General features: G+C 37.2%; 4 protein-coding genes across 7 annotated transcripts; 2 read left to right on the top strand and 2 right to left on the bottom strand.

The window, feature by feature from the left end:
- The first annotated feature begins 12,300 nt into the window (after positions 1-12,300).
- LOC122009340 lies at positions 12,301-17,756 on the top strand. 4 transcript variants are annotated; one of them, XR_006119535.1, is made up of 7 exons: positions 12,304-12,610; positions 13,363-13,632; positions 14,343-14,477; positions 14,981-15,037; positions 15,823-15,957; positions 16,831-16,959; positions 17,584-17,756. XR_006119535.1 is itself a non-coding variant. In XM_042565458.1 (6 exons), exons 2-6 carry the CDS (start codon positions 13,366-13,368, stop codon positions 16,894-16,896), a joined length of 660 nt encoding a protein of 219 aa, XP_042421392.1. In that variant the 5' UTR covers positions 12,303-12,610; positions 13,363-13,365; the 3' UTR covers positions 16,897-17,034. The 4 variants fall into 4 exon arrangements, 1 of the variants encoding a protein (XP_042421392.1); XR_006119537.1 differs by lacking the exon at positions 15,823-15,957 and having other exon boundaries at positions 12,301-12,610; XR_006119536.1 differs by lacking the exon at positions 14,981-15,037 and having other exon boundaries at positions 12,302-12,610.
- A 19,957-nt stretch (positions 17,757-37,713) lies between these two features.
- Positions 37,714-38,812, bottom strand: LOC122010934. Its single transcript, XM_042567397.1, has 4 exons — positions 38,715-38,812; positions 38,417-38,521; positions 38,165-38,339; positions 37,714-38,042 (listed from the first exon to the last, which is right to left on the bottom strand). Exons 1-4 carry the CDS (start codon positions 38,810-38,812, stop codon positions 37,842-37,844), a joined length of 579 nt encoding a protein of 192 aa, XP_042423331.1. The 3' UTR covers positions 37,714-37,841.
- LOC122009339 lies at positions 38,701-48,307 on the bottom strand. Its single transcript, XM_042565457.1, has 4 exons — positions 48,162-48,307; positions 46,831-46,953; positions 46,682-46,716; positions 38,701-41,324 (listed from the first exon to the last, which is right to left on the bottom strand). Exons 2-4 carry the CDS (start codon positions 46,939-46,941, stop codon positions 38,948-38,950), a joined length of 2,523 nt encoding a protein of 840 aa, XP_042421391.1. The 5' UTR covers positions 46,942-46,953; positions 48,162-48,307; the 3' UTR covers positions 38,701-38,947.
- A 156-nt stretch (positions 48,308-48,463) lies between these two features.
- On the top strand, positions 48,464-67,842 carry LOC122010933. Its single transcript, XM_042567396.1, has 4 exons — positions 48,464-48,584; positions 49,793-50,070; positions 50,163-50,310; positions 67,795-67,842. Exons 1-4 carry the CDS (start codon positions 48,464-48,466, stop codon positions 67,815-67,817), a joined length of 570 nt encoding a protein of 189 aa, XP_042423330.1. The 3' UTR covers positions 67,818-67,842.
- Positions 67,843-72,089: the final 4,247 nt, after the last annotated feature.

The raw sequence follows: 72,089 nt of genomic DNA, 5'->3' as shown, positions 1-72,089 counted from the left end.
AGCTCGGGAGACCGATCTTCAAGGGCAAGTGAAGGCCCTTGAGGATTCTCCGGAGACCTCCCGCGTGGCCCTGAAGACTTACCAAGACGCCGAGTCGAGCCGCTTCACGGTCATGAAGTAGGGATACCTCCGCTCGGACCAATTCCTCGTGAAGGCGACCACACGGATCGTCCGATCGTTTGAACTGGCCATCGACGCGACGATCATCCAGCTGAAGGCGAACGACCATCTCCCTGAAGCCTTGCCTGCTGATGCTATCGACCGCGTCCAACTCCTCAACACTATTCTTGATGAAGCTTTTGATTACATCGAGTGAGGAGGGCTTCTGTAACTCGAGTGAGGAGGGATTCTGTAACAAAGTGTGGCATGTTTGACTGTCGTTCGACAACTTTTTGTTTGTTATCAATGAAGTTGTTTGGCGGTTCTTCACATATTTGCTTGCCTTCTTATTAAGCTTTTGCCCTTTCAATCACAGACGGGCGATACATATCCATTATTCATATCTCTGGGATTTATAGTCGTCACTCGACTTTGGGGTTTAATGTCGTTGCTCGACGATCTTTTAGGGCAGGAGTTTAAGGTCACCGCTCGACCGTCGATAGAGACCTGGGTTTAATATCACCGCTCGACGGTCTTCTAAGGCAGGAGTTTAAGGTCGTCGCTCGACCGTTGGTGGAGACTTGGGTTTAACGTCGCCGCTCGACGGTCTTCTAGGACAGGAGTTTAAGGTCGTCGCTCGACCGTCGTGGAGACCTGTGTAATGGCCACCCTTCTTAAAACTACTATTCTAAGGGTGACCGCTACCTCACTACTAACTATACTAAGGTTGTCCAACCAATAAAAGCACTACTTGAAATTTCTGGAAAGGAACTCTGAATTTAAATTAACTTCCTACTAAACATGCACAGTATACGACACAAGTGAAGCATGGCATATTACTAAATTCATACATTGCTAACTGTAATTGCAAGCTAAGGACTTGTGTAGGAATTTAAACTGAATAATGAACATGGCATGCTACGGCTTCCAGAAACCAAAAAGAGAAAACTTCAACCATATCAAAAGCATATAAGCAAAAGAAACCGCCTATTAATAAACTTGTATGCATGTATATACTTTTTGCATAATTCGGTCATGGCTGTCCCTACTACTAATACTGCATGCATAACAATTCACTAACAGCCAAACCTTTAACCATTAATAAGGAAACATTAAACCGCCTTTGTGGTCCTTTTTCCCAAGCATCAATTTAGCATAATGTCAACATTAATAGAGGTAGCTCATTCCAGCAGAATCGAAAAACTATAAATCCAGCAACCAAAAATAGATCAATTTCACAATTCATGGCACCAATTAGAGTATTAAATAGATTACGGAACATGTGAGAAGGAATTAAACTAACAGGTGCAATTGGGAGGTACAAAACTGAGCAAAAACCAATTCTATATCTGCTTAAGGAAATTGAACTAAATCTGCACTTACTAATAGAAAAAAAATAGGACTAGATCAAATCCAGCAATATAAAATAACATGTGCGGTCCTCTAATTTCTTTAGCAATTAAAAGAAAGCTTCTATTAAACTCTTATCAGATTCTATTAAACTCTTATCAGACTCTTAACAAAAATTCATTTAAATCCTCTAGCAAGGTCCCAAGCTTCCATGGTTCCAAACATCACACACATCCATCATGCATCCTCCTTGTCGCCTTCCTTTCATATTTTAGCCTTTCCTTTATCTGCAGTAGGAGGGAAGAAAAAAAAAGATCTATAAGCGAAAACGCTTAGTAAGTACTAATCTATCTCACAAAACTCGCAATGCATAAATGTAATGCAAAAGCACTGTAACTGAAATACTAAAGTGATCTGCATGTGCTCATGGTATACAGAAAATAAACTGGATACAAGTCATACTCACTAACTAGCAGGATAACAAGAGATTTACACTATAAGCTTAGAATTTCAGCAACTAACTTTTTATTTATTCTAAGCATGTAACTTGTTTCATTTCTTATATCCTTGTGTTAGAAATTAGTCTTTTAATTCCTATCTTTCACTTACTTCTTCTTCCTTTCTTCTTTCTTAACTTTTCTTTTCTTTGGGCTCAGGCTTAGTACCATCTCATGCGCGTTCCCTAATAGGTTGGGGTTGCGAGCCACCAATCCTAAAAGAGCAGACCTCGGTCTACCAGGGCCAAGACCTCGGAAATGGTCACCTGGATTTGTTTAACGACAAGCTCTTGGATGTCGGGTACTAGCCTCTTGCTTTACTTACTTGTTATCTTTCTTATTCTGATATTAAAAATGTCTTGGAATTTAATTAAGCATTTAGTGTGCTTTTAGTCCTAAACCACTTCCAACATAAATTGGTTTCAGAAATTCTAAAACATGATAGTAGCAGGGGGAGGAAACTAATTCCAGCAACCTAAATCATGGTAACTCAACCGAAATACACAGAAATAGCATGGCAACAGCATAGAATTTCTACACAGCAAGTTCTAAAGGAAACTTAGCATATTATTCTGCATATCATAGTAACTAGCATGCATATTCAAAAAGGAAACTTAGCATGTCAAATTCTAAAGGGAAGCTAACATAGAGTGTCTCTTGGTGCAGGAAATTCCAAAAAAACCTGCTAATCCGAAACCATATGAATCTCAGAAGATGTTTATATGCAAACTCAGCAAAGGGGCTATAACACAAAACTAACTTGGAGCTTATCCGAAAGTTTTGGCACAGCTAAAGACCCAAAACAAGGAAACAACCCTTAACATAACAATTTAGCATCCTAATGCCTTAGAGGGGGTTTGGCATAGACACTTTGGCACAACTCAGGGGTCCAAACAGCCACCTTAAAACCCTAATTCATTCTCCCAATTCGGCACAGCATGGAATACAATCCAGCCCTAGCATGAATCAAGTTTCGGCACAAGGGAGCCCTAGAGAAAAAAAACTCAACAAGGAAATCAAGCGTACGGAGCAACTCCTACCGCAGGTGAGTAGTACTTACTTGCTTTCTTGGACTTACAATCGGAGAAGAGGCCTCTAGGGTTTCGGCTAGCTTCAAATCTCGGCGTTCCTTTGTGTCCACGTGCTCCCTTCGACGAGAGAAGCTCGGGTCCAAGAGGAGCTCACGGCAGTGTCCTTGTCCGACCGCCGGAGGCGAAGCCCGAGCTACGACTGCGATTTCGCCCGAGACGAAGCCGACGCCGCGAGAGAGGAAGGGATCGCGAGATTAGGTCACGGGAATAATTCCCTTCTCCCCTTCACTTATCCCTTTTATAACCTAGGTCTAACTTTTCCCTTTACTATGACTTATATATGTCCTGCTTCATACTTATTAACGAACCGCGTGTAGCCCAGTTGGTTGGCTGCGTCCGGTTAGGTCGGGTTCGGCCGGAGGTCTTGGGTTCGAGCCTCACCTTCAACGGTTTTTGTCCAAACTTCTTCTTTTTTTTGTAACCCTACCAAACGACCTCCAAAAATTACGTAAAAATACTCTAAAAATTTCTAAAAATCTCTAGAATATTTTAAAAGTATTTCCAAGTATTTTTATGGACTTTTAGAACTTGAAATAGGAAAAATTGGGTCGTTACAACCTGAGTTTAACGTCGTCGCTCAACGGTCTTCTAAGGTAGGAGTTTAAGGTCGCCGCTTGATCGTCGATGAAGACCTGGGTTTAACGGCGCCACTCGATGGTCTTCTAAGGCAGGAGTTTAAGGTCGTCGCTCGACCGTCGGTGGAGACCTGAGTTTAACGTCGCCGGTTTAACGTCGTCGCTCGACGGTCTTCTAAGGCAGGAGTTTAAGGTAGTCGCTCGACCGTCGGTGGAGATCTGGGTTTAACGTCGTCGCTCGACGGTCTTCTAGGGCAGGAGTTTAAGGTCGTCATTCGACCGTTGGTGGAGACCTGGGTTTAACGTCGTCGCTCGACGGTCTTCTAAGGCAGGAGTTTAAGGTCGCCACTCGACCGTTGGAGGAGATTTGGGTTTAACATTGTCGCTCGACGGTCTTCTAAGGTCAGAGTTTAAGGTTGCCGCTCGACCGTCGGTGGAGACATGGGTTTAACGTCATCGTTCGACGGTCTTCTAGGGCAGGAGTTTAAGGTCGCCGCTCAACCGTCGGTGGAGACCTGGGATTAATGTTGCTGCTCGACGGTCTTCTAAGGCAGGAGTTTAAGGTCGCCACTCGACCGTCGGTGGAGACCTGGGTTTAATGTCGCTACTCAACGGTCTTCTAAGGCAGGAGTTTAAGGTCGTCGCTCGACCGTCGGTGGAGACCTGGGTTTAACATCACCGCTCGACGGTTTGATGAAGACTCGCCGTTCGGTAATAATTTTGCAAACCTTTCGCTTTTGATTTCAATCCTGCAATCGAAGGGCGTAGGAAAATGGAAAATACATGACATTAACTACATCAGCGCACCTTTCATCTAGCTCGATACGGCTGGAGATGGTTCGCACTCCATGGGCGTTCTAGTCGTCGTCCGTCCTTGTCCTTTAGGTAGTAGGCGCCTGAGCGGAGCTTTTCCACGACCTTGAAGGGTCCAGCCCAGGGAGCCTCCAATTTGGTGACATCATCGACCAGCTTCACCTTCTTCAATATGAGATCTCTGACTTGGAACGATCTCGGAATCACCCTCCTATTGTAGTTTTGCCGCATTCTTTGCCTGTAGGTCATCATCCGAATGGCGGCCTTAGCGCGCGTCTCATCCACTAGGTCCAACTCCAATAGCCTCGGCTCGACATTGTCCTCGCTGTAATTCTGTATCCGGTCGGACTCGACCCCGATCTCGACGGGGACGACAGCTTCACCTCCATACACCAAGTGGAATGGGGTTACTCCCGTACCTTCCTTAGGGGTCGTGCGGATTGCCCATAGCATGCCGGGGGGCTCGTCCACCCAGTTTCCTCCGACATGATCGATCCGAACCCTCAAGATCCGCAAGATATGCAAGATCTCCCGATTTGTGACTTCGGCTTGTCCGTTCTTTGAGTTTCTATGCTATGGAGGTGAAGGCATGCTGAATGCCATACTCCTCGCACCATTCTTTGAGTTTCTACCCGGTGAACTGCCTACCATTGTCTGAGACGAGTCGACGCGGAATCTCGAATTGATAGATGATGTGCTGCCAAATAAACTTATGGACCATCTGCTCAGTTATTCTCGCCAGCAGCTCGGCTTCGACCCATTTGGAGAAATAATCCACTGCGACAAGCAAGAATTTCCGCTGACCTGTCGTCATGGGGAAGGACCCCACGATGCCCATACCCCATTGGTCGAACAGGCATGATACCGTGGAAGTCTTCATTTCTTCAGTAGGTTGGTGCGAAAGGTTATGGTACTTCTGACAGGACAGGCAGATGGCCACTGTCCGAGTGGCGTCTGCTCGTAAGGTCAGCCAGAAATATCCAGCCAGCAAGATCTTCCTTGCCAGCGACCGACTGCCAGGATGTCCTCCACAGGAGCCTTGGTGCACTTCTTGCAGTATGTAGTCGGTGTCTTCTGATCCAACGCACTTAAGCAGCGGTCTAGAAAAAGCCTTCTTGTAGAGCTGGTCCCCGATCAGTGTGAACCGACCGACCCTTTTTTTGAGTAGTCGACCCTCCTCCCGATCGGACGGTGTAGCTCCCTATTGCAAAAACTCTATCAGTGTCGTCCTCCAATCGCCTGGGAAAGTGAGTCCCTCTATCCGATCAATATGCGCCACCAAAGACACCTGCTCGAACGGTTGTGTGATAACAATGGGTGATAGCGAGCTGGCTAGTTTGGTTAGCTCGTTCACCACCTGGTTCTCCGCTCGGGGAATCTTTTGTATAATGACATCTCAGAAATTGGCCTTTAACTTTTCGAAGGCCTCTGCGTAGAGCTTGAGCCGAGTGTTACTTATGTCGAATGTCCCGATAAGCTGTTGAGTGGCTAATTGGGAATCCGAGTGAATTAAACCCTTGATGGCTCCAACGTGTTGAGCAGCCTGCAGGCCTGCTATGAGTGCTTCGTATTCGGCCTCGTTGTTGGTCGTCCGATAATCTAGCCGAACGGACAGATGCATCCGCTCTTCTTGGGGGGAGATCAGTAGATACCAATCCCGCTTCCTTGCCGAGTGGACGATCCATCAACATATATCCTCCAAGTGGCTTCTGGCTCGGGATTCTGTACTTCAGTGATGAAGTCCGCCAAGGACTGCGCCTTAATGGTCGTTTGGGGCTGATACTGGATGTCAAATTCGCTGAGTTCTGTTGTCCACTTGATCAGCCGTCCTGACGCCTCTGATTGAGGAGGACTCTCCCCAGAGGGTTGTTGGTCATCACGATGATTGTGTGCACGAGGAAATATGGGCAGAGCCTCCGAGCGGCCAGAACTAACGCAAAGGCAAGCTTCTTGATACCAGTGTAGCGGGATTCAACATCTTTTAAAATATGACTTAGGAAATACACTAGTTGTTTTTCGCCGTTCTATCGAACCAACGCCGAGTCGACAACATGCTCGGTTGAGGATAGATAGATTCGGAGTGGCTCGCCGGCAGTTGGCTTAGCTAGTACAGGTAGCGAGTTCAGATATGCTTTGAGTTCCTCGAAGGCTCGGTCACACCCTTCGTCCCACTGGAATTTGGTGGCTTGGCGCAATATCTTGAAGAAGGGTAGGCTCCGGTCGGATGACTTGGAGATGAACCGAGATAATGCTATTATCTGACCAGTGAGAGTCTGAGCTTCTTTTAAATTTCTTGGAGGTGACATATCTTGTAGTGCCTTTACTTTGTTGGGGTTCGCCTCAATGCCCTACTCGGTGACTATGTAGCCCAAGAAACGCCCACTCCTTGCATTGAACAGACACTTGTTCGGATTTAGCTTGATTTCGTACGTCCTAAGTGTCTGGCAGGTCTCCATGATATCTGCATAGAGGTCAGCCGCTGGGAGGGATTTGATCAGTATGTCATCGACGTATACCTCCATATTGCGGCCGATCTACCGCTGGAACACCTTGTTCATCAACCTCTGGTAGTTGGCTCCGGCGTTCTTCAATCCAAACGGCATCACGTTGTAACAGTATGTTCTATCAACCGTAATAAAGCTAATCTTCTCCTGATCCTCCTTGTCGAGCGACACTTGGTGGTACCCCTGATACGCGTCCAGCATGCATATTAGCTCGCACCCGGCAGTAGAGTCTACCATCTGATCGATCCGGGGCAAGGGATAGAAGTCTTTCGGACACGCTTTGTTCAAGTCCCGGAAGTCAATGCAGACCCGCCATTTGTTGCCTGGCTTGGAGACAAGCACCACGTTCGCGAGCCAACTCGGGAACTGAATCTCTTGTATGTGGTCGGCCTCCAGGAGCTTCTCGACTTCGGCCCGGATGATCAGATTTTGCTCAGCACTGAAGTTTCTTTTTCTATACTTTACCGACCTAACGTCTGGTCGGACGTGGAGTTCATGTTGCACGATGCTCGGAGAGATGTCGGGCAGCTCGTGCGTTGACCATGCAAAAACGTCATGGTTCTACTGGAGGCAATTGATCAGTTCGGCTTTTCTCAGCTAGGATGTATCTGCACTTCTTCCTTTTCCTCATAAACCAGACTAGGAGGTTTTCCGGTTATGGCATGTACCTATAGCCGGGGCGCGTCTTCCGAGCATACTTGGCTTTTGTCTTGACCATCTCCACGTAGTAGCGTCGAGCAGCCAGCTGATCCCCTTTGACTTCCCCGACCTGGTCTTTTACTAGGAACTTGATCTTCTGGCAGTAGATTGACACTACCGCTCGGAACTCATTGAGGGTCGGTCGACCCAGAATGACGTTGTAGGTGGAGGGAGCGTCTACTACGATGAAGTTGGTAGTTTGCGTCCTCCGGAGTGGCTCCTCTCCGAGTGATATGGCCAACCTTATTTGGTCGATCGGCTGAACCTCATTGCCGGTGAACCCGTACAGAGGGGTCGTCATCGGCAGCAACTCGGCACAGTCAATCTGGAGCTGATCGAATGCCTTCTTGAAAATGATGTTGACCGAGCTCCCTTTGTCAATGAATATGCGGTGAATAGTATAGCTGGCAATTACCGTTCGGATAATGAGGGTGTCTTCGTGCGACACTTCAATTCCCTCGAGATCCCTGGGGCCGAAGCTGATCTCGGGTCCGCTCGCCCTCTCTTGACTACAGCCTATGGCGTGGATCTCCAGCCTCCGAGCGTATGATTTTCGGGCTCGATTGGAGTCTCTGCTGGTCGGTCCACCAGCTATAATGTTGATCTCCCCCCGGGTGGCATTGCTTCTGTTCTCCTCCTCCCGAGCGGATGGTGTGCCTCGTTCGTGTGAGGCTAGGAGATGGTTGTCACTCCTTGGCTGATGATGGTGCTGTCGCTCGGGTGATCGCCTGGTCTCCTCCCGCCGTCCGGTGCTCTGATGCCTATGTCGCCGGTCGAGGGAAGGCAATCGACGGTGATAACTTCTAGGTGTCGTTTGAGCGACCGAGGGGAATTCGCGATAATCACTCGTGTTGTGGGTTGCCGACTGATGGAAAGCACAGAACATAGGAGTTCATACCTTTCCCTTTAGCTTTGGCCGCTCGGAGGCCACATGCTGGACAGTGTGTGGCCTTGCTTCCTGATGTTGCTGTGCTCCTTCGGCTTGAGGCCCTCTTGACGGCTGGTGGCTGGTCGGCGACCTTCGATCGGCCGATGCCGATGGTTCTGATGGCGCTTCCTTCCTTTTGTCCGCCTGGGTTTCCTCCACGTTTATGTATTCATTGACCTTCTTCAACATATGGTCGTAGTCTCGGGACGGCTTCCTGACGAGCGATCGGAAGAAGTCCCCGTCCACGAGCCCTTGCGTGAACGTGTTCATCATGGTCTCGGACGAGGCCAAGGGAATATCCATCGCTACCTGGTTGAAGCATTGGATGTAGGCTCGGAGAGTCTCTCTTGGCCCTTGCTTCATGGAGAACAGACTGACGCTTGTCTTCTGATAGCGCATGTTGCTTGCGAAGTGGTGGAAGAAAGCCATTCGGAAGTCCTTAAAACTCTGGATCGACCCGTCCGACAACCTCCGAAACTAGCGTTGTGCCGAGCCGGATAATGTAGTGAGGAATACTTGGCATTTGACTCCATCTGTGTATTCATGAAGAGTAGCGGCATTGTCTAACTTACCAAGATGGTCGTCCGGGTCTGTTGATCCGTTGTACTCTCAAATCGCCAGAGGAGCATAGTGCCTCGGTAGCGGATCTTGCAGTATCGCCTCGGAGAATTGGCGGTTGATCCGCTTGGGAGACAAATCAGCTTCCGACGCTTTGCCTTTCCTCGCGTCCCGAACGGGCGCTTCATCTGACAAAGAACCTCGCTCTTGGTTTGCTTGCGTGATCTCAAAGGGCGTCTGGAGCAAAGCCCGGTGGAATGGTATAGGGGCGGACGATGCCTCCCCTTGCGTGTCAGTCGACCCTTTATTCTGTTTTCAGATAGACAGCTGTTCCAACCGATCTTCCTGCGTCGCTCGGCCTCCCGAGGCTGATGTCGCATGTTGCGCCAGCCGATCGGCCAATGCTCTTTGTTGCTGCTGCTTGACTATTTTTGCCGCTCGTGCTTGTATGAGCGTGTCGAGCTCCTCCTGAGTGAGCGTCACGGTGTGAAGTCGTCCAGCTTCTTCCATCTTTTCGGCTCGGATGCAGGTGTGTTCCCACAGATATCGCCAAATTTGATTCTGTCTGAGAGTCGAGTCGACGGACGTTGGGGAGATGGCGCTCACGTTGATTGGATGTAGACTGAAGATGACGTGGGCCTCCGACGAGCTAAGTCTGCAACCACAAGTCATTAGTGCCGAGTCAGGGAGGGGTTCCCTGGTGATGGCCCTCTGACGCTCAAGTCAGTCACCGGCGGCAAGCGAATGAAGTGGAGAAGAGAAAAGAGTAACAACGTAACTGTAGCTACAGTAGGAGTGAACCTGCCTCCGTCAAAATCTGGGGGTTCTTATATAGGGCTCCCAAGATGCGTATGTACGCTTCCCAAGGCATGCACGCTTCTCAGAGCATACCTGGAAAGGATGTGCCAGAAAAGCATGCTTGACGCCATACCTTAACAGCCTGAGCATATCCCTGACATAACAGTGGAAGCTTCCACCGTACGATTCTTTGTTTGACCATGCCGCCTGTCGGTGACACTGGTCCCTAGGAAGATATTCCCAACTGCTCCTTTTGTCCTTTATTGGGCCGAGCAGGAGAGCCGCTCTGCCAGTCTGTCGCCCGAGTGATACCATGGTCGGGCCAAGCGGGAGAGCCGCTCGGCCAGTCTATTGTTCGGGCGATATCGTGGCCAGGCTGAGTGTCCGCTCGACCAATGGTTTGCTTTCCGGCTCCGTCCTGTTGAGCGAGGGAGCCCTACCTGCTTGGTCGGGGCTGCGTCCACCGTTTAACCGAGCGAGACGGCTGCTTGACCCTCGTCCTTCCATGCTTGAGCTTTTTAAGCGTCGGAAGCTCGGTATTTGGCCGAGCTGTCGAAGTGTCGGATCGGCTACTCTTCATGCCGACCGGGAAGGTGGTTCGCCCGATCGGACGAGTGCCAGGACATTGACCACTTTGACTATGACCCTCCACGTGACGATGACCTTCTACAAGACGGGCCCTACCCTTACCACCGGGACCTTCTTTATAATTGATTTGTTCAAGAATACATCATGAAATATTTAAAGTCAGAAGACCTATAAACACTATAATTTCAAATTTCATATCTATTCTTCATCACTCATTTATAAAGAATATAACTATTGATCTATCTTTTTCAATGCATCTTTTAATTTTCTGAACTTTTCAATCTTCGATAGTTTTCTCACTGAGTTTGAACTTGATACTATATTTAAGGATGCATACAAACTTTCTTTTCCTCTTGGTGTAAAGGAGGTAAGTGCTAGATTTTTTTATCAAAGTGTGCTTTAAAAGCTCATATTGCATCCTATTTACTCTTGAAAGACAAATATATAACACCCTTAAAATGATTAACTTATGTAGATGTTTCTATCTAGGTGTCATAAACACTCGGCTGATGCTCAATAAAGACAACATATATTTTTTCCTATATTAAATAGATCATTGAATCACGTATAAACAATATATTCGAATTAAAGAGAATTACAACTTAAATTGAAATGACTTACCATTGAACAAATTATGGAAAATGATGTTTGCCAAGTTTCCTACAAATTATATAACCAAATAATTGTAAGAAAAGGTTGTTTGTACTGTCTAAGTAGCTGCTAGACGTTATAGTAGTCCAAGTAGCTGCTACACATTGTAGTAGCTAAATGTTTAAGTAGCTGCTATATGTTGTAGCTGCTAAATGTCTAAGTAGTTGTTACACGTTGTAACAACTAACTGTCCAAGTAGTTGCTACACATTGTAACAATTAGGACTGTTACGCTGTAGCATAAATCCTAATAATATATTAGGATTAAAGAGAATTATAACTTCAATTGAAACGACTTATCATTGAATCAATTCTGGGAATGATATTTGATAAGTTTTCTACAAATTATATAATAAAAAAAATTATCAAAAAAAAAAGATTATTGACATTGTAAGATTGTACGTTGTAGGTTTAAAAAACTCATATTGCTTCCTCTTTACTTTCAAAGGACTAGTGTATAGCGTTCTTAAAACTATTAACTTGTGTACATACTTCTATCCAGGTGTCATTAACATCCGGCTGACGTCTAATAAAAATAACATATATTTTTCTCTATATTAAATAGATCATTTAGAATCACATATAACTAATATATTAGGAATAGAAAGAATTATAATTTAAGTTGAAATGACTTATCATTAGTTATAAAATGTGAAAAATGATGTTTGACAAATTTTTTTTGTAAACTTTATATCTAAAAAATTTAAGATTTATCAAAAAAATGATTCTTATTTTATTATAAGAAAAAGTTTTTTAGACTATCCAAATAACGGTTAAGACTTGTATATTATAATATAAATCTTAATAAAATTAATATTGAGTACTTACGAGAATAGAGAAGAGTGTTAAGTAAAATAACGTTGATTTTATTTACGATGACAATTTGAGGAGCTTCCAGCTCACTCTGAGAATAAGCGTGCAGTTTATGACATATTTGCTTTGCTTGTCGGTAGAGCAGAAGATGACGGTGATAAAAAAACAGAGCGAGAGTGAGAGAAAAATTTAGATTTAGGAAAAAAAAAAAGTCTGAGTTGTTTTAAGCAGGGAGTGTAAAGAAATCGAGCCGGTAACGGTAAGTAAACTTATTACTGAAGGTCACGCAAGAGGCGTCGCAGCCTATCACAGTGAGTGGCGCACACGTTTGGTCTTCTGTTTCTCCGTGGGGATTGCTCACCGTCCACCACCACTCACACACTCTCTCTCACTCGCCCGCACGGCACCAACAACAATAAGAAGCGAAAGTCCTCGCCTTGCGCTGCTCCCCTTTCGCCTCGATCGCTTTCTTCGCTCCTGAGACACTCATTTCCAGGAGACCAATTGAGGCTCCTCTTTCCTTCCTTATCTCAACCAAACCCTACTCCCTCCCTTCCTCGCTGCCTCGCCACGTCTCCGGTGGTCGCTGATTGGTAGGTTTCTCCGGCACACACTCCGATCCGTCGCTATTGCATGCTCTCCGCGAGGTCCGCCATTTCTTCCACTTTTCACGTTGTTTTTATCTCGTTCTGGATATTTTTCCTTCAGCCTTATGTTCTCGATCGAGTTCGATCTTTCTGATCTACGATTCAATCATATGATTACGACAAGAAATAAACAGTTTGAATATTAGGGTTCGGTAATGAGATGGGTGTCCTTACAACTTGGTGATGAATTTAGTGTTCCTATCTATTATCTCCTCAAATCCGAGGTATGCTATAGCATTTAGTGTTACATAAAATGTAAAAGTACTGTAGCTAAGTACCTATGTTTGAGCTTTTAGTATATATGGAAGTGAATGGTGTACTTCTGAAACTCTCTCTAAGGCCTACTTTGTCTTGCTCATTGATGCTTCACGCATTTGGAGTTTTCTATGCAAGGAAGAGTTAAACACTTAAGTTCAATCTAAAGTCTATAATGAGAATTCTTAAAGAGTGAAATCTTCTGGTTGATCTACATGACTTGTGGGTGGTGGTGCCCCTCTAAGTCTAGTACTTGTTTCTCTGATTGGTTTATCTTTCGCAAAGTCGTGCACCATGAGATTGTGTCTGTACTCATATTTCTATGAGTTCCAATAAAATATGTACATTCTTTTGATAGCAATCCGCTTATTGCTAGCATGAATGTTATTTATTTGTAACTATATTTTTGAAGTTGAAACTTGTTGAATTAACATTCATTTTAATAGATTGAATTTAATTTGCATCTCATTGTTAAATAGCATGAATTTTGGTTTCAGGATATGACAACTATTATCTCAGGCCATCCTCGAAATTTACCACGTCAAATTTTCAACAGTTTCACAAAGACCAGACTAAGTCCAATACAATGTTTGGGATGTTCAGGAACAGAGTTCCATTCTGCTGGAACTTCATATTCCATAACTCAACAGCTCACTAGTAACCATGGAAAAGCACGGAATTCTAGGCTGGTTATCGTAAGAGCAGTTAATGATGAAGCTGAATCAAACAACTCTAAAGATGATGACAAGGACCAAGAAAGTGAAAAGGTAGATGAACTTCAGTCAATTTATTTATTTGTGCTTATTCTGGATGATTACAAGCAACATGGCCCTTTTTGGACTCTCATATGTTGTACAGAATATTTTTATTTTAAATAGCTTGTGCTACCTGTATATCTGTTTATGTGGTACAGTCACAGTTTTATATGGGTGTTGTTTTACCACGAAGAACAGAGGTTGGGATCCTCAGATTGTTTTTATAAGTAGTGAATACATCAAATGGTTATGGATTCTCAGATTATAAGCAGTGTACAGTCACATAGATGAGGATTACAAAATCTATATGGAAGGAAAAGAAGGATTGAAAATGTTGGTATATTTACTATGTTTTTTTTGGTTTGTATATTGTTTTCTTAGACAAGTTTGATTCTCTTTAATATTTCTAAAGAAAAGTGTGGTGCTAGGATTGCAATATTTGTTAGTTTGATCAGCATGTCATTTATGGTTTTTGCGATGAAGACTGTTGTTGCTGTATATCCTCATAGTCAGATCTGTGCCTCAATGTTTTTGAAATATTTCTTCCTTTCCTTTTTTTTCATGTGTTCAAAACTTTTTGTCGTTCCTCTCTCTTCTATATGTTGATTATTGCGAGCCATCCTTGTTTGGAGACTTCAGCGGTTTTGTTTGTGCTGCTCTATTGATTTTGCACATATTCAAAAATAAGCTTAACATGAACTCAAATTTCCTTGTCCTTGCAGATACATGGTGGGTTATCTCGTGAGGATTTGGAGAGAATAGTTGGAGCAGATGATTCAAATTTTAATGGAATGGATCTAGCAACTCTAATCAGAAAAAAATATGGTAGATCATACGATGTCCAACTAATAAAGAAGGTATTTTATTAGTTGTGGCATATCCAACCCTAATTCTTGGGAGAATATTTGCAAAATCTTCAAAAAAAAATTAAAAGTTTTCTCTACTAAAGAATTATGTTCTCTGTAGTTTAATACTACATTTCTCCTACGTCGTCCTATGGTGATTTCCTTTGGTCTAATATGACGGTGGGCCCTGCAATGAAATTGGAAATTGGATACTGCTTTTACAACATCATGTATTTATCTAGGTACTTTCTAGTCAATAGTAAAACTGTACATACGGGGATACCATCAAATTAGGCCCACTGTGCTGGTTGTACATTGAAATACTAACTTGGTTCTTAGTAACTACACCACTCTGGATGCGTAAATGATCTCATCCAAGTCCCTTAAGGAACAGATAATTATCCAATATGATTCATGTGATAAGGCTTTGTGTCTAATGAGTGAACCAATAAATCCCCCCTGCAATGTTCAAAGTAGTACAAGCAACTTTTAAGTGTGCTTACTTCTTAAAACAGGAATTTATGGGACGAAACCTACTGGCAATGAATGTAATGTGGAAGTATATGGAGCAGGTGACTTCCTATTTATTTTTGAAGCATTACTTTCCTATGTAAAGCTGCAAAAGTGCAAATGTATGACAATGCAGCAAGATTAGCATTTTAAATAGAATCACATTGTGTTTAGAAGTAGCTGTTCTGATGGTTTTTATGAGAGCGATAATTCCTAAAAGTCCTGTTTGGTGTTTGTATGATCTATACTTGTGCATGATCAGCATGGTCATTAAGTAAGACTTCATTTGAGGGGTACTTATCTCCTACACACCATGAACAAATATATGAACTAAAAACTGGAAGGCAGTAATATTTCAATGTGCCATGAGTACTTAGTTATCAATTTTCAAGTAAATGTACACCTCATTTTTTTTTTTTTTTTTTTTGTTCAATAATTGTGAAAGAAGGAATTTATTCAGGAAGATGAAACCTTTAGGTATTTCTCAAGATATATCTTTGAGATTCTTGCAATTAATTGGATATTAACAAATCTACATTTGCTGTGGTCTCAGTATTTAGGCTAAACTACCTTTGATGTTTCCTTTCATGTATTTTTCAACTTACAGTCTGTATTTTCACTTTGAAACATAGAGACATATTTGATTTAGGCTCTATCTTCAACTCAGTATCAGCATTTATAATTTCGATATCTATTTTGATGGCACGTGTTTGAGCAGCACTTATCTAAGAGATCCTTTTATGTTAATATGCAGTAGGGAGTGAAAATGTAAACGAAAATTCCAGTTTGGCAAATGCTTTAATGTGGGCACTCTTTTGTTTTATGTTTGTTTTTGTTCTTTCTTTAGAGGTCCTTTCCCTTAACTGAAGAGGAGTATATATTGAGACTTGATGATGTAGCAAATACATTGAAGTGCTGGGGAGCTGTCTCACATATCCGAAATAGCCTCGCTAAACTGAAGGAACGCCCGCGAATAGGAAAAGTATTTTTTTTTTCTTCTATTCACTTGATTGAATTAATAAATAAATTATTTTCCCTTCAAGTTTAAGTTAATGCCAAACACCACATGGTTGATATAACATCAAATTGAGTACTTGTTCTTCTTCCTTGTACCTTAGCTATGTGACACCTTCAATGAATTGTGGGATAATAAAGAAACCTCATAATCTTTAGATGAATGAGATACTATTAAGTATTAACTTGGGCTTAAGCATTTTGGGTTCGCTAGTGGACCTAGGGTTGGTTACCTACATGATGTGTGACTATTGTTGACCTCACATACCATACCATCGACTTTGAGTTTTCACGGAGACATCAAGCCTTAAGTAGGATAGTGCTAATAAAGAAAGCTTAGATGAATATGCTACCTGACTCACCGTCTTGCTTTGTTTTCTTACTATATTACACTCAATTGGCCAAAAGCACTTGTGAGATGAAGCTGAACCCATAAGGAGTATTTTTAGATCTCCTTTACAAGGGTGATCGACTACCATGCCATTTATTTTAACTTCATTTTATTGTCAATTTCCTTTTCTTTACCTGTACATATTCTCTCGTCTTACTCTAAATATGCACCTTTTTTGCTTAGTGATCTTGAGATTGTTATTTACTTCTGAAAAGAAACTTGCAGTTTTGATCTTATATTGAAGAAAATAATTAATTGAAGTGGAGAAATATTTTCTTAGGAGTTAAAGAGAAGAAATACTATTTATTAGATGTGTAAAAAAAAAATTATCCTATCCATTTCCATCCAATTTGATTAAAAAACACAGAGGAAATGAATAGGATTAAAATTTATATTATTTGATTTGTTTTCTTTTGAAAAGCACTCATTTATCTCTAATACCAATCACAGGCAGTGAGCATCTTCATAGACATGGATGAAACTGGGGGCAGATCTAGTGAATGGATATACAAATAAATTCTTTCCCAGACAAAAACATTTGTTGTGCAATTTTGAGGATTCAAAAAGGATCAATCTATTGTAAGTGAATCAGTTTTTATTTGACTGACTTTTTGTGCCTTCAGTTCCAAAGTTCCTCTTTTTATACTTGTGCAATTGAGAAGATCAAATCCATGATTGAAGTACCTGAATGATTGAAATAATCTAAGCAGTAGTTGGGCATACTTATCTGATCAGATTTTTTACATGTGTTTTATGGATAAAAGAGAAATATTATTATTTAAAAAAAAAAAATTGTTCGATAGGTTGCTAAATGTATGCTGGAGATGGCATCTAAACATTAAGTTAAATTTAATGTAATTTTAATATAAAATAGTATTCGTCTAGGTAAGAGATTTGGGGAAACAATTTGATAGGCCATGGATACTTGCATTTGTACATGGAGGCATGGACTATGCGAGCTAATTTCCTTTTATAGTTTTGAATGATTTTAGATATTAATTTTTTATTAATTGATCTTACTTCAGATGTCATGATTGGATTGGTTTGATTTGGTCTGTTTTTGCATCCTTTCACCCTAACTGTTAACACCATTAAGTTACTTCAAGGGTGGAACATCCAAGTGACAATAGCATACCCCCATGCACCTTCAACTAAGAACTGTTTATAGACTATCAAAGGCCCTGACCATTTCTCTATTTGCAGGTTCACAGCAAGTCCCCATAATCCGTTTGCTCGAGGGACTGAATGAATCCATACATTTGAGTAGGATATTGATATTTGAATTCAAGTTTTAAAAAATATATGTGATATTCGAATTTGATTAAAGTTTGAAAATATAAATAATTTTAGTTTGAAATAAAATATTTGAGTTATGTTCGAATGTTGATTCAAGCTTAATTGAATTAGAATTAGAATTTGATTTGAGTTATTCGGATTTTAATTTGAATATATTTAAATTTAAATTACATAAAAATAATTAGAGTTCTATTTAAATGTGACTTGCGAGTGGTACAATTGAATAAAATAATATGAGATTGAATTTAATTTGAAAAAATTATGGAACATGGTTGACTTTTGTTCGAATTCGATATTTTGAATATGATGAGTTAAATATTTTTTAAGTCCGTTAGAAAAGGTAAAGAACAAGTTTGATTTGCTTGCACTTCTACATTGGAGGTATCAATTTTGCCTGTTTTTTGTTTTTGCCCAAGTGTAACTCTGTAAGTTCTTAATTTTAGAGGGAATTTTTTTTCTTCCCTACCACAACTAGTCTCTTGTCAACACTCAACAAATCATGTCAATTACTTCTAAGACACCAAGATATGGAGCGATTTCGTAAATGTGATTTGCCTCCGCGCTCTAATTATGTCATGACCGATGGTACCATGCTGGGGCGGAGTGTGGCTCAATCTTGTGGGCCAAATCCTATCACAGGTTGTTACAGTGGATGGGTATTGGGTAGATTGCCCATTTGCCCGTAAACCCTATTTTAGGGTATTTCTCAAACGAATTTAAGTTTTTCTCCACTAATTGTTTTCAAGGAAGGTAAAGAAGGATGAAGCTTTAAAATTTTAAAATCTTATTTAACTTGGTTGTATGCTAAAGTTTTTTTCCCCTACTAAATTGGTCCAAAATTATATTAAAAATTAGAAAGAAAAAATCTCTAGTCCAAGAATTCCTCTTAAAAAATAGGAAAAAAAAGCTTTCATTATTTCTTTACTCTAAATATAAGCAATTAGATTATGCTTGTAAATAATATTATTCATGACCAGTGAGACTTTAACACGTGATAGATACAAGAAGTTTAATTAGATCCATATTAGAAAGAGGTTGTACGAGCCACATATGGATATGGCCTATGATTTTCTGCAAAAGGTCATACTTTGGACATTTCATATTGTCGACCCTATAATCATCTATATAGAATGTATAGAAAGTTAAATCATGAAATAAATAGACATCATATAGAAAGATATTTTCATCGATTTCATTGAGAATCGATCCTATTTATTTATATAAATTTACTATGTGATGATCAAAAGTCAACTATGTCTTGGAGCAGATATGACCCATGACAATAACAACCTTCAATGAAAAAATACCTAAAGGTACCTAAAGATTTAAGGCCAATTCTTGTCATAACTTTAAAGTATTTGGTGCCTCCAGGGTATAGCGCAGACGATGGGTGAATGACATCTCTAACGTAATGATCAGGGGTTAATTTTTAAAAACTGACAACCTGATATTTATCCCACCATGCGTCTAATATTTATATATCTGCATGTACCTCCCTATATATTCATAGGATATCACTAGGGAGACCATTAATATAGGGGATATATATATAGAGAGAGAGAGAGAGAAATTTTACCCTACGGTGTGGTTGCTGCGGTTTTCGTGCGGTTTGCTGACATGGCAAGTTCCACGTCATCGCGAGAATAAGGCATGTCGCGATTTTTCTCCTTCCTCCCTCTCCTCGTGTCGCGCCTCTCCTCCCTCTCCAAATCCCCTCCTCTCTCGCCGAAGCTCGTCGTGAAGCAGAGCCGCCCTCCTCTCCTCGTCTCAAAACCCTAGCCGCCGAAGAGAACCCCCTCGCGCTCCCTGCCGCGAGCCACCTCCTCTCTGCCAACCAGAGGAAGCCGATTTCCTCTCCCTCTCCGAAACTTGCCGCGGTCCAGCTCCTCTCCGTGAGCCGTCTCCTCTCCGCGAGCCACCTCCTTCCTGGTCGTCGAGCCATCTCCAGTTGCACGCTGTCTCTAGCTGCACGCTCTCCCTCTCCGCGAACCCTAGTAGAAGCGGCGCCGGTGCCTCGACTGGTTTCCGCTGCTGATCAATACTTTCCTCGACTGGTTTCCGCTTCATCAATACTTTCATCACGCTGGTTTCCGCATCGTTTTACTTTCCAGGTGATGGATCGATTTTTGCTCGACTGCCATACTTGATTTATTCCTATGTTCCTTCCGTGCGTGTTTCAATGTATTTCTAAGTGATTATTTGCCCATTTTATTTAGGGTTTTGCGATCTCATCCGTTGCTCGCCTGGGTGGTTCCATTTCCTCCGTGCCTGCGCTGTTTGGCTTTCTGATCCGCATACGGTGAATAGCTCTTTCTCTAACCATTTCGCCCCTATTTTAGGGTTCTTTGGATATTATCTGTTCGCCCCTAGTAAACTGATGTGAGCTGAAAACATCAATCGCAACATTTTAAGGGTCTTGTAAGCTGACCGTTGAATGATTTCCTGCAACTTTATTGTATTATCACTTTCAATCTGTGCATGTAACTGGTTATCTAGTTTGGGCTGGTTTCGTTTATTTTCTTGAACATATATCTATTGTGCTAGCTTAAACATAGTTTTTCCTTTATATTTTCGACTTTTGGAGAGTCTCTAAATTTAAAAGGATGTGATATACAACAATTGTCTTCCATAGAGATTAATGGTGGGATACAATCAATATAGTCAAAGCTAATAGTTGAGTCTTTGGAACTACTGGATCCATTATTGTTGATTTACCTGGTGTCAATTGCAATTACAATAATGGTGATTATAATTGTTGTTACAACTAGTGGTTCTATTATAATCTATTTTCTGCTCAAATATACATATCTCCTTGTTTATATGAGAATGTGCCATGGAAATTTAAATAATAAGAAAATTCTAAGTTGAAAATCCTATGGAAACAATACAATGTGTCAATTTCATGTTTAACTTAGATGATGTTCTGTTATGATTTGATGCATCTATATCAGAATCACTTTTGTTTTATTCTATTAATTGGAACAGTTTTTATTTATATCATGTTTATGATTTGATGTTGCATCTATATAAAATCACTTTTGTTTTATTTTGTTAATTAAAACAGTTTTTATTTATTTATCTATTGTCAAATAAAATGCGAGGGCGCCCAGAAATGGAAGAAAATAGAGTTGATGATCAGGAATTCATTCCCCAAGTTGCAGATGATCGAAAACCAAAAATTGGAATGGAATTCTCATCTCTAGAGGATGCATATTCATTCTATAACCAATATGCACGAGAAGCTGGATTTAGTTCAAGGAATAGCACAAGCAGGAAAAACAAAATGACAAATGAAGTGACATGGAAACAAATTGTATGCTTTAAAGAAGGGCATACAGATCTAATGCGACACAATAAACATCCAAATCCTGATCAACAAATAAGGGAAAGAGCACGTGGCACAGTTAGAACGGGTTGTAAGGCAAATATTGCATTTGTCAAGAACCAAATGGGACCAGATTGGGTTATATGTAACTTTATAGAAGCTCACAATCATCCGCTCTCAACTCCATCAAAGGTGCATTTGCTACGCTCACATCGCAGTGTTTCGGCAGTCAAAAAAGCATTGACAACACAATTTTCAGAGGCCAATGTACCAACTTGCCAACAAATCCGTTTATTAGAGATAGAGTATGGAGGCCCTGAACGAGTAGGTTGTACAGAAACTGATATTAGAAACTTTGAGAGAAATCTAAGGGATGAACAAAAGGGTATTGATGCTGAAACACTTATTGAGTTTTTTGCATCGGAGCAAGAGAAGAATTCAGCTTTTTTCTTTGCCTACGAGACTGATTCAGATAACAGATTTAGTAGGTGCTTTTGGGCTGATCATGTTTCAAGAAGGGCATATAGTGTATTTGGTGATGCTATTGTATTTGATACAACTTATAACACCAACAAATATGATTTAATTTTGGCACCATTTGTAGGAGTTAATCATCATCATCAGACAATTCTTTTTGGTTGCGGGTTTCTTAGTGATGAGAAAACTGAGTCTTTTGTTTGGTTGTTTACAAAGTTCTTAGAAGTCATGCCTAAAGGTGCACCAAACATTATCATCACTGATCAGGATCCTGCAATGACAAAAGCTATTGCACAGGTTTTGCCTCAAACAGTGCATCGATATTGTTTATGGCACATATTGAACAAATTCTCAGAAAAATTAGACCCTTTGAATTTTCAAAACCATTATCACAGCATAAAGAATGTCATTACAAATTCTACAACACCTGATGATTTTGAGAAGTCATGGGAAGAGACTATCAAGGAAGCTAACTTAGAGAAAAATGATTGGTTGTCCTTGATGTATGAATTACGACATAGATGGGTGCCAGCATATTTTAGTCATGTCTTTTCTGTAGGAATGTCAAGTAGCCAAAGATCTGAAGGGTCGCATGCATTTTTCAAGAAATATATCTCAAATAAGAACTCATTAATGGATTTTATCACACGTTTTAATAGAGCATTGAGACACCAAAGATACAATGAGTTAGTTGCGGACCATATTGATATGAATGAGAATCTCAAAGTTAATACAACCTGATCAATGGAAAGTCAAATGGTTAAGCTGTACACAAAAAAGAAATGACTGGAGTTTCAAAGTGAAATGATCGAGAGTCATAGTTATTATGTGCAACAGACATGTGCAGGAGTTGCCTCAGCAGTTTACCACGTGATGAAATTTCAAAGTTCCTCTTCCTCAAAATCAAGAGTGCTCACGCATGACAAACAAAGGGATTACATATCGTGTAGATGCACAAAATTTGAGTTTGAGGGCATTCCATGTAAACATATGTTAGTTTTTTTTCGTATCAACCAAGTGTTTCATTTGCCTGATATGTATATACTCAAACGATGGACGCGATATGCAAAAGTTAGAGCAATGTATGCTTTAGGAGAGCAAAATGTTATTGATGATCCAGATTCAGAAAGATATTTGATGTCGAGGCACTCGAGGTTATCCTACAAAGCTTCAGTGTTAGTTGATGATGCATCTTTGAGTACTGAGAGGACAACCTTCTTGGAAGAACAATTTGATTGTAGCTACAACAAAATTCAAGAGATGTCCATTAATACAACATGCAGTGATAGAAGTCAAAGAAAAAAATCAATGGATGAGACTCTTAGTATTATTGATCCTTCTGTAGTAAGAACTAAAGGATGTGAAAAGAGATTAAAATCATCAAAGGAGAAATCAACATCAAATTCTAGGCTTTGTCGTGGGTGCGGACTTCGAGGAGTGTCACATGATAAGCGTAACTGTCCCAATTTGCAACAAGGGTATGTGTTGATTTAATTTATCTGACAAACAAATTTATTTTATTATCTTTTGTATATGACAATGTGCCAATTATCAGATCAATTGAAGATAATAATCATATCAGTCTTGACGACCCATATGAACCGGATTTGGGATCTATAGCCGGTACTATCAAAGTTTAAATTTTTTAAATTATAGTAGTTTATTGTTTATTGAGATAATAAAATTAATAAATTATCTTTATTGTTACAGGTTCTAATAACATGCGCTAAGATGTTGTAATTACTATGGTTGGTATATCTATTTTTTTTGTTTGTATGTTTGATTGGTTTAGTGTATTTCTTTAATTTCAGTACTCTTGTTAGGATAATTATTTAATTCTTGATACCTTTCTGCATTAGAGTTTCTAAACATGTGATCTTGCGTGATCAGTCTTGCGTGGTATTTGTTGCTCATGATCAAATGTTTGTGTTGGAAGAGATTTTGAAGAGCATCTTTTACGAGGTGAAGAACAAATTTGATGTTACCCTCAGTGTGCTTCTGCTTTGGAAATAAAATATCACAATTGATCCTGATGATCCAGCTGTTGTCTCCCAGTATGCTAAAGTCATCAAAACTTTTAAGGGAAAAGTAAGTATTTTTCTTTTGAAAAGTTATTATGTGTATAACAATTCAATGCTCCTTTGAGTGCACTAATTTCCAGTTTTACCTTTCAAAATAATTGAGTGGTATGTTGTATTTGATTCAATGCAATGCATCAAGGGAAAAGTAAGTATGAAGATGTAACTTTACTTTGATATTTGTTTTGGCGTTTTGTCGTGTCTATATATTGTGCCTTGTGTTGTTTTAGTGCTACGCATGTATGTTGACATCAGAAGTGTTAGACATGTCTGTTGTTTATACTGTATAACTTTTTTTTTTATTGGAAGCTTGGAACTAAACTAGGGAAGAGGAGGTTCCAGGTCAAGCATGTAATTGCTGAAATAGATTTGATACCTATCTAGTTATATGAATTCAAGATAGTATTAGATGATCACGTAGCCCTTGATGCATTGCTAAGTTTATATGCTGTAAAATCTAATGTTATAATGTTTTTACTGAATGTAGCTGAAACATAAGCATGTAACAAATATAGGAACAAAGTTTATAACTTACAACAATTGTATTCGTTGTGCTACTGTTGTTTCTGTAATATGCATGTTTAGTTATGTAACAATATTGTATATGAATTTATTTCACTTAGTGGCATATTTTATGTGAAAAATATAATATGCTTTATATCTAGTCTTAATTCTTGCATACATTATTTGCTCAAGCTTAATTGATTATTTGCATACATTAATTCTCGCAGATCATAATTGATGATTCGCATTGATGAACCAAGCTTGGAGTTTTAGGTTGCTACCTCATGTAATGGGATGCTGATTTTGTTCTGATTTTAGGCATAATTGTATTTTAATTCGTGTAAGAAAGATGTACATAAGTTGTTTGGCTACACTGACAGAACATTGTTTTCTTTCTTCTAGTTGTGATGAAATGATGCTGTTTTCTTGCATTAATTATATTAATCACGAGACTTTTGATTTTATTTTGCTACATTAGTTAGTTAAAGCTCCTAAAGAACTTTAACCGGAGAACTTTTGGATGACATTTTGCTACATTTTGCTGTTTTCTTCTAGTTGTGGCAAATATTGTGTACATTTATCATTTCAAACGTTACAAATTTTTATTATGAAGTTTGCTATTTTGCATAAATGTTATTCGAACCTATTGCTTGAATATTTTGGATGACTGTGAACAATGACCCTTCATTCATGATTCTAGTGGTCCGATTCTAGTGAAACAAGCCACAGCAGATGATTTGATCAGGTGATTTGATCAGGTGAATCATAATGAATCAGGAAAATCAGAGAAGCAGCAAAAACAAACTGATTTGATCAAGTGAATCATAATGAATCAGGAAAATCAGAGCAGCAGAAACAAACGACAAGTTGTGGATCGGTTGCTCTCTGGACCGATCAGGACTCATCCTGATCGGTCTGGGAAGAGTCTGATCGGTCTGTGGACCGATCAGACTATGGGTGGATCGGTCCACAGACCGATCCCCCTCTCGCTTTGAGTCCAGCGTCTTCTTTCTGATCGGTCTACAGACTGATTAGATAACCCACAGAATACTTCTGTGTGGTTACTGATCGGTCCACAGACCGATCAGATAACCCACAGAAACTTTCTGTGTGGTTCCTGATCGGTCACGAGACCGATCAGATGACTATGTATCACTGGATCGGTCTGCCGACCGATCCAGACAACTAGAGTATCACTAGATCGGTCAACAGACCGATCCAATGTTCTTGTGTTAGTTTTAGAGCCTCCCAGCCCTAAACCCTAACGTCTTCCTGGTCCAGAGAACGAGCTACCAAACCCTCTCTGACCTAGTCCGGAGAACGAACTGCCGAGCCCTCTCCGACTTCGTCCGGTCCAGAGAACGAGCTACCGAGCCTTCTCTGACCTAGTCTGGAGAACGAGCTGCCGAGCCCTCTCCGACTTCGTCCGGTCCAGAGAACAAGCTACCGAGCCCTCTCTGGCCTAGTCCGGAGAACGAGCTGCCGAGCCCTCTCCGACTTCGTCCGGTCCAGAGAACGAGCTACCGAGCCCTCTCTGACTTGCGTGCCAAGTATCCGTACTTGGACTTCTCCTCTCCTCATGATCAACCTTGATCATTAATCACTCTGAGTTTAATTACTATCTGATACAAACTTAAATCAGTGTCAACATCAAAACAACAGCCAGGTCAGACTGTATCAACAAAGCCATCGGGAACATACTTTTCTCCATTCATGGTCACCTTGTTAAGCATACAAATATAACAAAATTTAGGCAAACAAACGATCAACCTGTCCAATGGATTCGATCTGTTGATGACCTTTCAGGCAGCAGTGCTCATGTGTTTGACATAAATGGAAGTGCCTACTTGCGCAAGTGGATGAAATCTACTAGTTGGTCGTCAAACTTGTCCATCACCTTCCGGAAGAATTGCTTAGTTAAACATGCAATTGTGTTGGCTAAAAACATGGTTGTAGCTGAACTTAGTCTTGTAGAAAGAGCAGCTTTGACATGTAAAGAGAAGAGTCAAATAATGGAGAAGACTCGAGCAACAATTGATGCCGCTATGATAGAAGGGATCCCAAGCAATATCGATCTTTACGAGGTATTAGTTTCCGTCCAAAACCTATCAATAACTTGTGTTGGAGCTCATGTATTGCGATGCTGAGTTTTCTCATGCTCTATCATGTTCTGCCTTTGGATCCAGGAGCTTGTTCTTCCCTTGGTGGCCATTGGTAAAAATTTCAACAAACTTAGGCATTGGAATACTCTATTGTGACACATCTAAAGTTACATGACAATTTATATAATGGTCCTCCATTCATGGTCACCTTGTTTACTAGTTTAGCAGCAGAATAGTGGAGACAAAAGGGATTCATAACTTTACTTTGAAGTGTAAGTGTTTCTCTACAACCAGAATCAAATACATTCAAATACATTCATTCAATTAAATAAAAAAATTTACTGTCAAATACATTCATCCAGCTAAATAAAAAAGTCTACCGTCAAATACATTCATCCAACTAAATAAAGTTTATTAATTAATTACTGATATGAACAGAGTCTAATTTTTTTTGAATCTCTTCACACATCTTGGCGATCTTAGCTGTATTACGACGATATTCATCAGCTAAATCTAGTTGACTTTTTATCAACTTCGCTAGTTCCTCTGTTTGCTTCATTTTTTCACCACAATTTGGAGATGCAGTTGAAGTTGAACTCGAAGTTGAGCTTGAACATTTTTGGACAGTAGGGGCAATGAAAGCATGTTGTTTCTCATTGTATGAAATAAAAGCTCGAAATGCTTCCTCTTTACTGAGATATGATCTATGCAATGCACCGCTATATTTGTTAACTTGAGTATGAGTTTCTTCCCAACTATCATAAACACCGGGGTTTCGTCCAACAAATACCACATATGTTTTTCCCTACATTACAATAAATAAACATTAAAACATAAATTCTAATCTTAAAATATAGATTGTGAAATTCAAATAGGAAGCTAAAATCAAATCAAAGGGTTTACCATTTGAGTATTGAAATCCAGCTACAACACCGACCTCTTTTATTCGATATAAAAGTTACAAAATTTTGAATCAAACAACATGCAAACTGATGTGTATTATAAAAGATAAAAAAAGCAAGAAACAAATATAAAAAGGGCACACAATATGCAAACTTATCATAAAAGGTCAAACAACATGCAAACTTATCATTCTCTCCGCATAACATGTATTATAAAAGGTAAAAAGAAAAAAAAGAAACAAATATAATTTGCATCTAATTATATTTATTCAATCTCTATGATATCATAATCCAAAAATGAAAAAGAGTATTACATGAGTTCATCTCTTTCAGGTATCATAGTTCTTAGTGCCATAAACATAAGTATTTTTACCCCAAATTGAATTCATTTATCGAACAGATCTTAATTGTAAAAGTGATCTGAGTATCAAGATTGTACCCATTTGGATAGGCATGAAACATCTTTGTCACAAATAGATAATAGAAACTTGAAACAGGAAGAAGCTTTCTCAATTAAACATAAAAAATTTAAAGAGGTAAGTGTGCGGAGAGTCAAACAGGAAGGTGATAGCCGATTCTGCTAAGGTTCGAGGAGAGGGAGGCGCCGGCGCCGCTTCTGCTAGGGTTCGTGAAGAGGGAGAGCTTGCAGCTGGAGACGGCTCGACGACCAGGAAGGAGGTGGCTCGCGAAGAGGAAGGTGGCGGAGAGGAAGGAGATGGCTCACAGAGAGGAGACGGCTTGCGGCAGGTTTCGAAGAGGGAGAGCTTGCGGCTAGAGACGGTTGAACGGCGCCGCACTCTGCTAGGGTTCGCGGAGAGGAGACGTCTCGCGGAGAGGAAGGTGGCTGGCAGAGAGGAGGTGGCTCGCGGCAGGGAGCGCGAGGGGGTTCTCTTCGGCGGCTAGGGTTCGCGTGTTGAGGTGTTTTGAGACGAGGAGAGGAGGGTGGCTCTGCTTCGCGACGAGCTTCGGCGAGAGAGGAGGGGATTTGGAGAGGGAGGAGAGGCGCGAGACGAGGAGAGGGAGGAAGGAGAAAAATCGCGGCGCCTCTTATGCTAGGGTTAGCGTAGAGGAAGGAAGGAGAAACGCTCGGTCGTGATTTTTTCTTTTTGTTTGAAGGCTTTGACATGCCTTATTCTCGCGATGACGTGGAACTTGCCATGTCAGCAAACCGCACGACAAACGCAGCAATCGCACCGCAGGGTAAAATTTCTCTCTCTCTCTCTCTCTCTCTCTCTCTCTCTCTCTCTATATATATATATATATATATATATATATATATTAAGATATTTGGTCCTCTTATGGGAATTGATCATTCTATTCTAGATATTTATTGATAGTTATTTAGCAAGTAATGACATCACTAAAATATATTACACAACATATTTTATAGTATTTATGTAGGATAGTAAACGAATCCAACATTCATGAATAAACTTGATATTCGACTTAGTAAAAATTTATTTATATTCATTCAATATATATAAAATTAATTAAATAAATAAACTTGAATAACTCGTTAAACTAAATGAATAAATGTTTATACATATAAAGTTAATTAAATAAATAAACTTGAATAACTCGTTAAACTAAATGAATAATCTTAAACACATACGTATTCAATCGTTAATATTCACAAAGTCATGAACAATATTTTTTTTAATAAAATTTACTAATAATATTCATCAATAAACTTTTTACTAATATGATAAATAAAGAAATCAAAACGAACAAATAAATTTATATTATCAAGTTCAATAATTAATTAAATAAATTCCAAAATATAACAATTTCAATAATTAAATAAATTTGAATTGAAAATTTAATAACATTTAAATAAATCAAGATCAAGTCAAGCTCGAATCAAAATCAAATTCATAAAACAAAATTAAACCAAGCTTAAATAACAATTTTAACGGTTTGATTCATTTTAGCTTCAACTCGTTTTGATTCAATTATCTTATTAAATAAGTTTAAACATCATAAAATTTGTCTCAACTGGTTACAACCCTATATTTATGGAGTAAGATGTCCATATAACTAACCTCATTAATTAGCTAAGATATTTACAGTAATTAAGAATAAAGATTTAGTTGTTGTTATTATTGTTATATATTTTTATAAGTTTTTTACCCAACCCAGTAGATAAATTTTCAAAATACTGAAATCAAGTATCATAATTTCAAAATTATTATGTACCCACTTTCCATTTTACCCTCATCCTCAAATAAGTTTGACTGAAAAAAATCAATCGACTGATTTTGTTTCGAATTGAATTGATTTCTTTCTATGTGTTTGAAAAAATTCATCAACCGATTTCGATCAAAATTTGTTGATGGACCTAGAGACTTCGAAATGATATGAAACCAGTTCTTAAGTGTTCGTTTAATTTTCCTGATTGTAAAAATACTATCAAACATCAATTTGAACGAATATATTGAGAGTAGTAATTTTTTAAATATGAATTAGTTTTTCGGATATATTCATGTTTAAAAAAATCACTCTTCTCAATATATTCGATCAAATTGGCGTTTGATAATATTTTTACAATCAGGAGAATTAGACGAACATATAGGAACTAGTTTCATGTCATTTTGAGATCTCTAAGTTCATTAGCCGGTTTCGGCCAAAATCGGCTAATGGATCTACCGACCTTGAAATGACATGAAATCAATTTCTATATTTTTGTCTTGTTCTCCTAATTATAAAAATACTATTAAATATCAATTTGACATAATATAATGAGAACAGTGATTCAAAAATTTGATTCATATGTAAAAAATCATTACTCTCAATATATTGAGTCAAATTAATATTTGATAGTATTTTTAGAATCAGGAGAACTAGACGAAATATAGAAACTACTTTCATATCATTCCGAGATCTTTAGGTCCATCAATCGATTTTGGTCGAATTAATCTGAGGACGATGATAAAACGAGAAGTGAGTATGTGATTTGATAATTTTGAAATTATGATATGTGATTCAGGTATTTTAAAAACTTATTTACAGGATTAAAAGCTGTATTTTATAGTATTTACGAATAATACCAGATAAAAAGATGTCTACTAAGCTATTTTCTTAATTAATATACATAAACTATCATTGTGCTGCCCATTTATTTAGCCTTCTCGACTTGCAGCACAGTAAATGAGCATAATATCTCATGTGCATTGAATCCACGCGAGGTGCATGCCCTAGTTACAAGGTTGAGTAGCCATTGAGTTAATGTGGTCGTTGAAGAAAGCATTGGGCACAAGAGCCAACTGGCAAATAATGAAATAATCACCGACTTATTCATGTTTCAGCTACTCCCGTTTATAGCCACCACAATTATTTAATTCTGAACCAGACCGGTTCAAATTAAATCCGAACCCATTGCTATAAAATAATAATAATAATAATAATATATCTGTGATATTTGCATTGGTTTATGTACTGGTTCAATTAGTTGGTGCTATAATTATGCTTGAACCGGCCGGTTTATATTCCCCTCGTCAATAGCTATAATGGTGTAGCACAAGGCACCAAAGATGTCCTACGAGTGAGATGTCCTACGAGTGAGGTGGGAGTGTTGTGTCCTCTTGTGCCTGCAAATATTGCATCCTGAGCTGGAATAATGTGATGACAGGGTTGCGCCCATGACTGGTCCCTTGTCACCAAATCTCATCCAACGAGATTGCGGTGAATCGATGTCACCTGACTTGACTCATGTCGCCCCAAATCGAACCAAGCCAACTCGAGTCAGGCGTCAGTTGATAGGTGCATGGATGGACGCATTGAGAGAGCAAGCTTGGGGCTAAAAGCTTGGCTGATCCATTGCCAAACATGGCCAAATTTAGGCATTAAGGGCTCCACAAATGCCAGGCCCCCGAGACTTTTTACTCCTCCTGCCAGAGAGCCATAACATAATTGTCCTCTCCTCACACAGGACTTACATGATCATCTTCGCCTTTTCCCCACATTCCACCCTCCTCTTTACCTCTCACCTTTCACTTCTATATATATATATATATATATATATATGTATATATTATGATGCTTTAGAGTGTTAATTCACCCCGATCGATCGATCGACCTACTTCATTTGGAAGCTGGTGCTTTAGTGATTTGATTATTCCTACACTTGTTATGTCATTTTTTGTGATGATGTATTGAGTGCGTGAAATGGGTGGATGATGAGTAAAGAAAGGAGGGAAAAAAAAGATTAGGAAGGAAACAAACCTTTTTGCGAAGCAAACTTGTCTTGTTCTCGCAGTCCGGCTTTTAGCTCATTAAGGACAGTAGTGAATGTAGTTGAAACTGTACGAGCTGCAAGGTAATTGTGGGCGGTACATGCATGAGCAGTCTTGCAAGTGTAATTAATGGAGAGTTATGAGTTCATAATGGAAGTTATGTGTGGTATTTGAGTATGAATTGAACTATGAAAAGCATATTGAATCATAAAATAAGAAGCAATCTTGATCACAATGATAGCTGACACTAGAATTAAGTGAATTCACAACTTGCAGTTGGATAATTGATATATTCCACCATATTTTAATTTCAAGAAAAAAGAGAGTAAAAATTCACACAAAAAGGTAATTGACAAAAGAACAAAGGAACCATGAATCCACATGCAATAATTCAGCAAAGTAAAAAATTCTTGATCAAAATGTGACCACTTTTGTAAGATCTACAAAGAAATTTTCGATCCTGATATGGAACAATTAATTCAAACACTAGAATTCAGTGAATTCACAACTTCAAGTTGAATAATTGAGATAGATAGTTTTGTCAGTTGCACAAAAGAATTATTGGCAAATTCTCAAAGCAAACTTGAAAGAAATTGGAACCACTTTTGCAAGATCTACAAAGAAGATATCTTCCTGATATGGAAACGATTAATTCAAAAGCTAGAATTCAGTGAATTCACAACTTCAAGTTGAATAATTGAGATAGTTTTGTCAGTTGCACAAAATAATTCTCACCAAATTCTCACAGCAAACTTGAAAGAAATTGGAACCACGTTTGTAAGATCTAGAAAAAAAACCCTAACATTAGAATTCGTTCAGTAAATTTATAACTTGCAGTTGCATAATTGAGATATATAATGTCAATTACGATAAAAGAATTCTCTCCAAATTTGCATAAAAAGACTAAAAATCCACACAAAAGGCCAAAGGAACCTTAAAGGGAATTAAAAGGCATGAAATTATAAATCTGCATCTGAATCTGACCAGAAACTGATTAATTAAGATCTATCATGGTTTCCATGGGCTTTCTTGAACTATCAACAGAGGCCAGCCTCCCCGGATGGATTCCTGATCTTCTAAGAGTATAATTCAGTGTGAGAATTCTCTCCAAGAAGATAAGATCGATTAGGAAGGAGGATAGTTCACAGTTCAAGAAAGCCTGTGGAGAGCATGCCCACAATCTTATCACAAAATCTTCCTGATTCTCCACACCCACAGGTTGCTCCTTGCTGAGCGCGCACCGAACCCTAGAAATTACAAGAATTCAACAAGGAGATGAAATGAGAGAGAGAGAGAGAGAGAGAGAGAGAGAGGGTACAGGAAGGATGGTGATGAAGCTATAAGCTGACCCAAGCCTGGTTTAAATAGAATTGGGGAGGGGAGGCAAACCGGTTCGGTTCGCTGCAGTTGCCGAACCCCTTCGTGCCTTGTGCGGGGAGGCGCGCACTTTCTAATTCCACCCACACCAATGGGCAACTGGTGCGTGTCACTGAGCTAGTTCGTACGCGACGATCCTGAGGTGAGTGGGTGGTTAGTGAGCGGGGCATGGTTGTTTGAGTCAAAGATCACAACCATCGATCTAGGATCGAATGGATAGAAACGGGGTTAGATGCGAATCGTGTGGCGGATGGGATGCCAATCGGTTCGGCAACTCATTGGATGAACCCGGTCCAATATTTTTTAACCAAAAATATTTATATTAATAGCTGACATTTTATTTCACTTCACATTATCATCATTATTTTTTAATTAAATGGAGTACGTTATTAAATGCAATGTTGTTTTTATCATATCATTTTAGTTTTAATATAATATAAATAACTTAAACTTATGCAAGGTGAATAACAACGTTAAAAGATATAAATAGTACGATATATATTATGAGATAAGTTTGTATATTTTTTTGTCCTAAGCTATTCTGCAAGTATAGTAGTATATTGTGTTCACTAATATATAAAGGCTAACCAAATATAAACAAGCTCTTCTTGAGTTTATTCATGAACATCATACTAATTTGCAACCCTATTTTAATAATTATAATAGTAAAATTAAGTCATTTTTAATCTCCATTATTTGAATTGATTATGTACTATCAAATGATAGGGATCACAGATCATATGAAAAGATAAAAGTGTATATAGTCATAATTAATTATCTAAAGACAAGTAATTGAATAACAAAGTTTTTAATTGTGCATAGGAAAATAAACTAGTTGGCGATGGAGGGATAATAAAATTTACCCTAAAATACTATTTGATTGTTTACTAGTTGTACCCATGGGCATGTGTTTAACACATTAGGGTTAGTTGGATTACATAACAATTAACCCTATTAACTAGGGAAGTATTTCATTGAGTGTGTTTCTTATAGGTGATTATGCGCACAATTAATTTACAATTAATCACTGCAGTCAGACATATACTACTATTAATTAATCAACAATTTCAGAACACACTTAAAAAATCTGATGGTTTTGCCTACCTAAAGGAACAGTACCTGCTCCATTGCAGTATGCTGTAGTCCAGACATGCTAATAGTGGAAGAACTGTACATACTACAAAAAAAAAACAAGGAAAACAAAACTTTACCTCATTATTGTGCCAGATCAAGAATATTACTTTCACACATTATTCTCAACTAGTTATTATTTCAAGATAATAAAAAGATAAATCTGGCAATCGAACAAAAGGAATAGAAATTTCATACTTTCTGCGCCTAAAGAACAAATTATCCCTACATCTAAATTAAAACAAGAACCATATATATGTATGTATACAAAATGATACCAGCATTTTTCAGAAAGCTGTTGTTTATGTTTCGAATGGCGATGGTTATAAACTTAAATGCTATTAAAATGAATGCAAGAGGAGAGAAGTTGTGTGAGTAGATAGTTTGAAAATTTGATAGCACTATAGACTAATACGTTCAAAGCATACATTACAGAATGGGATTGCAGACAATGGGGACAGGCTGCCAAAAGTGAGGCTGCAAGCTTTAAGGGCTACAGTAGTGTCAAAGAACTAGATTTGCTCAACCGAAATCTGAAATTTCATCAGGAAACAAAACTGATGCAATCTGCTTTTCAAAAAGTGTCAGTGTCTCACACTGATTCCTATGCATCTGAGTTACACTAATCTAAGCAGTCCAAACCAATCTAATTGTTTATTACAACCAAAACCAACTAAAAAACTTTTCCCCTTACATGTTAACTCAGATCCTGAAGCAAGCTGATTACAGCACACATTTCCAGATTCAGGAACAAACAATGTACATCAAATTTGAATTTGGAAGGAAATATAAAGAATCCTATTGTAACAACGATCATGGAAATGATAGTATAGTTACATCCTATTTCAAGTAGCAGTGAGATCTACAATCGTGGCAATGATTATCAAAAGATGAGAATTTTATTCTCTAAGAACTAGAAAATGATGCAGATATGGAATAACCAGAGAGAAAAAGGAAAACCTAGATTAGATTAAGTTTATCAAAGAAGAAGATTTTCTTCTCTAGAAACTAAAATGGCCAGAAATAGGACTAACCTGAGCAATTCTGATTCCTCTTTTCCGGATGCATCAGATTCAAGTAGATAAGGTCTGCTTTCTGCTTTTCCATGGAACAAGAAACGAGGAGATAAGTACGAGGGATCAATCTACTCGACGATGACGAGATCAAAGGAGAGATCAATGGATAAGCACAGGAGAAGATAAGTACCTGCAAATGCAAGCCGCCAAAATAAGCCGATGAAGTAGTCAATCAGGAAATGCCTTCAGATACATACGATCTACAAATCGAAAGGAAAAGGTAGGTAGAAGGGTTGATTGCCGATCGAGGAGACGAAGAGAGCGAAGAGGCGCCATCTCTGTGATCTGGTAGCGGAATGGCGAAGGACAAAGCAGAGGGAGAAGAAAGAAGAACAAATGAGCGAGAGACACAAGGCGGTTAGCGAAAAGGGCTACTGCCGCACGTGCGAACTCAAACCGAGAAGACAAGCACGTGTCGGTCACGAGGTGAGAGATGACAGGCGTCGGTTGGCGAGTGGGCAGGCAGATGCACATTCACATGCTTTAAGCCTTTAAGCCGACCACCCGGCTCGAGCGCCGGTTAACGCCTGGCTCTCACGCACACGTGCCGAGCTGTGCCGGTGGCACGAACTTTCAAGCCACATTAAGTTTTTATTATTATTAAAAATGAAATAAAGGAAGATAATAATTATAAGTAAAATTTTAGTTAAGCTAGCAAAACAAACCGATGACGTACGACTTGCACGCAACGTCACGCGTGCCGCATGGAGTGGACCGGGCGCACGATTCCCAAACCGTTGCTCGAACCGGAAGCCATCGACACGTACCGAATACTGACTCCACGCAACGCCAAGTTACCGGGATACGTGTGGCCTCGGATCGCGGCTCTGCTCCCGGAGCTTACAATCAAATAATTCCACGTAGGAATGTTTAGGTTGCACAATTCTATTTCAGTCCGTAATTTACTTCTTTTCTCATACACCCTTAGAATTTAGAATTTGCCAAAATACTCTAAAGTTGTTGCTCTATTATCAGAATTGTGGAAGATACTTTGATATACATATCCAAAAATGTTAAATTAAGGTATCGAAGTGAAAATTTCCAATTATTTTCTTCAAGAAGTTACACATCTGCATCGCCTTTAAATAGAGATCCTCTGCTTTTTCTCCACCACTCCCTCTCTCTCTCTGGTGAGGCCATGGTGCTCCTCCAAGTTCTCATCAACCTCGGCCTCGGCAACTCCACCGGAAAGAGCATAGACGAGTACGTCTGGTAACACTATCTCTATCTCATCCAGCATTCCTATCGATTCGTGCTCGAATTAGGGTTTGTGTTCGATTTCTCCCTTCTCCTTTTTCTTCGATTGATCTGATCATTTAGATTCGCGTGTTGTCGTCTCCGTAGACTCCTAATCAGGAAACGGATCCGAGCAAGCTTTCCGAATGGAACTACGATGGATCCAGCTCAGATCAGGCTCCAGGAGACGATAGTGAGTGCGATCGTGTAGAAATTAGATTATTTTTCCCCCTTCTTTTCATGGGCGTTTATTACTGGTTTTTCAGTCATCAGGCAGTGCTCAAGATCCATTTAGGAGAGGAAATAACATTCTGATCTAATTTTTTATAATAATCTGCATTTTTTGATGCCTTAAATTTAATGTGTTTGAGATTAATATTGATGGTTTAGGTGGCATTTTGATGCGTATACACCGGCAGGAGAGCCGATACCTACCAACAAAAGTTTAATGCTGTGATGATCTTTAGCCACCTTGATGTGACGGCAGAGGAACCTTGGTGTGTTGTTTTCTCCCCTGGAAGAGTTTTATCTATTCATTTACTAGAGATTTTTTGTAATACTCACCATATATATATATTAGCCCAATTAGCCATATGACACAATTTTTCATGCTATGGTGTCGCAATAACCCAATCAATCAAGGTACAGACTGGGCAAATAGCCTGGATGAATTTGACAAACTCAAGTAATACTTAGTGAATCCAATGGAATGAATCATATAGGTTGGTCACAAACCTAATCAATCAAGATACAGAATGGGCAAAGCCAGGATGAATTTGACAAACTCAAGTAATACTTAGTGAATCCAACGGAATGAATCTAATAGGTTGGACAAACCAAATCAATCAAGGAACATAATGGACAATGGGCTGGATGAATTTGATGAAATTGATAGATGGGTATACAAATGAGTGGTACAAATCTAATGAGTTAGATTGACCAAAAGAGTTGCATGGGCATAAGGAAGTAGATGAAGATGCGCTAGACAAGTTGGATGGTCTAGATAAAGCTGAATAGGTTGAACAGATAAAAATAGTTATATTTGTTTACTGCTCTACCTGTAAAAATCTTAGCTTCCACTAGATATGACCAAGCTATTAACTCTGTTGATTAGTGCAGGTATGTCATTGAGCAGTACACTTTGCTTAAGTAGGCCCTGCCATTGGAATTTCAGCTGGCGATCAGTTGTGGGTCGCCTGATGCATTCTCAAGGTTGCCTACTGTACTAACAGTCAGATCTTAACAAGGAATGCTGCTAAACTCCCTGTTGTTGATCTGCAGAGTATTTCTGAAATTGCAGATGTTGTGTTTTTGACCCCGAATTAATTCAGGTCTTCTTATAACTTCATTTCCTATTTGTATTAATCCACAAGTAAAACCAGGGTGACTGGAATGGAGCTGGTGCTCATACAAACTACATGTGAGTTTGAGCACAGCTGCTTATGGAGAAGCACAAAGAAAATGATGCTTGGGTTTGCAATACAAAATTCCAGGGAGTTGCAAACTGCCTGGTGCAGGTCCAGTTCAGATGTCAAATAGAAAAGAATGGCAAAGGTACGATGATAAATTTTCAAACTAACTTGCTATTTTTTAGCTAGCCAAAGATAGTTTGTTCGAACTAGGATATTAAGCATAAATGTTTCAGAGAATGGGTGCCAGTTTGAGTTTCAGAGAATGTTGAAGTACTGGAAAAAAAAGAAAAGAAAAGGAAGCTATCTCAGCCCTCTACCCACTCCGCGACATGAAGAATTTATAATCTGGGTGTTTGTTTGCAGATTTGCAGTCACCCTTTGAAACTACAGCACATGACATTGCAGCAGCTGTTTGCCTCAGCGTCCTCAACCTCTCTTTCACTAACTCGGAGGAACTAGTACCAGTACGGAGGACATTTGAACCCTTATCCGTCGGTTTAAACCAATTCTCGCGCTGCAATGCAAACACAGTTTATCTTTTCCAAAGAACATTGGCTACTTCTAAAGATCAAAGTATGAACATAGAGCAGATGGGCTACTTCTAAAGATCAAAGTATGAACATAGAGCAGATGTACCTTATCATTGTATGTCTGCAAACCTACAACTGGAGAAACTAGAGCATCACAAGAAGCTGGAGCATATGCTGGATTACTAGGACTAATGAAATTTCCCAGAGAATGATAAGTGAGGAAGGCGGCACGAAGACTACCAATAGGTATACGATATATGGGGTACCATGCAACACAATACCTGAAAGGAAAGGAAAGGAAAGATCTCGATATTTATTTATGCTAAATGGAACCTCAAATGACAAAAACCATACAAACCAAGAAGCAGGATGAAGATGTTGTAGTTCAGTAGATTCCAGAACTGATGGATTTCCAAACATGCAACCACCAGACAATGTATCGCCAGCTGTTAGTTCTCTGATCCTGTATCGAGGAAAAGAATAGTATCAGGTAAAAAAGAGTCACCAAATCTAGCACATATGCTGCAAGTGTAAAATGAGGGTGCTAAGGATTTGGACTGTGGTTTGGTTTGCGTCCACTAGTTCAAACTAGTAAATGTGGGTATGTCTAACTTTATTCAACCAATCATTTCTGTCATTTTCTCTCTTCTACCAACCATGTGCTTCGATAAAGGGCATGTTCTTTAGCAGCTTGTTTGTAAATGCATGTATAACAACCAATCTTATGCTTATTTTTGTTCACAATGCGTTGCATCTATGATGTTTATATATATAATCTAAAAGGAATTGGAAGTTAGTTGTGTTGAAGTATTAAGTCACGTCAGCATACGAGTAAAGAGTTATAACTCGCTCATTCAATGATTTAACACATGATGCTGAAAAAGATGACTTACTTGTTAAATAATGGTTGGCGCCAAGGAGGTAGTTCAGATTCAAAGTATTCAAAAAAAAGCTCTGCCTGATGGATATCAGTGTTTTGATCAGATAAATCTTCCTCTCCAGAAGAAAATTTCAACAAGCATACATCTGCACTAGTGTTATCCACCTGACGATTCAGATCGCCGTTTCTGCTAGTTCCAGACATTCCAAATAGTTGCACAGCAGATAGAGATGGCACGAAATAGGCAGTGAATTCCAAATTTCCATCAGGCAGTCTTCTTGACTTGCGAAATTCATGTGCCTTCACTTCCAACCCGAAGCAACCAGGTTCTTCGTACCATTGCCAAATGTTCTTCAAGTAGATATTATGACTTCTTGTTTGTCTAATAATCGGAGAGGCCATAAAAAGCAATTTCTCAAAATCAGCAATCGGACAGCCAATCATCAACTGAGCATATTCAACTACTCTTTGCTGTTGGGAAGCATCATTTATAGCTAACATTATCTTGTCAATATCTGTCAAACTGCTCTTCCTAAATGGGATACTCTTTTGTATTGGAGAACTAATGATGCTGTTCAAATTGCTTAATTCTCTGTAACTTCCAAAAAACAGTTTTCTGAATTGTCGACCTTCACTCCTTACAATGGAGCCTAGTGTGCACTCAGAGTTCATTTGGGTAGAAATAGGTTCGATCTTCGATGTGGTTAGAATATAGCTAACTTCACTAGGGCAAATTCCCTCCTCCATAAGAACAGGTGTTTTCTTCTCAGATTCAGGCAGACTATGGTCAGTCAGTTTAGAAATACCTCTTCCAGACAACTTATCGCCAGGCAGTTTTGCTTCAGTTTTAGTTTGGCTATTAAACTGATTGCACAGTGAGTTCTGGAAACCTTCTCTTTGCCGAATATCATCTTTTGCACCATTTGGCACGCTTGTTTTAGCATTGTGAGTTATGCCCCCCTCATTATGCTTTGCATTTTTAGCAATTGAGTTAGGTTTGCACTTAACACCATTGACAGAGTTCCCAACTATAGATTTAGGGAGAGTTTTACCAGCCTTCTTAGAATTTGCTTCTGAATAAGAGGTTATTCTGCTTAGGTTTTTCTTCGGCACAACAGGTTTATTGTTTTGTGATTCCATCTTGTTGTCCTTTGATGAAAGCTCACTTTGAGGAGTTGTAACTGGGATGCTATTAGGTTTTGAACATTCCTCTCCAAACTTTTCGACCATTGGACAAGTGGAAAACTGGTCATCTTTAGCAGCATTACTATGTATATTTGCATTAACCAATGCATTTGCTCCATTTAAAGCTCCATTACCCATCCGTTTCCTAGCCCTTCTTCTTCGCCTTCCAGAAACGACTACATGGAAGCCATTACTGAGGTCATCCTGCTTGATGCAATCAGCTCTTTCAGTGCTGCTACAAGCATCAAGGGCGGCAGCATTTGACAGATACGCGATATTGCTATGACAATCCTTTGATATTTCTGAAAAACTCAATCCAGTTTCATCCTTGACCGGTAACTGCATTACGATATCATCACTAGTGTTCTCACTGATGTCACTGTCCCACTGTCGAGAAGTTTTATCCTTCGGAATGCTCGAGGAATTATCATCATGATTATTGTTTTCTTTAAAATCCTCTCCTCTACTGCTCCCATCCAAAGCAAATGAAACAGCTCCAGCATTGTTAATACTTCCAGAATTGATAGTGTCAGAGGGTAACTCATCACCAGAAAATCTTTCAGATGAAAGTGCCGTTTTGAAATCATCGATATCATCACTGAATGATGTCGAGAAGCATGAATTTTGACAGTCTAAAAACTCATTAGTATTCGTACTGTCATCCTTGTCCAACAAACTAACCGATGCTACCTCATCCGACGAATTATTATCTGAGAGATGTTTGTCTGAAGAGCAAAGTGAACTGGTGCTATTAATCTTTGCATTGCACTGAGCATCTGCCTCGTTGGAATCCTTTCTAGAACTGACTCGTTTATGTTGCTTCCCTTTCTTTTTTCCTTTCTTTCTAGATTTTCTTTTGCCTTTATTCTCCACCTTTGGAAAGAGATCGACCAAGAAATCTGAACTATCTATATTTGTGTAAGCAACGGAAGAGTTACCCGATGTACTTGATAGATTCTTCTTGCATTGCACTGAACTACTTGCCTCACCACGAATATCAGATGAACTTGACCTTGGGCAGTCTGTATTTAGGTTAATCATGTAAAGCCTCCGAGATGATGTATCATGACCAACCATATTAGAAGGCGATCCAGATTCAACAAGTTTCCCATCATCTGTAGTGTCTGCTAAAATAAAAGAATAGTTTGTTCCATTCCTCAATGCTTCAGAATCAACAAGGACGAAAGCGAACGGATGCAACCTGACAAATAAAAGATCACCACAGTTAGAAAATAGAAGAAGAAAAAAAGAGCAAAAATTAGAATTAACACAGTTAAGCACAAACTGTTAAAAGTGTATTAAGAAAACAGCAAGTATAGATAACAGACAACTAAAAGATAGCACAGTCCATGACAAACTTTTAGAATCATACTTAGCAACTTCTTACTGCTCACTCAAATGTTAATCAAAGGGAAAAAAAAGAACACTAACAATACAAAAACGACAAATGAAAAGATGATAGACAATAGGGTAATGTGATCTAAAATTAGGGGAAATAGTGTTCAATAAGAGTTAAAATTGCAAGTTTCAAGTTAAGAAGTATAACTTTATTTTAAGTCTTAAAAATTTGTTTTAACATCATTATTGTGTTTTATTGGGTATTATATACAAGATAAAATTCAACCTAGTGTCATGAGAATTAGTCTTTTACTTTATTATATGATATGAGTTTTCCCCCAATCCTAGTATCAACTTGATCACTTGCAACAAAAAAGGAGAATTCCTTTGATGATTCCTAAATGACGACCGAAGAAAGATGTTAACAAGTAGACTAGAGTAGACTTCTCCTTTGGTTGAGGAAAATGATACGATTCAAAGCTATAGACAAAATAGTGTGTAAATTTAGAAGTTCAAATTGGAAGCTTTAAATTAGAATATCTAAATTTTTAAGTTTTAAAAGTTTGCTATAACATCATTATTATGTTTTCTTAGGAATTGTAAACTAGATGAAGTGTGTCTCACAATCTTAGGACAATTAATCTTCAAATTTGGTTTGTAAAAGAGGTTTTCAATCCCTCGTGTAACTTATTCTAGGATTTAATAAAAATTTCCTTTGAGAGATTTTGATTCTCACGCATGATTATTTTTACTCTTTATGTTAGATAGTTAAACAGTCTCTTGTAAAAAACAAGGTAAGGCTGCGTACAATAGATCCTTCCCCGGGACCCCGCATGACGAGAACTTCATGCACCAGGCTGCCCTTTTTTTTTATGTTAGATAGTTAAACCAGTGTTGCATCATAGGGCAACTACCAAGGCTTATAGAGTAATAACCATTAAACCACAATAACTCGTTTGTTGAAAAGTGTCCATTGCCAACCAAAATAAGGTAGTCAAGATTGCATTTCGGACCACGATCTTATGGTCCAAGTTAGCATAAATAATCCAAATCTTATGTACAATCTAAATTTAGTTAGGATCATATGACCTACAATTTGATCATATGCCTACTCTCCGTTCCTACGTAGAATCTCAGTCCCAACAACTATAACTAGGTAGATATATGAACATTTAATTAGACATTTTAAAATTGATATTCACTAGAGCAAATATTTTTTTTCTTGTCCTATCATTTGGAAAAAACAATAAGTTAATACATATAATAAATTATGAAAAATATAGTTCTAAAATATTTTAATAAAGATATAGGATCTTACAATCCTACAATTCGAGCATTATGTGCTTCTTCATGTTCCTAGGTGAGGTCTGGAACTTGACAATCTTGGTTGGCATCTACAGCCATAAAAGGTGTTGAAACCCTATAAGCTTTACCATTTTGCATAAGCACACCAATTTTAGTATGTTGTGGCAAAAGCCCAATGAATAATAGTAGTATTAAATAATTGATATTCAAATACAGTTATTTACATGTCGTTATTAGCTAACAAAAATACAATTATGATATATCATAACATTGAATACTCATAATCTCTTATTAAAATTATATCTATATATGTCATCCTTAATATTATTACTTTATATTCATTTATTACGAATAGTATTATGGTTTCACTTAATAGATTTTATTAAGTTAATAACAACATTTCCTTAATATGTATTATTTATCATGACAAAAAGGCTCTCCACATTCTCTATCCTTCTGTCTTTCGAACCATGTTTGTCTTCATGGTTACTCCTCAATCCTCATAGCATGCCAAATTATGTCAAAATCATGGTCGACTATCTCCATTTCCTTTTCTAGTAGCTATCGGACTTTGAGGTCTATGAGTCTTTTGCTATAACCTTCATGACATGCTAGGTCTCAAGTAGTTACCAATACTATAGTTTCTAAGACCAATCAACAAATACATTTGATTTTGTTAAAATGGTAGCTGATTTTGGATCAATTTTGAATGTTTTTCATGTGAGTCATAACTTCTTATGGATGTCTGATTTTTTAGTAAAAAGTGTATAATATTAAAAACTAAACCTATATGGTAGTGTGGATGCGGCGAGATTCCCTACAATTTCATCCAATTTCTATAACTTGTCATAGAAGGAGACTTTTTTAGTTGAGCACTTCATTAACATTAAAATCTACCGATGCCCTCAAAGCCCAACAATAATAATAGTAGGGAGATTCAAGTAGGAATATGATCTAAATTTTTGAAATGCCTTTTATTATCAATTGATTACATGTGGATAGGCTTTTTATACCCCTAATATAGGGTTATCAGAGGATCTCAAGCGGTCCCTTTTGTCATCACGAAATAGGAAAATCCATGGACTTGACCCCAATGTGCATGTGGATAGGCTTTTTATACCCCTAATATATGGTTATTAGAGGATCTCAAGCGGTTCCTTTTGTCATCACGAAGTAGGAAAATCCGTGGACTTGACCCCAATGCATCTTCAAGGGAAAACACATGGGGGAGGGGGAGCATGTAAGTAATTTTATTAATAAATTTAGAAGGAGGTGTAGGAGTCACCCTTAGACCTTCTCTCCTCTTCAACAATTTATAAATTTTTTTTAAGATTTGTATATGAGATTGATAGTCAACCTAGTAGGATAAGGCTTGGTTGTTAGTATTTGTATATGAGATTGAGTATTTGCGTACATATGCATATGTAGAGCTCTACCTCATTAAATATGCCCCCATATGCATATAGTGAGAAGGAAAGAATTCGTTGGCTATAAATGATTTTGTAAGTGTTATAGGTTAGTTGAAGTTTAATGTGTGTGAAAATTTCAATTTCTCAAAATGCTTTTGTAAGTGACTCTCAAACTTGGCATTAAATAAATAGAAAAAAACTTTGAGAGATAAGGCACTATCCCAATCAAAGGAAGAAGAACCCTCCCCCCGAGACCCTACATTGGCGGAAGCTTCGTGTGTCAGACTGCCATTTTTAAACTTATTATATTTGCATTATGTTATCTTATTACTATATTGTCATCGTCATTGTTATCAAGTCATATTTGTCACAAACTATTTTGGGTTAGCTAAATGAATTTTATCCCTCCAATGAGCTCCAAGTGAGGAAAAACATTTATAATCATTAGATTTAATCACTGGTTGCAAATTCAACATCTATATGTAAAATTTCAAAGTTCAATATCATCTAACCCACAATAAATAAATATGTGGGCACACACATGGAGAATTTATAAACCGCACATCTTTCACTATTCTTCCATAGCTTTGCCTCCACCATCATCATTCGAAATGAGACTTTTGTCGAGATCAGGTTGAATGAAGTGCTTCGTGAGGAACACGCCTTGATGTGTTTTGCTGACGATGGTGGTAGTAGAACTTTGTAATGTGAATCATGTTGGATGCAGGCAATCTTAGGGAAAGTGACTATTAGTTGCCTTTTGAAGATAAGGAGACAACTGAAGGCTGGCAAAGGAATATTTAGTGATAGGATAACTGAAATGAGTTCATGTCATATTCATGCGTGTATGTATTAACATATTAAAGTAATTCTTTAATCCATCAAGGATATATTAAACATGCCATTTTTATTGGATAATAGAAGTTTTGAAGTAGATCTTAGCATGCTCATGCATCTTTTGCTATGTCCACCTCTCTTCCTCCAATTTTGTCTCGAGCATCATCCTCATGGATGAAATTGTCTCAGCTTTAGGGTGCTTTGATGTGCACCTCAACAAGGGGAGCAGAAAAACCTTTGGTACATGACCATGCTTGAGACTAGGTGGTTTTGGAACGAAGGCTATTGATGACACTTTTGAAGTAATTGTCGAACAATGTATATTTCAATGGTTAAGTTCAATAAACATAGGTTTTGAATATGGTTGAGTGGTCAAGGTTGATTGTGCAGGGACTCATCCTTAGCAGTTATGTGAGAAAAAGTGGGATCAATGATCATAGAAAGCATGACAAAGCCGAAGAGTAAAAAAACAAATTGAAGCAGCATGGCACCATTAACACTCAAAGACATTGTCAACAGAAAGAGAGAAGAAACATGAATGGATTCTAGGAAAATGGGTGGCATGACAACAAAGGAAGGGCATTGCTGGCATTGTGATTGCGAGCCTTCCAGACGTTTCCACCTTGCTTTTCCGCTAATCCAAATCTCTTCAATTGGCTCACTTTCACAAAGTAGAATGAATTGGATGTGAAGCAAAGGAAGATGAAAGAGATGCAAGAAACAACATGATAAGTTTGCGCAGTATGTTTACGTGGAAATTAATTGCTCTCTATTCTACTTGATTGCTCTACATGGAAATTAATTGTTGTCTAGCCTAGTTAATTAGTTGCTCTCTTAAATGAGCATTGGTTTGCTGGATTGTATAATCTATTAGCTCTAAGTAAAAAAATTCTTTACTATTATGGATACAAGTGTTCAATATTTTGCTTAATTTGGATGTATATACACCTAAATGTTTCCTTGCATATATAATCTATAAGCATTGTCTAACAAATGTCCAATGAGTAGGAGAGGAGAGAAGGTGAAATAGGACAATAAGATAAAAAGAAACTGGGGAAAATAGGGAGATAGGAGTAGAGATAAGTAGAGAGGAGAGAACAGATAAACTAGAAAAAAAATAGTTCAATTCTATTATTATGCATCAAAACTCATTCCAGCACAAAATCCAATACTCATACCTTCTATGCATGTTATGCATTCCAGTACTTAAAAACACAACATAGATGGCAATAATAAAACCATCAGAATTTTGTTCAACTGCTTTTTCCTAGGCAATAGAAGGTACCATCACAACTGCTTCCTCCATTGTCCCAAAGCCATGTTAATCTCAACTATTTGGGTTTTGTTATTAAGATTCATGCTTAAAAGTTTTTATACTTCTATCACTAGCTATCATGACCTAACACAACTTTCAACATTTTTCAACCATGATTCAGATTTGGAGAGACATGGAGCATACAACTAACACCCTAAAGTAAAGGAGAATAATTTTACTATAAAAATTGGGGACCTAAAAATTAAGGGAGTAAATGGAAAAAAAAAAATCTTTTGCATGATAATTTAAAAAGTGCACGTAGGAATAAGAATAGATTTAAACACATTGAAAAATAATGACAATTGTAGACAGTTGCTAAGCTGGTAATGAATAAATGACCAAAAAGAATAGTACCTCAATTCAAGATTCCCTGAGTCAGGTTCAAGTGGCTGAAGATCATGGAGAAAAAAAAAAGCTCAAAAATTAGTGAAAATTTAATCTGTGACTGTAAGCTATACTTTCAAAACATTGGAAGTCCAATCTGGATACAGTACAAAACTCACTTTCTCAAAGATTCCCCTATCAGATCGATCTAATGATCTCCTGAAGACTGAACGAGTTCTCCCATATGCAATCTTTTCAAGAGCATTACTTCTCCTATGTCCATACGACATCACCAAGTATCCCTGTTTGTGCACAAAAAATAATCAAAATGAATGCACATAGATAAGTCACATGAATGATAAGTAGCACATATTTTAAAGAGAAAGGTATTTAAAACTTATTGTGGTTTTTTAAGCATATCCATAATAAATCCAAATGACTGGGCAAGAAGTACCCACATAAATTAGATGAGCTCTTAGGCTCAACATATGAGGGAGTGAAAATAAGTAGCAACAATAAATAGAAAATAAAACCCTGAAGCATAAGATTTAGTGGAATATACATTTAAATTAGTACTCTAGATACTAATTGGTAATGGTAAACAATTGCAGAGAGACGAATATGTAATTTCAAATACAAAAATGGAAAGAGTTAAGTCATATTTAAATGAGTAATTAACAATGTAGTATGAAATAAGGAGGAACTATCCTCCACTAAGTTTCAAAATAGGAATCCCTAAAAATCACGTCCCAAGCCTTCTAGTCTATCACATTGTTCTACATGAAGTAGATATATCTAACTATTTAGTTGAAGCCTAGAACGGAAGCTCTTCAAGTAAAACAAGGTCTTTGGAGAAGGATGTTTATGTAAACGATGAAATCCAAAATCCGCCTATCTTGAGTATATTTTTTTTAACAAAGTTCACAGCATAAGAGACGCATGCTCCTTAAACTGAATCCAAGGAGCTCTCATATTCCCAAATTTTGACATATATAAATATATATCCGGCCAAAAAGATTAGGATTTAGGCGGAGAGAGTAAAAAAGAAGGAAAAAAAAAAAAATCTTATTTTGAATCTAAACTTTAGCCCAATCTGAAAAAGAAACATCAGAATTGAACTCATAACCTCAATCACAAGCCTCAACCTTCCACCATTATCTCAGTAAAGGCAATCCACAAAGTCAAGATCGACAAACCCAACGATCACTAGGAGTGAGCAGACATGCACTAAAACATTCAAACAATCACGCACAAAGGCATCCACGAACAACTCCACGGCGACCAAAAAGCGCAGCAAACAAAGCACCACAGTGGCGAGCACAAAACCATCTCCGATCGTGAAACAGAGAAAATCATGAAAACACGCATTGCTAAAAACAGTGCCGATCGGGATCATCGAACCGCACACAGGAAAAAAGACGGCGCGCTAAAACTAACGCAGGGGAACGCCGGAGTCCGAAACCCAGACAGAGGATGGAGGGAGCGGAGCGACAGAGCGGAAGACTAGTACCTTCAAGTGCGAACCCGTCAGGATTCGCCCTCCGCTGCTCCTCGGATGCTCGAATCGAAGATCCAGAGATCGTTTACGCGAACGAGAAGAAGAAGAAGCAAAGATTTCAGTGTTCTTGAAGATCGCCACCTCTCGATTCCAAAGAAAACGCAGGGTAGGTGGAGGGGGGTGTATTATAGAGCGAGGAGAAGGCAATATCCACGTCCCGTTGGTAGGGTCACCTCCAGGTCCTCGATGCGGCGGGACCGCATAGTACGACTCACATGCGGTCGATAATTGGGGCGACGTTCGAAAAGGGTGCGATGGAGTACGCGGGCGCAGGACCAGTCCTATGCGGCGGTGCGGGAGAGGAAATGCAGTTCCGGGTTCGTGGGACGTCGCTTTCGTCGCGACTTAAGTCGCGAATCGAAGTCGTGGCGCGCTGTAGGAGCCCCCAAGGCTTTCGTGACTTAAATGGCTATCATTGTCGCTTCGTAGAGCGCTAAAGAAGGAAAGCATGAAGTAGTACATTTAAAGAGTAGGAATAAAGGAAATAAACAAATAAAATTATAAAAAATGCATATTTATATGTATAATTGTAATAAAGGGCTATTATTTTAATGTAATAAAATACAATTAAATATTATTTTTTACATGAGAAATATTAAATTATTTCCTAAACTCCACATAGTACAAAACTTAAGGACATACTTGCTATTTTTTTTCCAAAAATATAGAGTTTATCCATTTGACACATTTTTTTAATATAAATATTTTTTACAATATATATTTATATGTTTATCACAGATAAAATTGTAATCTATTTTGATGGATTAAATTTGTTACGTTTCTTTTTTATCTGTCCTTACATTATATGATAAAAAGTAAATTAAGAGATAAATTTATAATATAAGTTCAAAAATTAATCTCTTATTCCATTAAAATAAAAACTGGGCTTATAGATAAAGTGTATTTAGAGCAAAGGTTTTGAAAGCAATCTATGAAGAGATTAATAGTACAATCAAAAGTGTCTATTTTAAAAGTAACAATTACTAATAGTGAGTGAAATGATCGATATCTTTGAAACTCAAAGTTAAAATTAGGTGAATGATGCCTGACTATTTTTGTATTATAATTTCTTAGTCATTTCTTTAATCATCAACACTATCCTATTTTGGAATTTATTAAAGAATATATTTATTTTCTAAATTCCTTTATCCAACTCATTTCGTTTCGGTTTATTTCGTTCTATTAAAATCTTTTGTCCAACTCAAAATTAAAAACGATAAAATAAAAAAGACATGAGCAAATTTCAAAAACACCGCGTGCAATGCTTCTTAATTTGGAATGTTTTTAATGAATCCCCGACTTCAATTAAATTGTTAAATTAATATTTTAGCTCTCTTGCTAATTAATTGTCTTAAATAATTGTATTTATATAACTCTTGTCGTACTAAAATTATAATTAATTCATGAATTCAATTGCCATTAAAATAATATTTTTTGCTTCGTTAACAAATAATTACTTATCTTAAATAATATATTAAAAAAATACAGTACATTTAAAGTTTAATAATTAATTAAATACCTAATTTATTTTTAATTATTTGCCAAAACGGGTCATCTGTTACTCTGTTAGTCGTCTCACTCAGCACTAAGCTTCTCTAGAAGCCCACTAGCCTATAAAAGCCACGCGTCATCCGCCTCGTACACCGCCCTCAAGCTCAATCCCTCTGTGAAAGCTTCGTGCCCTTCTTTTACTTCGATCCCATTTCCCGGTTCCCAAATCCCGCTCCTGCTCGGAGAGATCGAGATCGAGATCGGCGAGCCTTTGAGGACACTTTGCTGGGCGATTCGAGAAGATTTTGATTTGCGGTTCGAGAAACATCGATCCGGTGGTCGTGCAAGTGATCCGGCTAATTCGTCTAGGGTACGAATTCCTTTCTTTCGATTCCTTCCTCTTCTTCCCTTTCACGGAGTTTGTAGCCGAAGACGCCGATGTAAATTCTAGGTTTCTTTCAGGTTCAGTTCTCCCGCTCGCTATGGGATCTCTTTCGCCGGAGAGACAGAATGATACTTTTGCTCTTCCTGCATCTGCGATTTGATCGTCCCCTTCTTCTTCTGGTTCGACACGCTTGCAGGCGTCGCCATAAAGCATGGTCTGGTGGAGGTAATTGATACTGCAAACGATATTCCAGCAAACCAATTCTTCTTCTTTTTTTTTCCATTGATACTGCCAAAGAACTCTTCTGATTGTTCTTCCTTTAGTCCCAAAACACTAGATGTGGCATACTGTTAATGTTTATCGACACCATAAACGTTGGTTGTCCTGAAATTACGATTATACCCTGCTAGTTCTTTTAGATAAATACTTAATAAATAAAAAAAACGTATAAATGAAAAAATACTAGGCTACTGAGATTTACTTATTTTACAATCGGGAAGGTTGCTAATATAAGATAATGTAAGCACTAACAAAGTCTTCTTCTTCGAACAAAGTCGGAGACGAAGAAGCCCCGTATAACATTTGAAAGCACGAATTGTAAATGCAAAAAATAAAGTGGAAAATGAAATACAGAAAGTATTGTACAAAACTCCTAGGATTAGGGCTCTAGTTATGACTTATTAGTCGAATATATCCGTTAGCTGACGTGACAGCTCCGAGCACCTAAAGTAGGTTCAGACGCCTCTAGCAGTACACTCGATCTGTTTCATAATAGCTCTTCAACGACTTTAGAATAAAATTTTATCCTTACTCGGGCACCTGGAGTGTTGCTGACGTGGATTCCGCGTCTCGACGAGGCGCTTGTTCTGTACTAGGCTGGTCCAGACGCTTGGACTTGGTCCGGACGCTTGGACTCAGAAGTATCACACATATCCTTCTCATTCGTCGATGTACTCTTCTGCAACACCTTGTCCCTCTAATGCACCAACTCTGTCGACTCGCTTCTCGTGTCATCTTTCTCGCTAGTCACGTCTTCCACTCGACTTCTTGTGTTCTTAAGTCCATGCGCACTTAGACACAAGACATCAAAAATGTAGAGTCTAACTTAACTGGATTGATCACATCAAAACTCACCGGGGGTATTTACAATCTCTTCCTTTTTATGTGCATCAATCCAAGTTAAGTTATAATAAAAGAATACAATAAAATAAGTAGTTATTGCAAGTTAATACGATAATTTGACAATTATAACAAGTAAAGGAAAATATAAAAAATAATAATATATACCTTCCCTAAACTTAATTTCTAATTTCTACCCCTTTAATTACATTAAAAAAATTAGGGATATATATCGAAAAAAAATATTAAAAAAATTCTAAGGGTATTAAAATAGTAACTAAGCTTGAGAAATTTGTTTAAGAATTATTTTTCGAACATCTGAATTTCAAAAAATTAACAATTAAATTTGTCAAAAATAATTTAAAAATTCTATTTAATCTTTTAAAAATTTTTTAAAAAATTATTACTTTTAATTCTATATTAAATTTTTCACGAGAAAATAATATTTATTTTAATAAAAATAAATCATTTTAGAGATAATATATATTTTTAAAATAAAAATAACTAAAAATAAATTTTGACTTTAAAAATTATTGAAAATTTTCTTAACATTCAATATTAGTCATTTGTTTTTTAAAAATTAAAATTTTTAGAAATTTAATGTCTAGATATTAAAATTTTATCTTTAGAAACTTTATTAAAAATTATTTATTGGTTAAAAAATTTTGAAGTTTTTTATTTCTACATAAAACAGCAAACTTTATTATACACAGAATTTAATAAAAAACATTCAAACATAAATATACGAAATACAAAGGTTTGACCGTCATATTATTAATTGTTAATTATCTACTAAATTAAAATGGATTTTAAATTCAAAATAAATTTTTACTTATTAGATTATCAAGATATTTTCTTAGAATATATTTTAATGTCATTTTTTAATTTGGTCCTGTAAAATTTAGAATACCAATTTAGTTATTAAAAGTTTTTAAAATTCTGAACATTTGAATATATATAATTTTTTTCTAATATTTTTATTTCTTCTTTTAATTTGTCACTTTTAATTTTCAATTTATAAAAATTTGTAAAGGACATGCATTAGCTAAAGTAGTTCTTAAGTGTAAATTCTCTTTTTAATTGTATACATTTCATCATTAGCTTGCATAATGATTTAGAAAGTTTTTGAATACCTTTATATAGCTTATTAAGAGGTAGGAGACGTATCTCACTTACTGTGTCATCCTCGTAATTTGATTCTTCCCCTTTATCAATGCTTTCTTCCAATGTTTCTCCTCCTTCATCTATGCTCATCTCTAAGGTACTTTCGTCGTCTTTTTGGTGATGCACCATTAGTGCTCGTCCGGCATACTCTTCCAGCTCGAACTCGGATGACGACTTGTCCCACTTTGCTCTGAGGTTCTTGGGCTTGGTTTTATTTGGCCCTTTATCATTCTCTTTTGTCTTGTTCATCAGTTTAGGACAATTATCTTTGATGTGATATTCTTCTTGATAGTTATAACATCGAACCTTTCTATAAGTACCCCGTGGTATTTTTGATGTGATCAATCAAGTCAAGTTAGGTCTTATTGTAGATTGATCCTTGTGTCTAAGTGTGCAGAAACTTAGGAGCACAGGAAGTCGAGCGAAAGATACAACTAGCGAGAAGAATGGTACGGGAGAAAGTCAACGGGCTCGGTGCGTCCAAGGGACGAGATGCTACGGAAGAGTACTCTGGTGGATGAGAATGAAGTGTGCGGCGTTTCTAAGGGACGAGAAGTCGAAGTGAAAGCTTATTCTAAGAGAAGGCCGAAAATTGAGTTCGGATGAGGCCTATTCCGGATGTTTGAAATCACCCAAGCGAACTGAACCGGATCGGAGCAGAACCGGATAGTCAACAAGATGTTGATTGTCCGGGTGCTGGGACCCCCTAGGTCAGCCCAGGGGTGCCTCAACGCCTTCCTCGGCGAGGAAGGGTGTCCGGGCGCCTGGGCCTAGTCCGAGCACCCAAACTAGGATAAAACTTTATAGTTTATCCGTTACGTAGCCGTTTACGAGACGATAAGATTTGTCACGTTGGGGGCGCTCAGACCGTGCCACATCAGCAAAGGATCAGTTTCGACCAATGGACTATAAATAGAGTCTTGGTCTTCTCCTTTTCGAATAACACACTCTGGACTTCAAATTCTATTTAGTTCTTCACTTCCGAGCTTCATTTTCTGGTACGAGGTTTCTCCACCTTCGACGTTTTGTTCGAGAAGGAGATTTTTCTTACTGAGCCAACTTTCCTTGGAGTAGCAATCCTCTAATTGCCAACTAAGTAAAACCTTGCTTGACTTGTACTTATTTTGATTCTATTATTTTGTTTAATTGTGTAATTATATTAAAGTCTGATTGTTTGAGAAAGGTATTGTTATTTTATTGTGTAGGGTAATTCACCCCATAATTGTCGGTCGTAAGAGACCAACAATTGGTATCAGAGCCCAATCATTTCAGAAGAATTAACCATCAAACGAAGCACAAAAGATGATGGTCGGAACAAGTATTCACCCACTGAAGTTCGAGGGAGACTTCGTATAATGGAAGAAAAAAATTCTTTAATTAGTCGTTGCTGTCAGTAAATATTGCAAAACCATTTTTTAAGATAAGAAATATATCAAAATCAGTTTTGAAATAAACCTCCATTTTCTTCTTTTCAAAACTGATTTTGATATATTTCTTATCTTAAAAAATGGTTTTGCAATACTTACTGATAACAACGGCTAATTAAAGAAAGAAGAAAGTTAGACAAAGAAGGAACAAGCTGAGTATATGGCCAACGGGAAAGCAGAATTCTATTTGCTAAGTGCACTACCACCACAAGAGGTAAATAGAATCAAAGTCTACGAGTCTGCAAAAGAAAGAGCTTCACGAAAGATCCTCCAAAGCCAAGCTTGCAAGAAGAGATCTTCTTCAAAATCAACTGACGAATCTGCGACTAAAGGAAGGTGAAACAGTTCCTCAACTGCACGCCAAGCTAAAAGTGCTGGTGACCGAACTCACAAATCTCATATAAAAGGTAACCAACCGAGATTCACTAAGGTATGTGTTTAACGCTTTTCCTAGAACACATGAATGATCAACTCTAGTAGATGCATATTATATATCTAGAGTGATCCCCGGGGTGTCACTGCCTGGGGTTAACGTCTCCGCTATGCACTTTCCACCTGTGTACCTGCATTTACCTCCCTCCATATCCGTGGGACCGGCTCTTGGGGGGCCGCTGATGTGGCGGTTCCACATTTTTTTTATATTATATATCTAGAGACATAGAGATAAGTAATTTAGAAGAGCTATTTTCTACATTTGAAATTCATGAATCTAGATGTGTAGGTCTAAAGAAGGAGATGAAGTAAAATATTGCATTAAAAGTAAAAATGGACGAACCAGATTCTAAAACATCTCTCGACGATGATGAATAACATTCATGATAAAGAAGTTTAAAAGATTTTTTAAAGCTAATAAGTTCAATCAAGTACAGGTCAAAAGAAGAAAAGGAAAGTAAGATGTTATCATTGTAATGAAGAAAGACATATTAAAGACAACTGTCCAAAACTAAAGAATAAGGACAAAAAATCGACCTAGAAAAAATACAAGTGTAACGACCCACCTTTCTACACTACTACTATTCTCTAAAGGTGGACGCTACTTGACTACTAACTCTACTTAACCGGTATGATAAAAATCTTTAGGAAAATCCTACCGAAAAATTTCGGCAGAATCTCCCCTGTACCAGTGACCATATCCGTAAATACATACAGAGTATACTCAGCCACAGGCGGCTGGAACATATAATTTCACAACCACGCAGTATAATAGCACAATAAAAATATGAAACTACTCTAGCAATGGCAAACAACCATATCACTCCAATAATAGGAGGTATCAAACTACAAATGCGGAAATAAACTCAATTTCAATATAACATTAAAAGAGAACTAAAGGAAAAGTCCTGACAATTTTGCCAGCTAATTCTGGATCTCTCCATAGTCCTGGCATCACACACACTGTCACAGCATCTCCTTGTCGCCTTCCTTCTTATACTTTTCCTTTTCCTTTATCTGCAGTAGGAGGAAAATAGTATCTATAAGCTAAAAGCTTAGTGAGCGCTATCCTACTCACAAAAACTCGATATGCATGTATATAAATAAAAACATGCTAAAACTGAATGCTAACATGTAGAGCTACTCATGCTCATAAATAGCAAAGAAATCAACTAATTGAAAAGCTAACATGTATAGCTAATCATGCTCATAAATAGCGAAGAAACTAACTGAAAAACGAACATGTATAGCTAATCATGCTCATAAATAGCAAAGAAACTAACTGAAAAGCTAACATGTAAAGCCAATCATAGAACTATCACGTGTATCAATAAGAAACTGAATTGATACCTAAGCTAAACTAATTAATGCTAAACTGAGTCTAACTTGTATTCACATAACTAATTTGTGAAGTTTTGAAAACTATTTACATAATAGATTAAAATAATAATCATGCTGCTGATGGGCCCGGCAATTGTACTTGCTGTGCGCGCATCCCTAACTAAACCCGGGATTGCAAGTTCCGAGTCTAGTAGGGTTTACTAGGTTATCTAAACCTAGGGACGACTGTGGGAGCCCAACCCAATGGACATCTGGTCCAGTACAGTGCCACTGCTAAAAGTAAAATACTGGATCTTAAACTAATTAACTTATCTTGCTTTTACTAGGTTATCTGAACCTAGAGGCGACTGTGGGAGCCCACCCATTGGACCGTAGTCCCATATAAGCTGAAGCAAGACTAAATAAGTTATTTTAAATGCTTCTACTTCATTTACTGAGCTATTAAAATGCCTACTGTAGCATTATATTGAGCTAAGCATTTTATCAAGCACTTGGTGTGCACTAGAACACACCCTACGTGCTGAAAATCTGTATACAAAGCTTAACATAAATCTGCATGCAAAGCTTAACAAAATCTGCATACTTTACTTATAAAAATCTGCATGCTATAAAAATAGAACAGCTCATGTTATTCCACTAGCAAATAGGAAACTAGAACAACTTAAACATGCTACAACAGATTTAAAACAAAGGAAACAATTCTGAGATCTTTAAGCATGCTAAAATGAATGCAAAGGAAACCCCAAACTGCAACGTGAACTGACATAGCTGTTCCTACTCATTGGAGTTACATAAACTTGGTGTCTGCATGCATAAAACTAATAAGGAAGGATCTGTATCAAAACTAAGCAATGGAAATGCTAACAGCACAAAACCACTCTACTGCATGCTCATTAAAAGGCATGTTCCTAGACATGGCAGCAAAGAAGAAAATCAAATACTAGGATGTTTCATGCTCTCATTTCCGAATCTAAACAACTAAATCTGGTTTTATGGCAGCAAGCTTCAAGATAAACCAAACCTAAGTCTATTCATGTTATTCTAATAGTAAGGAGAAACATTATAATTCAATACTGCTCGTGCTCTTCTAGTAATAAAGAAACTACACATGCTTAACTAATAACAAATAGAAAAGTCCAACAACATGCTAAATCATAAGTCTAAAGAATCTTTAGGAAATAAAAACAATCTTGAAACCAATCCAAAACTGTTCCGAAGTCATGAAAGGAAGACTAAATCCCTAGCAACAATTCTATATAGCATGATCCAAAACATGAAAGGAAACTAAAGCTCTATCAATTCCTCAATTCTGTACAGCCAGTTCCAAAACAAAGGAAAAATCTAAACTAAGATGCTTCCCAATGCCACTAAACCGCATGCTCCGAATTAAACCATTTCATGTTCTTCCCTGAACCTCACGGCAGCAAACAAAGTTCCTAAACATGCTTCACAGCAAAACTCGAACAAGCAAGGAAACACCAAAACAAGAACCCTTCTATCTTCTTTATGTGATTTACGGCAGAAAACCAAACCAACCATCCTTAACAACATGCTACGAAATCATGGAAAACAAGAATCCGATCAAAAACACAAACCACCTACAATTTATCCCAAAGCTTTCGGAAAAGAAAGGAACAATCGGAGCTATCCTACTGCAGGTGAGTAGCAACTCACCTTTTCTTGGAATACTTTGACTTACAACCGGAGAAGAAGGAGGCTTCTAGGGCTTCGGATATATGCTTCCTCGACGATCTCTTGGTATCTTCTTGCTCTCCTCGACGAGAGGATCACAAAGGTATGAAGAACTCACGGAGAAGGGTGCTCGCCGGCCGCCGGAGACGCCCTAAAGCTCGCTTCGTTTTTCGCCCGAGAGAAAACGCCGTCGCCGAGAGAAAGGGGAGAAGATTTTGTCACGGGGAAAACCTAAGTTCTCTTCTTATAACTTTAATATTCTGTTAACTAACTATTGCTTAAATACAACTTGATTCGAGTTTTATTAAGAAAAGTTCGGCTGGTCTGTTGGTAGGCTGCGTTCTGCTTAAGGCCTAGCGCATGGGTTCGAAACTTGGCTGCAACCATTTTTCCTTCCTATTTATTTCCTATTCATTAACTACTTCTTAAATAGAATATTTCTCCTTTTTAAATAAGAAATGATCGCTAGCACACTTGGTCAGCCCGGCTTTAACCAAATCCCAGGTCACGGCTTCGATTCCTCAGCCGCGCATTTTTATTTCCAATTTATTTTACTGTTCCTAACTACTACTTAAATATATATCGCTCCATATATAATTACTGTGTAGCTCAGCTGGTTGGGCCGATTTTTGCTTGGGCCGAGGAGCTGGGTTCGAACCCCAGCTTCTACAAACTTATTTTTTTTTCTTTTCTTTTTATTTTATTTTTAAAACTTCTTCCTCTGGGTAAAAATACCAAACGAACTCCAAAATTTGCATAAAAATACTCTAAAAATTTCTAAAAATCTCTAGAATTTTTCTAAAGTATTTCTAGATTTTAATAAGGTCTTTTAGGACTCCAAATCATAAAATTTGGGGTGTTACAACAAGAACCTAAAAGCAACATAGGACAAAACATCATCAGAATCAAAGATTGAAGCCTACGCCAGACTTGCGCTGATGGTAAGTCATGAAGAAGATGATGAGACAAGCTCATCCGAGATGAGTATCGAGAGCATTGATGAAGGAGGAGCAATATTAGAAGGAAGCAGTACTATAGAGAGCTTCAGATAAAGGGATCGACGAGGTAAGTCAGGTACGGTGTCTACCTCCTGATCAACTTTACAAGTTTATTAAAATATTGTCCAAAAATTTCTGTCAATTAGAAAATGATAATAAAAGATTATTAATGGAAAATAAAGAGCTAAAAGAAACTTTAGCAAAATCGTGTCGACTAGAAGATTTCGATAAAATAAAAAATAAAAAATTCAAAGAATAAATAGAAAATTTTAAAAATTCTACAAGTTCGAATCTGACTATTTTTAGAAATTATCAAGTAATTAATTGACATTTTAAATATAATAAGGGACAAATTAGAAAATTATCACTAAAATATATTCTGAAAAAAAAATCTAATTAATCCAATAGGTAGGAACCAGGGGCGGATGTACCGGGGGGTGGGCCCCCCCTTTGCCGGCGGAACAAAAAAAAAAATCGGGGATAGTTCTCTTTCCTCTTTACTTAAGACAACCTTGTTGTGGATGATTCTGATTTCCATTGCTACAAGCTCATTATTTTCCTTCTTCACTCGCAGCAGCTAGCAGCCGGAAAAAAAATCACCGTAGGCGGAGTGGCGTCGAAGTCGGAGAGACGAAGACGGAAGACCCATTCACAGATTCACGTTTTTAATTGCTTTTTATGAAGGTTTCCTTTTTTGACACATTTCCATATAAATCTTTACTTTTAAAATTTTTCCAATTACTTTTTTCAATTTAATTGTGAGCCACGTGTCAAACCAATTACTTTTTTTAAGTGTGAACCAATTTTTCTACTCTCCTTCGTTTTTTTTTTTGTTTCCGCCGCAGCGCGGCTCACAAACTCGCCCTTTGTTTTTTTGTCTCTGTCGAGCGCCGACCAAGGCGGAAGATTTTTTTTTCTCTCTGCCGAGTACCAATCAAAGAGGCAAAACATCAAAGCCCAAAGGTGAAGCTTTCAGAGTTCAGCCTTCGCCCTTCAGGTAAGTGGATTATTGGATTTTATTTTATTTTATTTTTTTTAATAATTATTTGATTGTTTCTTGATTATAATGTATGCTACAATTAACAATTTAAAATTTTGATAGTTTAAATGTTTAATTGTTTTTTATATTTAATTGTTGGATAATTGAAAATTTAGATTTTGAATATTTAATGGTTGGATAATTTATAATTTAATTTTTGTATAAACTCTGACTATGTAATTAGTTTTTTTTATTAGCTGTTAGTTAATTGTAATTTGTGAATATTGATAATTTATGCTAAATTAATTTTATGTTTTTTAAAAGAATTGTTGATGAATGATAGTAAATAATTTATTTGTGTTATTGTTAAATTGTTCACATTACTTTATGTTGATAATTTTTTCTCATACATTATAATTTGTAGAAAATGTTGAAATATTTTGCAAAGAGGCCTAGGAGTTCAATTAAATCGTCTAGTGTTCCGGATGAAGAGTCTACTCTTGCACCACAACCACCACCACCTCCTCCTCCTCCTCCGCAAATTTTATTTGAAAATATTGAAAATCTGAGTAGTGAAGTAGAAATTGTTGCTGATCCTGATTTACGAAAATTGATTGAAGAGTATGATGTTGGTGCTAGAGATCGTATTCGAAAAGAATGTTACTATGGGCCCTTGTCAACCTCGAGGCCATAAATTTCCATGAAAAAAAATGGGTAAAGACAATAGATGTTTCAGAGATGTTTGGTTTAAAGACCGTGATTGGTTGGAGTATAGTGTTTCAAAGGATGCAGCCTTTTGTTTCTGGTGTTATCTTTTTAGACCTAGTAATATAGGGTTAGGAGGAGATGATGTGTTTATGAGATCTGGTTTCATAAATTAGAAAAAAGTAATTGAAAAATTCAATGAGCATGTAGGTGGAGTTGGTAGTGCGCACAATGAGGCAAGAATACAGTTTGAGGGTTTCAAGAATCAAAGACAAAGTGTGGAGTATTCATTTTCATCGGGGAAACATGAGCTTGAAGTTGCTTATCGCAAACGCTTGACTTCCATTTTAAAAGTAATTCGATTTTTGTTGTTACAAGGATTGCCTTTTCGGGAACATGATGAGTCTTCAACATCATCCAATAGAGGAAATTTTTTAGAATTGCTCAAATGGTATAGCTCAGAGTGTCCAGAAGTTGCGGCAGTTGTTGGAATGAATGCACCTGGAAATAATCAAATGATTGCCCCAAAAATTCAAAAACAATTGGTGAATGCTTGTGCAGTTGAGACCACAAATGTTATTCTAGCTGATCTTGGAGATAGGTGGTTCACTTTACTACTTGATGAGGCTCGTGACTGTTCAGTGAAAGAGCAAATGGCAGTTGTTATTAGATATGTGAACAAACATGGAGAGGTGATTGAACGATTTATAGCTGTAGTTCATGTTGCAACAACTACAGCTGCTTGTTTGAAGGAGGCAATCGATTCTCTATTTGCTAAGTATGGTTTGTCAGTGGCGAGATTGAGGGGTCAAGGATATGATGATGCTTCAAATATGTCTGGAGAATTTAATGGCTTAAAGTCACTGATAATGAACGAAAATCTGTATGCATTGTATGTTCATTGTTTTGCTCATCAACTCCAGCTAGTGGTTGTAACTGTTGCTCAAGCAAATCAATATGTTTGTGATTTCATGTGGATTGTTGGTTCGATTGTGAACACATCTGCATCATCTTGCAAAAGAGCCGACAAACTTCGACAACTTGAACATGATAGAAAAGTTAAACTTCTTGAAAGAGGAGAGATTAGTTCTGGTAGAGGACTAAACCAAGAAACTAGTCTAGCTAGACCTGGAGATACATGATGGGGGTCTCATCATTCAACTTTATGTCGTATTGAACAAATGTGGTCATCTGTTATAGAGGTTCTTCAAAATTTGATTGATGATGGTGATCGTTCTTCTAAGGGTTTAAGTAGAACTTTGGTTGAAAGAATGGAGAGGTATGAATTTGTGTTTATTCTACTATTGATGAAACGTATATTGGCAATCACAAATCATTTGTCAACCGTTCTACAAGAGAAAGATCAAAATATTGTGAATGCGATGTATTTGATCAATAATGTGAAATGCAAATTGCAAAAGTTGAGAGATTTTGGATGAGATATTTTACTTGAGGATGTGAAGAAGTTTTGTAACACTCATTCCATTGAAATAATTAATATGACAGATAACATCAACAGTCGTAGTCGCTTGAAGAGAGATGGGAAAAATGTTAATTTTTATCACTACTACCATGTTGAAATCTTTTGTGAGGTAACTTCATAATTCTTTATTTGTTTACCGTCAATTAAATTCTTTTAAACAGTAACATATTTACTATTTTTTTTTTGTTGTTTGATTTTTAAATTGTAGGTTATTGATATTATTCTACAGGAGATGGATAGTCGTTTCTCTGAAACAACTACAGATTTGTTGATTTATATGTCATGCCTTGATCCTAGGAATTCGTTCTCTAGATTTGATGTACAGAAATTAGTACGTCTAGCTCATTTTTATGAGGATGATTTTTCTTGGAGTGAGCGTATGTTGGTTGAACAAGAGCTTGAAACATATATTGATGACGTCAGATCAGATGAACGGTTTGAAGGCATTTCAGATTTGGGAGCTCTTGCAAAGAAAATGATTGAAACAATGAAGAACCGTGTGTTTCCTTTGGTTTATCGGATGATTGAGTTAGCCTTACTTCTTCCAGTTGCTACTGCAACCGTTGAAAGAGTGTTTTCGGCAATGAATATTGTTAAAACAGATTTGCGAAACAGGATTGGAGATGAATGGATGAATGATAGTTTGGTAGTCTATATCGAGAAAGATGTTTTTAATACTGTCGACAATGAGCCAATTTTACAACGTTTTCAGAACATGGAGTCTCGAAGAATGCAATTGTCACGTCTTCGTTAGTATATTGCTTTAATATTTTAATATTATTGTACGAGTTTTTTTTCATAATATTGTACCTTTTTCTCCTGTATACCGAGTTATTTAAAAATATTTTTTAAATACATAGAAGTTATTATTCAAAAAAATTCGCCGCGCTTAGATCGTGGTCGCCCCTCCATGATTGAATTTCTGGATCCGCCACTGGTAGGAACGGTTCCAAAATTATGCTTAAATTAAATTTTTATGCATGTCTTACTATTAATTTGATTTAATATTATGTTTACTTAAATTTGTCTAAATAAATTGTATGATAATTTCTGGTTGAAATTAATTTGATCTTAATTTTTTCGAAAAAGAAGAGTTCACTATTTATCTGTAGAAAAATTTAAAAAATTTTGACCATTGACTTATTTTTTATGAAATTTTTCACAAAAATTATATTTTTCATTTTAAAAATATTTTGCAGAGTTATTTTTTAAAATTTTATTTTTTTGTGAAAATTTATCATGTTCTCTGTCAATGAAAATGTTTTCAATTTTTTTTTGTCGTTATTGAATTTTCTATGGATTATTTATCCAAATGCTAATTTTTAAATATTAAAAATTTTTTAATGTTAAATTTTTTAAAATTAATTTTTCTTCAAAAATACTTAGCTCTGTCACATTTTAAAAAAAAAAATTCAAGATTTTTTGAGTTTATAAACTATTTTTAAGCAATTTTTAAAGAAACTATATCTTGTTGTAGAAAATAAAATAATTTATTACTGTCTAAATTATTTTCAATTTTTCGTGCAAATTTTATTACTGCTTTAGATATATCTGTTTAACCAATATAAATTTTTTTAAAAATTTTCAGCAATCACAAGTAATTTTTAAATTATTTTCCCAAAAATACTTTATAAATTGCAAAAGTTCATATTTTTTTAGCAATTTTATTTTCTAATATTTCTCCTATTTTTAATATGATTAAAGGAGATAATTAGAAATTAAATATAGGGGAAGATATATTTTTTCATTTTTACATTAAATGTTATTAATTACATATTATGTACTTACTATTTCACTGTTATTTGTTTTTTGTTTATCCCAACTTAACTTGGGTTGCTCACATTAAAAAATGAGAGATTGTAAGTACCCTATGGTAATTTTGATTTAATCAACCAAGTTAAATTATGTCTTGTTGTTATTTGATCCTTGTGTCTATGTGTGCAGGAACTTAGGAGCATAGGAAGTTAAGCGAAAGATGCAGCTAGAGAGAAGAACGCCACAAAAGAGAGCCGACGGGCTGATGTGTTTGAAACTAGTGAGTAGTTGGCATTAGGGCAAGTGGGAGTTTGTTAGAGTAGGTGTCTTGCAAAGTCAACTGTTGGCTAATGCTTTATTGACTCTTTTAAATAAGTAACCTTTATTTTAATATAATTCAATTAAGGTTGGCATTTACTTTATCTTTATACTCATGCTAGATGCATAGATAAAGTCCTTAAATATATACTATAGTGAGATGTAGTGATACATATAATGATCATCATGAAATACATTAACATTCACTATATATTCTAAATTTGTTCCTAATTAATTGGGTCACCTAATAAACAAGGATAAAAGGTCGTTCGAGCTAGAAACTAACATCTGTAATATAGTGTACCACATTTCATTAATAAGGGCATAGAGATGTTCAAATATGCATATGGGTGATCATACGATGAGTTCATCGAACATCCCTCACACAGACTTTCCAAGTGGTTATCATTTATCGAGTGGATAAGTATTTGATTGTGATTGTATAGTGGTAGTCCTTATGACCTGGGAAAATACTGAGACTCTATATGTTAGAGCTGCAGTTTGACTCATTTACCAACTCTGGTAGAGTCATCAGGTGATGAGATTGGGTGTAGTAACGAAACATATTGTTGGATCGAAGATTCGCTAGAGGGGGGTGAATAGCGATAAAAAAAATGTAGAGAACACAGCGGAAAAGTAAAGGCAAAAAGAATAAAGCAACGCTAACAAGAGTCATTTTTTACTTGGTTCGTAGCCTTTGTCGACTCCTACTCCAAGACTCTCACTCATTGAGTGCTTTCGTTGGGCAATCCACTAGCAATTCAAATATTTGATTACAAAAAGTTAGGTATAGAAATGCTAGAAAGAAAATACCGACAATAGACAATAAGACAGAAAAACAGAGCTTTGTCGGAGAGCCTTCGTAACGTCGCAGAAGCATAGACGAGCGCGAGTTGTTTCGTTGTTCTTTAGCTCCAGCCTTTACCCTCCTTATATAGGAGGTTCGGAGCGCCTGGATCCTTTCGGGCGCCCTGAATATGACGTAGTCGAGCCAACCAGGGCGCTCCACGTGACGAAGTGGCGTTGTAGATAAAACTTGCATTCCGGGCTCCCGGATCCCTTCTGGGCGCCCGGACTCCTTTTTCCAGCAACTTCATTTCCCTGCAAGAAAATATTAGTCCGAAGCATAAATGCAAATTATCCTACAAAATAGAGTGTTAGCACTGTTTATGATCAAAACAGGATAGTAATTAGATTCCGTCTCCTCGAGACCGAAATCTAGTCACGATCTCGATTTAGATATTCGAAATGGATCTAAGTCGGATCGACGCCTAATGTTCCCTTCCTGGGAACGCGTCCTCACAGTCACTCCCCTCCAGTGGCTTATCTCCACTTACCTGTCAGACGCCCGATCAACCCTTTAACTCGTCTGGGTTTCGTGATAGCTATCCGGTCAGCTCGTCGACCTAGTTGGATTTTGTGTCAAACGTCCGGTCAGTCCATCGACCCGTTTGGACTTCGTGCCAACTATCCGGTCGGCCCGTCTGTAACACTCCAAATTTCATGATTTAGAGTTCTAAAAGTCCATAAAAATATTTGGAAATACTTTTAAAATATTCTAGAGATTTTTAGAGTATTTTTATGCAAATTTTGAAGTTCGTTTGGTATTTTTACCAAGAGAAAGAAGTTTAAAAAAATAATAATAAATAATAACATATGTTGAAGCCGGGTTTTGAACCCAGGACCCCGGACCGATAAGGATCTTAACGAACTCAGCCAACCAACTGGGCTGCAAATATTTTGTTAATTATATATGGAATAAAATGTATATAAGGTATAGTTAGGAACATTGGAAATAAATTGAAATGAAAAGTGCGCGGCTGAGGAATTGAAGCCGTGACCTTAGAGTTGGTCAAAATCCGGCTGACCAAGTGATCCCGCCGTCGGTTTTGTTTAGAAAGGGTAGGAAAATTTATTTAACAAGTTAACAGAAGTATGAGGTTATAAAGGAGGAGAACTTAGGGCTTGATTGATTACCCGTGACCTAACCTTTCCCCTCTCCTCCTCCCTTCTGCGCGCGACGACGTTTCGGCTCGAGCGAAGGAGAAGCCGACGAAGCTAGGGCTTCGATCCCGCGGTCGACCAAGGTTCTCTGAGGAGTTCCTCCATCTCCTTAAGCTCTTCTCGACGAGGAGTCGGGAGCACGAAGAAGAGTCGGGATTTCGAGCTCGCCGAAAGCCCTAGAAGCCTCCTTCTCGGTTGTAAGTCCAAGAAACCCAAGGTAAGTTGCTCACTCACCTGCGGTAAGAGTAGTTCCGAGATTTTCTACTTTGTTGCTGTGAATTTGAGGTTTCGGATCTTAGTGCTCATGAATTCTGGAGCTTGCTGCTGTGTTGATCTTTGTAGCTTGCTTTTAGGGATTTTAATTTCTGTTGTTGACTTCTTCTTGGCTTTGTTTGCTGCCGTGAGCCCTAAAGAAAGAAGAGAAGGATTGATTGAGTTTAAGCATGAAGAACAGGAGAATTAGTTTCGAGTTTTAGTTTCTTTCTTTGTTTCGGATTGTGTTGCACAGAAATTATGGTTAGGGATTTAGCCTCTCTTTCATGCTTTCGGAACATGTAGAATTTAGGTTTGTGTTCCTTTGTTTTAATTCTGTCAAAGTATCTCAATTTGGATTCTTAAAAAAAAGGCAGGTATAAGTATATGTAGCAGTTTAATGGCATTGGGTAGCATCTTGGTTTAGATTTTTCCTATGTTTTGGATCCAAGGTTGTTTTCTGAGTTAGTTTTAATTGCTGGACAATTGGAATTGTTGTGTTGGGTTGCTTGTGCTAGCTTAGCGTGTATTGTCTTCACGGAGAGTTACGGTTGCTGAGCAGATCATTGATAGATTAAGGTTTGATTAGAGAAGTTTTTCATTTTTCTTATTGCTGCTGTTTAGTGGACTGATTGCTGATGGAAATAAGACCTAGGGATGGAGATGTATGTTTTTGTTATTGGTTCTGGAAACTTGGATTGGGTTTATGGTGACTATGTTTTTGATTGATGATGTACTGTTGGAATTTTCTCTAGTGTTGTTGTACGCAGATTTTGATAGAATTAGACATAAAAATGAAGATGTTGTGTTCTTTGATGGTTTTGATCCATTTCTGTGGAAGGCTAAGGTAGTAGCATAAATGTTGATTGAATTTGTTTTCTCTTGATGCAATAAAGGTTCGGACAGATTATGGTAGAGTCAATCCCTGATATTTCCGTATCATTAAATATCTAAAGTTTTCTAAAGGTTCGGACAGATTATGGTAGAGTTAATCCTTGATATAACGAGTCATGTATAAAGGATTTATAGGAATGAACAATCCGGTTCTGTGAATTTTGATTTGCTTTAGAGATTATAGTGTAGAAATTTATTAGCTAAGAATGCAGAATTCCAAGTAGCATGTTATGTAGATTCTTAGATAAGCTTAGTATGCAGATTTTAGATAAGTTTAATATGCAGATTTTAGTTAAGCTTAATATGCAGATTTCTGTTTAAACTTGTATGCAGATTTTGTCTAAGCATTGCAGTGTTAGAATTTGTTTAAACATTTCAGTTTTGTAAGAAGCATTCTTTTATAAGAAAAGTATAAGAAAGATTAAGAAAAGAAAGAAAAATGTCAAAGCCTTAAGTAGATCCCAAAGTCAAGACTTTAGGGATTTTTGGCACACAAGGTGCCTATTAAAATGTCAAGGCATTTAAAGAAGAAGTAATTAAGATTATAAGTATTTTACTTTTAAAAAAAGGCTAGTACCCAACTTCCGAGGTTGTCGTTAAACAAATCCAGGTGTCTAATTCCGAGGTCTTGGCCCTGGTAGACCGAGGTCTGCTCTTTTAGGATTGGTGGCTCGCTACCCCAACCTATTAGGGAACGCGCATAAGATGGTACTACGCCTGGGCCCAAGAAGAAAGTTGATTATTATTTTGAAGTATTATAAGTATAAGTTTTTGAACAAGTAAAACGAGTTTTTATATAAGCATAAAGTATCAAAGATTAAGTTTAGAACAAATGAAATAAGGTTCATATAGTTCTAAAAATCAGTAAGTTTAGTTCTTTATTCTACCATGTTTATCTAGTAGATGAGTAGTTTTTCATGTTTACCTATTAGATGAGCAGCATGATTAGCTATTAGAATTACATGAGTAGATTCCTTAGTTTTCTTTGCTATTAGTTTGACATGAGCAGTTATGTTTATGCTTTATTTCTTTTTAGAGCATATAGTTTCTAGTTCTTTTCGTATACATGCACATTCGTGATTTTGTGAGTTAGATAGCGCTTACTAAGCAAATTTTGCTTATAGATTGCACTTCCTCTTACTGCAGATATAGGAAAGGAAAAGATATAGCAAGGAAGGCGACAAGGTGGCGCGGATGGTGTGTGATGTTTGGACTATGGAGTAGACTAAGAGATTGAACCAGAATTTATTTAGAATGTTTTGGTTTAAGTGTTTAACGTATTTAGAACTTGTGCATGTTATTATTTGGTTTGTTTTGTCGTGTATTCGTTAGAGTTGATTTTTCCTTGGTATTGTGCTTCTTTTTGATATATAAACTGCGTGGTTGATTGATATGTGTTCCAGCCGCTTGTGGCTGTGTATATTATGTCATGTATTAATGATTATGGTCACCGGTACAGGGGAGATTTTGTCGAAATTTTTCGGTAGGGTTTCTTCGAGGATTTTTAATTATACCGGTTAAGTAGAGTTAGTAGATAAGTAACGGTCATCCTTAGAGAGTAGTAGTAGTAAGAAGGGTGGTCGTTACATCGTCGACCTAGCTGGGCTTCATGTCGGACATCAGGTCAGTCCGTCGACTTGTTTGGGCTTCTCCTGTACACTCGCTCATAGTGTTAAATAACAATGAGACTAACTTAACCTATTTTATCATTCATCAAAACTTGAGTTAGACCGTTAGTGCTAACCGCACCAACAATCTCCTCCTTTTTGATGCAATGACAACTTGGTTAAGTTAGTGAAAAATATGCAAGAAAAAACAATCATTTATAAGGTTGTTAAAAAGGTTGTTAAGTTAGCTTTGTTTTAAATTTTGTTATTTAACTAACTTAAACCACTTAACCCTCCTCCTTTGCCATTCATCAAAAAAATCATCACAGAAAAAAAATACAAGGAAGTCTAGAAATGTAAGTCAGATTATCTTGGGGGAGTTTAACATAAAAAGATAACTTTTGTTTGAAAATTTTATCTTTTATCTCTTTCAAAAAATAGTTAACCTTAGAAAGATAACTTAAAGATAGTTATCTTTAATCTTTCGAAAAGAGTTTTACAATTTGAAAACATAATTTTCAAATATAACATTTTTATAAAAAAATATTAGGTTAAGTTCAATTTTCAAGTTAAGTTTTTAAAACTAAATAAGATTTTATTTCTCAAGACTTAGTTTGTAAAATCCAACTAAGTAAAATCTGTTTTCAAATCCAAGTTTGCTTTAAATAAATTTCCAAAAATATGTTTTGAAAACTAAGTAGAATATAATTCTCAAAATGAAAAATCTAAGTTACAAACCTGGATAAAGTTTATTTTTCAAAACTAAGTTTAAAAAGTATAAATTTCAAAATTAAGTTTGAAAATTTTAGAGTTTGAAAATAAAGTCAATTTTCAAACCTAGTTTTAAACAATCTAATTTTCTAACTTTCAAAACTAAGTTTGAAAAATCCAAAATAAATTTTAAAACACTTAGTTAGTGTTAAACTGATTTAAAAAGAGATATTTTTTAAAAATTAATTTCAAAATAGGTATAAAAATAATTAATCCTCCCCCTGAACCTGACATTACAAAATCTGTCTAACCAGTTAGATACTTACTGACTATTAGAGGATAGTAGTTTTCACTTGGTTAGTCAAGTTAAGTCTAATTATATTCAGTTAGTGTTTGACTAAACTGAATGACTTAACTTGATTAATGTCTGTTTGGTATTTAACGCTCAGACTTATGTCGATGCACTAAAATAAACATCTTAAGTTCAGGCAATTTGCCTATGCATCTCACCCCTTTCTATGTTCGGCAATCACAAACAAGGAGTCCTAGAGTGTTGGTGAGATGCTCAAGTACTAGCCCTAAGGGAACATACTTTCTAAGGAGTTGTTCTAGTCTAAGGCTAAAACTGATTTAAAATTCTAGAAATTGAAGATTTTAAATAAAGATTTTATCCTAGAATTTGAAAATACTATTTTTGAAAATAGTTTCTGCAATTTAAGAGTCCTAGTCTATTAAACACATTCCTAATTTTCTACGTAGATTGCTAAACTCACTTTCAGGGAGGGGTTTGGTAAATATGTCAGCTAAATTAGATTTGGACTCAATGTACTTGAGTTTAATATCTCCTTTAGTGGCATGATCCCTAATAAAGTTTTGTCTAATTTCAATGTGTTTGGTTATGGAATGATGCACAGGATTTTTTGTTAAATTAATTGAGCTAATATTATCAATTAATACTTTTACATTTGTAAGGTTTAAGTTAAAGTCTTTTAAAGTGTGCATCATCCATAACAGTTGGGCAACACATTCTCCTATGGCTATATATTCTGACTCAGTTGTAGACAGAGCAACACAGTATTGCTTTCTACTAAACTAGCTGACAAGTGATGAACCTAGTAGTTGACATCCACCACTTGTGCTCTTGCGGTCTAATTTGCATCCAGCATAATTTGAGTCAGAATACTCTATTAATTAAAAATTGTTAGTTTTAGGATACCAAATTCCTACATTTGTTATTCCTTTAAGGTATCTAAAGATTCTTTTGACTTGAGTCAAATGAGATTCATTAGCGTAGGTTTGGTATCTAGCACACATACTCACTGCAAATAAAATATCGGGTCGACTTGTAGTTAAGTACAATAGGTTACCTATGACACTCTTATAGTATTTTAAGTCAATTGATTTTCCATTTGGGTCGTCATCTAGAATAGTGTTAACTGTCATGGGTGTTTTTATTTCTTTAGTATTTTCCATCCTAAATTTTTTAAGTAATTCTTTGGTATATTTTTGTTGATAAATATAATTTCCCTCATTTGTTTGTTTGATTTGTAATCCTAAAAAGTAAGTTAATTTTCCTACTAAACTCATTTCAAATTCTTGTTCCATTAAGTTTGTGAATTCTTCTAAAAATTCTGAATTAGTTGAGCCAAAAATTATATCATCTACATAGATTTGGGCTATAAATATGTCCTCTTTTATTAATTTAACGAATAGGGTTGGGTAAATTTGACCCTGGTTAAACCCTTTGGATATTAGGTAAGAGGTTAATCTTTCATACCAAGTCCTGGATGCTTGCTTAAGTCCGTATATATTCAGGGTGTTCTAGACATTCAAATCCAGGTAGTTAGCCTACATAGACTTCTTCTTTTATCAGTCCATTTAGAAAAGTAGATTTGACGTCCATTTGATACAGTCTGAACCCTTTATGGGTTGTATAACTGAGTAACATTCTAATGAACTCTAATCTAGCTACCGGGGCATAAGTTTCATCATAGTCAAGTCCTTCAACTTGACTAAACCCCTTAGCAACTAGCCTAGCTTTATTTCTAGTAATTTCTCCAATTTCTCTTAATTTATTTCTAAACACCCATTTTGTTTCTATTATTTTCTTATTTTTAGGTGGAGGTACTAAGTCTCAAACTTCATTACGTTCAAATTGAGCTAGTTCCTCTTGCATAGTTATGACCCAGTCTGGATCAAGTAATGATTCAGCTACGATTTTGGGTTCAATTTTTGATATCAGAGAAATTTGACTGAGATTTCTAAAAGATGACCTAGTCTGAACCCTTAAGTCTGAATCACCAATTATTTGATCAATTGGATGATTTGGGTTAACTCTTATAGTTCTAGGAGGTTGATTTTCTAAAGGTTCTTCTTCTTCTTCGTGATCATTGGTTCCTTCTTGATTACTATTTTCTTGAATAAATTCAATTGGTTGAGGTTGGGTTTGTTCTAGGTTTTGTTTGGATTTCTCAAATTTTACATTAGTAGTTTCTTCAATTCTTAATGTAACCTTATTATATATTCTGTACCCCCTACTGTTTAGGGAGTATTCTATAAAGATTCCATCTTCCACTTTAAAGGTGAATTTTCCTAAGTGTTCTCTTGTGTTTAAAATGAAGGCTGGACACCCAAATACTTTAAAATATTTTATATTTGGTTGTTTATTATAATAAATTTCGAAAAAGATTTTATTATGTGTTTTATTTAGTATTGTTCTATTTTGCACATAGCAGACTGTACTGACAGCTTCTGCCAAAAAATACTTAGCTAGATTATATTCATTCAGCATAGTTCTAGAGGCTTTAAGTAAAGTTCTATTTTTTTTTCTACTATTCCATTTTATTGTGGAGTTTTAGGACACGAAAATTCGTGATGATATCCGTTTTCAAGACAAAATTTATTAGAGTTATGAATTTTAAATTATCCCCCATTGTCACTCCTAATTCTTTTGATTTTAAGGTCTTTTCCATTTTCAACTTGTTTGCAAAAGTTTGTAAAAATTTCAAAGGTTTCATCCTTATTTTTTAAGAATTTTACCCAAGTGAACTTAGAATAGTCGTTTATTATTAATAGATAATATAAACTTCCATTTATTGATTTGACCCCATGAGAGTCAAATAA

This window comes from Zingiber officinale, chromosome 8A (genome assembly GCF_018446385.1).
Source record: "Zingiber officinale cultivar Zhangliang chromosome 8A, Zo_v1.1, whole genome shotgun sequence".
Taxonomy (NCBI): domain Eukaryota; kingdom Viridiplantae; phylum Streptophyta; class Magnoliopsida; order Zingiberales; family Zingiberaceae; genus Zingiber; species Zingiber officinale.
This window is presented reverse-complemented; position numbering and strand designations above follow the sequence as displayed.

Coding starts and splice junctions, on each gene's coding strand:
- LOC122010933 (XM_042567396.1), top strand. CDS start 48,464: ATGGAGTACGCGGGCGCAGGACCAGTCCTATGCGGCGGTGCGGGAGAG. Junction 48,585..49,792: donor AATCGAAGTCGTGGCGCGCT/GTAGGAGCCCCC, acceptor CGTCTCACTCAG/CACTAAGCTTCTCTAGAAGC. Junction 50,311..67,794: donor TAAAGCATGGTCTGGTGGAG/GTAATTGATACT, acceptor CTCTTACTGCAG/ATATAGGAAAGGAAAAGATA.
- LOC122009339 (XM_042565457.1), bottom strand. CDS start 46,941: ATGTCGTATGGACATAGGAGAAGTAATGCTCTTGAAAAGATTGCATAT. Junction 46,717..46,830: donor ATAGGGGAATCTTTGAGAAA/GTGAGTTTTGTA, acceptor CATGATCTTCAG/CCACTTGAACCTGACTCAGG. Junction 41,325..46,681: donor TCAGGGAATCTTGAATTGAG/GTACTATTCTTT, acceptor TTTATTTGTCAG/GTTGCATCCGTTCGCTTTCG.
- LOC122010934 (XM_042567397.1), bottom strand. CDS start 38,812: ATGCAACGCATTGTGAACAAAAATAAGCATAAGATTGGTTGTTATACA. Junction 38,522..38,714: donor GCCCTTTATCGAAGCACATG/GTTGGTAGAAGA, acceptor TCCTCGATACAG/GATCAGAGAACTAACAGCTG. Junction 38,340..38,416: donor CATCTTCATCCTGCTTCTTG/GTTTGTATGGTT, acceptor CTTTCCTTTCAG/GTATTGTGTTGCATGGTACC.
- LOC122009340 (XM_042565458.1), top strand. CDS start 13,366: ATGACAACTATTATCTCAGGCCATCCTCGAAATTTACCACGTCAAATT. Junction 14,478..14,980: donor ATGTCCAACTAATAAAGAAG/GTATTTTATTAG, acceptor TTCTTAAAACAG/GAATTTATGGGACGAAACCT. Junction 15,958..16,830: donor AACGCCCGCGAATAGGAAAA/GTATTTTTTTTT, acceptor TACCAATCACAG/GCAGTGAGCATCTTCATAGA.